Here is a 72089-nt window from a genome sequence, read left to right on the forward strand (position 1 = left end):
AGCTCTATATTCACAAGCTGTGGAGGAAAGCTTGAGTAGTTGCCAAGCTTAAACTTGGTGTGAAGCCAAATGGTCGTAAAATCTTAAGTCTAATATCATTGTTGTGTCAGTGTAACAAGACCTCCAGATGTCTTATTAACACCTAATCAAAGAAAAGTTTACTCCTGAACAGGCTGGTTACTGATCTGGTTTCAGATATTGAACCTTCTGCAACAAAGTCAGGGTGGTTTCAAACTGGATAAGGTGACTGGAGTTGCCTTTGTCAACTTAAGCACAGGAAGTTGCTGAAGAAAATTTACCAAGTCACCAGTGATTACCAGTTAATACCCCTCATAGGCACTTTCCTGCAGAATAGATGATTCCAGGTCTTTCTTTAGGGTAAGACCAGCAGTCGGCCCATACCAAAGAAAGCCTATGTTTGATACTAGTTGGCTTCTTTTGGACAGGAATGTCCTATTTTGCCTGTGCTGATCTAGTGTTTTTCTTGTTTTATCTGTTGTGTGTTATTTTGCTTCTAGGGTAGCAGAGTTCCTTCAGTTCCTCTACTTCATGGTCCCCAATTATGATGTTAAGTTTATTGCAAATCAAATTTCTGCTACTCCTCATTCTTTTTTGTCTTTTTCAGTTCATTCTTGATCAATATTCTGTCATTAGAAGCTTTTTCAATCTATTCAGTAGGTCCTGTAAGACATCTTACCTTCACTGAAGGTAGTGTCATCAGTGAATCTTATCGTAGACATCCCTTCACACAGAATTTTAATTCCACTCTTGTATCTTTCATTTACATGTGTCATTACTTCTTTGGTGTACAGATAGAACGTTAGGGCAAAAGACTGCATCCTTGTCTCACATTGTCGTTAATCTGAACACTTCATTGTAGGTCTTCAATTCTTATAGTTCCCTCTTGATTTTCATAATACTGCATTTTACCCACCTTTCACTGTAGCTTACTCCTATTTTTCTGCAAACATAAAACATCTTATTTAACATAGTTTGATGGTTTGTCTAGGTCAACAAATCCTATGAATGTGTCTTGATTTTTCTTAGTCCTTGCTTCCATTGTCAAGTGTAATGTCACAACCGCCTTTCCAGTACCTCTACCTTTCTGAAAGCTGAACAGATAATCATGAAAGAGAGCCTCAATTTTCTTTTTCATCTTTCTGCACGTTATTCTTGTTACAATTTTGATAAATGGGTTGAATATTGTGAATGATTTTTTCCAAAAATCCGATGGTATAACTCTTTGGCAGAGTGCCCACATACATTACTACCTTGACCAGAACTTTTGTATTTGGCACCATGCACAAGAAGGCAGCACAAGGCTGTCTGCTTCACTCGATGGCAGCGCTACTGGCAGATGAGTGTTCCCAGCGGTAAATCGCCAGTGCAGCCTTGCTCTCTTGTGCATTGGTCAAGCCAGATGAAGGTTCAACTCACATATTTGAACAATTAATGTCATTATAGGATGACATTGTGGGCGATTGGACTCTGCCTGTACTTGTATTCTTTGGTATTCTATCATACATGTGTAATTCTGGCACTTGTCTCACTACAGGTGTATATAATTGTGTGTTGCTGTTGTCAATAATGAGCTGTAGACACTACCATCTCCATTCTAATATATTCTACACACTAACTTGAATAGTCATTTGGTTGCCACTTCCTCCACCAATTTCAGTACTTGTGATGAAATACTACCTATCCCTTTTACTCAATTTGACTGTAAGTCTTCAAAATCTCTGCCTCCTTCCTTCAATGATAAATATAAGTGTCTTTTTCTTATGCTACATTTCTTGGCATTTACTTTCCTTGTACACATATTTGTGTCCAGCTTCTGTGACTGTTCTTTTTAGATATGACCATTCCCCTTCATCTGAACTGCCTATTGTGGTACTCATTATTGCAATATCTACAGCCTTCGGAAACTTCATATGCAATTCATCATTTCTCAGTACTTCAGTATTCACTACCTTCTATGCTGATTTTCCTGGATGATACTCATAAATTTCAGTCTAATATTCACCATTATTAAACTGTGATCCACATTTGCATCTTCTCCTGGGTATGCCTTACAATCCAGCATTTGTTTTCAGAATCTCTGTCTGATTATAGTATAATACAGGTGGAATCTTGCCATATCTCTGGGCCTTTTGCGAGTACATCTACTCCTCAGGTGGTTTTAGAACAATGTATTCAGTAACTGGAATTTCTACATGTACTGGTATGTGTTTCTCCTTACACAAGGCATAACATGATTTCACAAACAACACTCAAATGACAATGAGTTTGGGGTTTTGGTAGGTGAGGAAAGTTTCCTGTAGATGATCTATAAATAATTTAGCATAGAAGGGTGCCATGCGGATGCCCATGGCTGTGCCGCAGATTTGTTTATGTGTCTGCTCTTCAAGGGAAAGGAGTTGTGGGTTAGTATATAGCTGGTAAGCTGTATAAGGAATGAAGTAGCAGGTTTGGAGTGAGGAGGATGTTGTGAGAGATAGTATTGAATAGCAGTGAGGCCAGGGACATGATGGGTGTTGGTCTTTACACAAATCTGTAGGACACCACTTGGCACCTTCATGGCAGCCTCCTATGCTAAGCTGTTTATGAGCCATCTGGGGGAAACCTTTCTAGCCTCCCAAAACCCAAACTCCTAGCCTGGTGGCAATTCACTGATGATATCTCTGTGATCTGTAATCAGAGCTGATGCCATATCCTCATTCCTCCCCAACCTCTACGCCTTCTCCATTTAGTTCATCAGGCCCTCCTCAACCCAATGTGTCTCCTTCCTGGACCCACAACTCTCTGATATCCCCATCTATGTCTCTGACAATATTGAGCCTACTAACCACCAACAGTACCTACATTTTGACAGTTTTCACTGCGTCCACACACACACACACACACACACACACACACACACACACACACAGAAATCACTCCCATGTAGCATAGCTTTCCATGGACAGTATATCTGCACTCATGAGAACTCCCTTTTTTCACAAAAGGATTATGCAGACAGGCTGCAGTTATTTAGCTTGAGTTCAATGGCTACTTCACAACCTGTGTCCTGTGGAACCTTCCCTCCAGTGTCAGCTTTTCTGAACTACATAGTTGGGAGTTGTTCTTGCAACACATCTTTCTCTCCCATAATACCACTGGCCTCAGTCTCTGCTAAACCATTGTCCCCACACTCTCTACCTACCTGGTTTCCCTTCCTCTGTCCTGTCATTCCCTCCTAATCCATACCATCATGTCATCCTCATTGTGTGTCTCACGAACTCACTGGTCCTGGTGCCCTTGTGGCAAATGCGTAACCTTGTACCTGCCGCCACTCCCTGCCACATTCCTGTTATGCACAGCTACTGCCTCCCTCCAAGCCTCTATCTACCTGTCCTCCACCCCTCCTTCTGATTCCCCCACCTCCCTTTAGCCCTCTAATCCCTCCCCCCCCCCCCCCAACAACACCACCACCATCACCTGACACAATCCCTGACCCCAGTCCACCTGTGGCCCACGCATTCACTGGTGGGTAGCCTGTAATTATTTTTGCTGATGTTTTTCAAGCAAATATTTAAAAAATATAATATGGATGTTTCTGATGTAAATGTTAGAAAAATTGAGGTGTAAATGTACCATATATTTTGAAATCCAAGACTACTCCAAATGCAAGATGAACTCCCATTGATTAACAAGGGAGTACAGTAAAAACATACATAGCTACAAATATTAAGTTTATTTTGAAAAATTATAAATGGTTACTGGTACCTTACTACAGGTAACTGAAGGAAATAATAAAAGTACTGAAATACGGAACATAATATCAAAGAGACCTCCTTAGTCAGATACAGATGCCACTTAGTCCTCCTAAATGGAATGGTCCGTAGAATCTGCAGTGTCACTTCACTCCCATCTAATGCATTTGTTACAAACCAGTAAATACTGAAGGCTTCATCAACTTCCTGGTAGAGGTTAGGACTTGACCACCTTCAAGTAACCAATTGCCCAACAACTGCTTCAGATGGACTTTTTTATTTTCAGTTTATAGTAATGTTAATTATGATTATACGAAAGTAAGGGGAACACAACACCCAGACCCCAAGCAGAGAAAACCTCTGACCTGGCTGGGAATCAAACCCAGGCCCCTTCGCTTAGCACTCCACTGCACTGACTGCACAGCTACCAAGGCAGAGCAGTTGTGGTATTTAAATGGCTTATACACCACAACATCTACATTTATAGTTGTGAAGTCACACTTCCTGGAATAACAACAAGATCTGTGTTTAATTTAAGGAATTCTGCCTTCACTGCTGGTGTCAGATGCCCTTTGAGAGCATCAATGATCAACATCCCACGATTCCTTAGAAGATCATCTGGCTTCCTGCTCAAAACAATAAAAACAATACAGCACCAATCTATAGCCAACTCATTGGTCATCCATTTTTTTCTGTTGCAATGAAATATGACACCAGGCAGCACCTCTTCCCCTTTGGAATAGTTTTATAATTGAGGATGATGTGTGGTCACATCTTTGTTCTATCAGCAAGCACACACAACATCACTGGAGATGTGTGACTTTTTAATGCCCATAGTGTGAACCAATACACTTTTGTTGCACTGGATGATATGTTGAAGTAAACAAGAGTCTTACCAGCGTTTCCATTTTGCCCAAAGAGGTAAGCAAGTTCCTTTTTCAGTCTTATAATGTGATGTTGATACTCGGCTAACTTCTTGACATGCTGGAAGACGGTGAGCAAGGGATGTTCGACATCGCAACACAAGTCCATTGTGTCACATCATTCTTGTACATCAAGCCTTAGGCTGTACATTTTTTCATTTGGTTTGGTATTCTACATCTACATCTATACTCTGCAAACTACCATGTGGTGCATGGCAGAGGGTACATCTAACTGTACCATATATTAGAGTTTCTTCCTGTTCCATGCATATATGGAGCACAGGAAGAATGATTGTTTGAATACCTCCGTATATACATAATTATTCTAATCTTATCCACACGATCCCTATGTGAGTGATACATAGGGGGTTGCAGTATATTCGTAGAGTAATCATTCAAAGTTGGTTCTTGAAACTTTGTTAACAGACTTCCTCGGGATAGTTTACGTCTATCTTTAACAGTCTTCCAGTTCAGTTCTTTCAGCATCTCTGTGAGACTCTCCCATGGATTAAAGAAACCTGTGAGAAATCGTGCCACCCTTCTTTGTATGTATTCAGTAGCCCCTGTTAGTCCTACCTGGTATGGGCCCTGCACACTTGAGCTACATTCTAGAACTGTTGCACGAGTGATTTGTAAGCAATAACCTTTGCAGACTGACTGCACTTCCTCAGTATTCTACCAATAAGCCGAAGTCTACCATCAGCTTTACCTACAACTGAACCTATGTGATCATTTCATTTCACATTCCTACAAAATGTTGCACCCAGGTAATTGTATGAGTTGGCCAATTCCAGTGACTCACTGATATAATGGTCAACGGATACTATGTTTTTTTTTTTTCATTTTGTGAAGTGCAAAATTTTACACTTCTGAACATTTAAAACAAACTGCCACTCTCTGCACCACTTTGAAATCTTATCAAGACATGACTGAATATTTATGCAGCTTCTTTCAGTTAGTACTTCATCACAGATAACTGCAGCATCTGCAAAAAGTCTGAGTTATTATTAATATTGTCTGCAAGGTCATAAATATACAATGACCTGCAAGGTTCTGACACAGTTCTCTAGGGTACAAGTTACTTATACATCTGATGATGGCTCTCCATCTAAGATAACATGCTGTGTCTGCCCTACCAAAATGTCATACACTCACAAATTTCACTTGATATCCCATGTGATAAAGCTTTTGATAATAAGCATAGATGTGGTACTGACTCAAATACTTTTCAGAAATCAAGAAATACTGCATCTACCTGATTGCCTTGATCCGAAGATTTTAGTATGGCCTGTGAAAAAAGTGCAAGTTAGATTTCATATGATCATTGTTTTTGGAATGCATGCTGGCTGGCATTGAGGTTGTCATTCTGTTCGAGATACCTCATTACGTCTGAGCTCAGAATGTGTTTTAAGATTCTACAACAAATCAATGTCAAGGTTATTGGACAGTAGTTTTGTGGATTGCTTCTACTAGCCTTCTTGTAGACAGCTGTTACCTGAGCTTTTTTCCGAGAACTGGGCACAGTCTTTTGTTAAGGGATCTATATTTAGAAGAGGGCTAACTCAGCTGCAAATTATGTATGGAATCTGACAGAGATTCCATTGGGCCCTGGAGCTTTGTTCAGTTTCAATGATTTCAGCTGTTTCTCAACACCACTGACACTAATACTTACTTCATTCATTGTTTCAGTGGTACGAGGATTAAACTGAGGTAATTCTTCAGGGTTTTTCCTTGTAAAGGAACACTTGAAAACCGTGTTAAGCATTTCAGCTTTTGCTTTGTTATCCTCAGTTTCAGTTCCTGTCTCATTCACTAGGGACTTAACACTTGCTTTGTTATCCTCAGTTTCAGTTCCTGTCTCATTCACTAGGGACTTAACACTAACTTTGGAGCCACTAACAGCCCTTTACATATGACCAGAATTCTTTTGGGTTCTGTGAAAGATCACTCGATAATACTCTGCTATGGTAGTCTCTGAAGGCACCACAAATTTCTCTCTTGACAGCCAAATGTGTTTCATCCAGCATTTCTCTGTTTACAGCCCTATGCTTTGTTTTATATCTATTATGCTGTTAGTCTCTGTTTCTTTAGAAGTTTCTTTACAGTGACTGTATACCATGGAGGTTCCCTCCCATTATGGATTGTTCTACTGGGTACATACAGGGTGTTTCAAAAATGACTGGTATATTTGAAACGGCAATACAAACTAAACGAGCAGCGATAGAAATACACCGTTTGTTGAAATATGCTTGGGACAACAGTACATTTTCAGGCAGACAAACTTTCGAAATTGCAGTAGTTATAATTGTCAACAACAGATGGCGCTGCGGTCTGGGAAACTCTATAGTATGATATTTTCCACATATCCACCATGCGTAGAAATAATATGGCGTAGTCTCTGAATGAAATTACCCGGAACCTTTGACAACGTGTCTGGCGGAATGGCTTCACATGCAGATGAGATGTACTGCTTCAGCTATTCAATTGTTTCTGGATTCTGGCGGTACACCTGGTCTTTCAAGTGTCCCCACAGAAAGAAGTCACAGGGGTTCATGTCTGGCGAATAGGGAGGACAATCCACGCCGCCTCCTGTATGTTTCGGATAGCCCAAAGCAATCACACGATCATCAAAATATTCATTCAGGAAATTAAAGACGTCGGTTGTGCGATGTGGCCGGGCACCATCTTGCATAAACCACGAGGTGTTCGCAGTGTCATCTAAGGCAGTTTGTACCGCCACAAATTCACGAAGAATGTCCAGATAGCATGATGCAGTAATCGTTTCAGATCTGAAAAATGGGCCAATGATTCCTTTGGAAGAAATGGCGGCCCAGACCAGTACTTTTGAGGATGCAGGGACGATGGGACTGCAACATGGGGCTTTTCGGTTCCCCATATGCGCCAGTTCTGTTTATTGACGAAGCCGTCCAGGTAAAAATAAGCTTCGTCAGTAAACCAAATGCTGCCCACATGCATATCGCCGTCATCAATCTTGTGCACTATATCGTTAGCGAATGTCTCTCGTGCAGCAATGGTAGCGGTGCTGAGGGGTTGCCGCGTTTGAATTTTGTATGGATAGAGGTGTAAACTCTGGCGCATGAGACGATACATGGACGTTGGCGTCATTTGGACCGCAGCTGCAACACGGCGAACGAAAACCCGAGGACGCTGTTGGATCACCCGCTGCACTAGCTGCGCGTTTCCCTCTGTGGTTGCCGTACGCGGTCGCCCCACCTTTCCAGAACGTTCATCCGTCACGTTCCCAGTCCGTTAAAATTTTTCAAACAGATCCTTTATTGTATCGCTTTTCGGTCTTTGGTTACATTAAACCTCCGTTGAAAACTTCGTCTTGTTGAAACAACACTTCGTTCTAGGCGGTGGAATTCCAACACCAGAAAAATCCTCTGTTCTAAGGAATAAACCATGTTGTCCACAGCACACTTGCACGTTGTGAACAGCACACGCTTACAGCAGAAATTCGTCGTACAGAATGGCGCACCCACAGACTGCGTTGTCTTCTATATCTTTCACATCACTTGCATCGCCATCTGTTGTTGAAAATTGTAACTACTGTAATTTCGAAAGTTTGTCCGCCTGAAAATGTACTGTTGTCCCAAGCATATTGCAACAAACGGTGTATTTCTATCGCTGCTCGTTTAGTTTTTATTGCCGTTTCAAATATACCGGTCATTTTTGAAACACCCTGTACCTATCCAGTGTGCGGTCAATTATTCTTTAAACTTGAGCCATAGTTCATCTACAGTCTCCTGCCCTGTGCTGAAAGTTTCAAGTTCCTCACTGAGATATGTCACTACTGACTTCTTATCTAGTTTACTGAACATATAGATCTTTCTTCTTGGTTTCATTGTCCTTTGTATTTTGATAATCAGTGTTGCCACAACCGCACCATGCCACTGATACGTTTCAATGTGGACATCCTGAAAGAGGTCAGGTCTCTTTGTTGCCATTAGATCCTATATGTTTTCAACATGAGTGGAGTTACTAACTATCTGTTCTAGGTAGCTTTCAGAGAAGGCATTTAGTACTGTTTCATGAGATGTCTTATCATGTCCACCATTAACAAAACTGTAATTTTCCCAATTAGTCATTGGATGATTTAAGTCTCCACAACTAATTACAGTTTAATTGGGGAACTTACATACAAGTGAACTGAGTTGTCTCTAAAGTTTTCAGTTACATCAGGAGATGAGTCTAGTGGGTGATAGAAGGATCCAGGGATCATTTTATGCCCACCCCTGATACTGAGTCTTGCCCAAACAATCTCACATGCATCTTCAATTTCTGTCTCGGTAGATTTGAGTTTCTTGTCCACTGCAACAAAAACACCACCTCTGTTTCCTATTTGCCTATACTTAAATTCTCCCCAAAAACATCACTGCTAACAATAACAGTTTTCAACTAGCTTTCTGTACCTAATAAAATGTGAGCTACACTGTTTTTCATGAGCACCTCAAACTCTGGCACTTTGTTGCGAATGCTTTAGCAGCTTACCAATAGATTTTAATGCTCTCATCTGTGGGAGGCATTTCTTTTGATCTCACACTCATGCTTCTGGTTTTTCTATGGCTATCATTATATGGCTCGGCTGGAGATGTGTCTAATCTAAAAAACTCTTGTGTGCACCCCACACACAATCAGCTACCTGAGCAGCAGCCTCAGATGCATAGTACAAACCTGACATATTTCAGGGGGCCCTCAACTCTACGGTGCAAGCCCAGAAAGTCACAGCTTAGCTTGTCACAGAACCTTCGAAGTCTCTGGCTCAGTTCTTCCACTCGACTCAGAACCACACTCAGTCTTTGGGACAATGCTGCAAATTGTGAACTTCGTTGAAACCCCATGCATAAGGCTGGTCTTCTTGAACTCCTCTACTACTCGCTGAAATGGCTTCAGTGTGACCTCGGAGTCCAGATGACAGGCATCACTTCTTCCAACGTGTGCCACAATCTGCCGTTGGTTGCACACTTTTCCTCCAATGGCAGCTGGAATAGCCTCTTCAGCATGTTGAATGAGACCCTCCCCCCCCCCCCCCCCCCCATGCATACACACTGAGTGCACCTGGTGTTCTTTCTTGTCCCTTGCTGCCATTTCCCTACGAGGTACCATCATTCGCCATATGTTTGAACTGCTGACGATTAATAGATCCCTATCCTTTTGAATTTGCGTCCTCTTGACAATGGACAAACCAGGTTTCCCCAAAATAAGTGAAATGAGTCCCAGTGGCTCCATTTCCGTTTCGGCGAGAGGAAGCACCTCAAACTTATTGGTTAGAGGGATCAGCACAACACCCTGAGTCCTTCCTAGTCCCTGTGTATGCTATACAGGCTGCCTAGATCTACCATTGACAAGCCACTCACAGTCAAGTGGACGAGTAATTACAGATCCTTTATTTTCTGCAGATGAACCAGGATCTACAGAAGAGGATAATACTTGATGCACCTCTAACACTTTGTTGCGAATTCTTCGGTAGTGTACCATTTGGATATTAATACTCTCACTTGTGGTAGGCATTTCTTTCGATCTTACGTGATACTTGTGGGTTTCCTACAGCTGACGTTATCTCGATTCGAGGGTGAGTCGCCCAATCTTTTTTTTTAAAAAAAAAAAAGTTCCTTGTGTGCACCCCAGCATATGCATGCAGCTAACATGAGTCAAAATAAAATTATTTTTGTATTTGCCTTTATTAGCTCTCGTTATTTGGTTATCGAAATATTGTATGTTTTGCCATGAACAACTATTTCAAAAACACGACATGTTACATGGTAGTTCAGCAATAGTTTCTGGTATAATCGCGTTCTTTCCTATCAGAATAGTGTACCTCAACACGTTTTTTCCAACGTCTCAGAAACTAAAATTACAAATTTCAGGAATGCCTCAGACTCTGACTCAAGATGACCGCCACAGGGAAAGAAAATTTATTCCGAGAGACACAGCTCTGCTACGGACAACTCATCATTTCCCACGAAGTTGCGCGAATCGACTTCAAATAACAATGAATGATAAAAACAAATTAAAAACTACGTTGATGAACGATAGGATGCATTGCATATTGTGACACCTTCCGTTATTAGGCTACGATTCGTTTAAAACAAAGATCTGACATTTCAAGTACATCATTATTGTCTCAATTAACACATTGCTTACGTCTTTATCCCTACATTTTACCTATTCCACTGGAAAACCTACATGCTAATTACTAACACCGCCAGAATTTTTCTGCACCCAAGAAAAAAAGGTTTTGACAGAACACATTGTAATTTGTTCGCAACAGTTGGCTACCGTAGAAGCAGTAGAGCATGGATTTACGCTTTGAATGTATCTTCAATGAAAAAAACTTCAGCGAAAATGAGGATGCAATGCACTACTTTGCAGTAAAACATTGTTTATGAGTACCCTAAAGCGTAGGTCTACTTAAAATTTGCGTCTCAAAATTAAGACTATATTTAATATACATATTTCATACCCGCATGTATGAGAAATGTCTGGTAACTTTTGGGAGAGTTCGCACAAGTAAGTGTGCCTAGTTAGCTAAATAATCCACGAAAGTTACATTGATTTTGGAATTTCGTGTATTTGCAGGTAGTACAGAAATCTCTTGAAAATGGCTGGAAACTTTTGGCAGAGTTCTCACTAGTAAGTCGAAAACCTCGCCAATTTTCCTGGAGTGGCTTTGTAAACATTGGTTTAACTAGAAAGTTACACTGATGTTTCTTCGGTGGAAAAAAGCACTTATGAGTGGAAACCAACTGATATTTATACTAGTGTCAGAAAATATTTATATAGCAAAACTAAATCACTATTTCATGAAAAATGTCTAACCCAAATTAGCGTGACGGTGGATGTAAACAATTCTCTGTAACTTTGTTATTGACCCGGCATAGTTGACATTATGGAACACGGTGTAACATTTAGCAGCTAACGTGACTATGCATTTGCTTCTATAATTTCCACACGTTAAATCCCAGATCCGTACTCTTAAATGCCTTGTTAAATTTCGTTTTTGTGATAGACAAATATTGTACTGGTTCAGAATAATCAAAGCCTTGAATATATGAGTAGACAAGGGCAGAATTAATATAATAGTCATCTGGTAAGGATAGATTCCTAGTTTACATTGCCAGTGAAATGTTGGTTGCTTTTGTTCCTGTGGTGTAAAATGTGTATAGTATGTGTGTTGTGTAATGTGATCGTTTTTTGTACATTTGAGATTATTGAAGTATAGTTAAAATTCAGTTACCAAGCCATAACACATGTCGCTGCGTAAAGTTTTGTGCTCTTGTCAGATTAAAGTCTGTATTACTGCAATTACAGACCTAACAGAAAGTTTGTTTCATGTTTGTATACATGAATTGATACCCAAAATTACATGGAGCAAATATTACTTGCTATTTTATTTTCTTTTTACATAAGGAGTAGTTTCATGCAGAATGAAGCTGTTAATTTGCACACACTTTATGTCCATTGTATTTCACTTTGGGTATGTTGTAATTGTGTTTTTGTTACAGTCAGCAGTGGCTTCTGGATAAACAGGACCTGATCAGAGAACGGCAGTATGATTTAGGAATTTTAACTGAAGAAGAGTACCAAAAAATTTTCATCTTCTTTTGTAATTGTGAGTAATCAACTCCTAAGATATAAATGATTTGCCCAATTTTTACTACTGTATGTTTTTTTTATTTCGGTTATATCTAATTTGGTGGTTTGTGCTAATTAGCCCTACTAAATCATTGCTTTGCTAGAACTGTTTTCAATGTTTTGCAGCAAAATGTGTTGATGTAGGATGTGGTATTTGCGTACTTTACATTCTCTAAAAATGATTAAACTGCATATGTGGTTCACAGCTAGTAAAATAAGACAAATGTATTCTCAGAACTGTGTATCTTAAGTGAGTAAATTATTTAGCCAAATAAGATTTTCTTGGTGCAACATAATAACTTCGACAAATTGTGTGTTAATTTCTCATGTGATATTGTGCCATCTTGCACTTTTAGCTTAGATCTTCTGTTGTGTTACTGAATAATTTCAGTTAGATGTCATTATAGTTCTCTCATCAATGCAGCATCTAGTTCTTTACCCAAAATTACCCATTTGAGCAAGCCCCTGTTGCAGAAGACCTGTAAGCTGGCAGAATTGAACTAAAGTTTATCTGGGGATAGTGGTTGCATGCTGTATTGAACTTGTGGTAGCAATGCATAACCAGTCAAGTTAGAGGCACCCAGGGGGAGAATTATATGGCATAGCCAGTGACAAGCTTCTAACCTGGTAGCAGCTAAATGTTGTGAGATACAGTTTGCTCACATTTTGTGCACAATACTTTCTTAATTTTGCCTGTTTGCCAGATATTGACATTTTTGTTAGTGATCACTTTCCACAGACTTGTTATGTGTAAATAGTTACTGTATATATAGAGTTTTTGCGGAATACTAGATCAAGGTTTTGTTGACACAGACTGATGTCTTTGTTGACAGACAGGTCTGTAGGTTAGCAGTCACACAGTAGCGTTAGTACTATGTTAAGGTGGAAGGTGATTATTTGGTTGAGAGTTGGCAACGCAAATAATGTAGATATAGTTTTCCAGCTTGTACATAGTAGTGGCTAAGGTTGCTTGTTTAAGGGGGAGGGGGGGGGGGCACTGTAGTGCAATGTGCAGTCCCCTATGATCTGCTGCCTTGCTGTTGGCTGACATCTCAAAGTGTGCCTTTAGTCAGTTAGCGTCTTACTTACTTGCTTATTTTCTTTTTTTTTTTTTCTTTTTACTGTCCTGATACTTAACTGCAATATTCAAACAATGGATAGCCCAGGTTGGAATATCAACAATATTATGAAAAGGACTGAGTATAATCTAAGCGGACTGATAAAACAAAATCTACTCACCACACAGCAGAAGGAGAACACACTTATAAAATGTATTACAGTTTGCAGCTTTCGGAGCCAGTGGCTCCTTCTGCAGAAGGGCTGAAAAGGAAGGAAGAGGGATTAAGGAAAAGGATTGATCAGGCTTAGAAAAAGGGGTGGAGTTTGAAAAGTCATCCAGAACTCCAGGTCAGGGCAGACTTAACAGACAGGATGAGGGTCGGCAGAAGCATCCGATCCCACGCATCGGCTCTGACCCGTGACATAAGTGTGTTGTGGTGTGTGACAGCACGGAGTTTGATTTGTGAGTGTGGTGTGTTTGTAGATGTTGTCGTGTTGTGGTTTGTTGTGCCCTCTGGTGGGATGTTCAGGGTTTTCGTTTGTGTGGTGCAACGAGCTCAGTTTGCTCTTGCTCATTATCCAGAATTGTTCGAGAGTTAGCTGCGTTTGTAGTGGAATTCGTTTCAGTGAGTTAACGAGTTTGTGGTTTTGTGTGAAGATTAATTTAGTGTTTTTCGCTGTATGTCATGTGTAATTTTAGTAAAATTAATCGGTTGTTGTTTTTGTTCAGGAATGGATATGACAGATAAAATTAACAGAGCGCATCTGAGGGATATGATGGGGAACACTCCTTTGGAACTGATCAAGTTTTTGCGGCTTTTCAGTTTAATTGCCGAGGTTGTGAAATGCTCTATTTGTGGCGAAGAAATGAAGTTCACTAAAGTTCCAGCGTCTCAGACTAGGGACGGTTATATGTGGCGCTGTCGAAAAGACGACATTTGGCGTTCCATACGACATGGTTCCTGGTTCGAGAAGTCTAGGTTGGGCATGTGCAAGATTGTACTGGTGACATTATTTTTGTTATAGATACCCACACAGTTTTTGCATGCGTGAGACTGGTGTGAGTGAAAGGAGCGTCTTGGTTGGTTTTCTTTTTGCCGTGAAGTGTGTTCTGAGTTCATTTAGTACAGGGGTAAGCTGGGGGGAGGGGGAGGGGGTGCATGGGGTTGCTGTGGAGGTGGATGAGTCGCAGTTTGGGAAAAGGAAGTATGAGAGGGGTAAGTCTGTGGTTGGTCTCTTAATGTGGGGAGGGGGGGGGGGGAGGGCTGCTGTTCCGGGGTGGGTGGGTGGGGGAAGAGGCACTCTTCCAACCTTCAGTCTCATTTAGATGAGTACTGTTGGCAGAAGAGTGTCCCTGAGGGCTATTGTGTTTTTCGGGTTTTTTAAGGGCTGTTAGTAAAATGTATAGGCCAAAAGTGGTTAGTTAGGGTGGTTTGGGTAGGTGGGTGGGTGGCTGCAGCTCAGGGAGGAATAGATGGTTTATTTTGTGTTAGAGTGTTTGTGGGGGGGGGGGGGGGGGGGAAGAGAGTGTTGGTTTGTGTTTTAGTTGTGGAAGATCTATTTTGTTGAAGTTTTTGTTGAGTTTTAGTGTGTGATTGAGATTTTTTTATGGTGCTTTTGGTATTTTATTTTGGGGTTAGGGATGAGGTTGGGTTGGCTGGGGGGAGGTGTGTGTGTGTGTGTGTGTGTGTGTGTGTGTGTGTGTGTGTGTGTGTGTGTGTGTGTGTGTGTGTGGGCGTGGGCGCGCGCGCGCATCTTTGTGAGATTGTGATGGCCAACCTAGTTTGTGGCGCCGGAACATTTTTGGGGTAAGTTTTTATTGTTTTGTTTTCAGTGTATGTGTTGTGTGTTGGGGTCTAGGGAAGTGTTTGACTGAAATGTACGGCTGTGAATGTTGGTATTGGTATCGGGAGATGTATTTGCGCTATATAGGCCATGGGAAGTGTTTGATCCTAATTTATGGGATCGGGAGCTGCTGTGTAGCTATATAGGTCAGGGGAAGTATTAGGTCCTAATTTATGGGATCGGCAGCTGCTTTTGAGCTATATAGGTCGAGGGATTCCAGATGATATTGTGTTTAGTGGTATTTGGGGAGTTTTGCAATATCGGTTTTTTTCGTCATTTAGTGTGGTTTTGTATGGGGGTGGGTGTCTAAATTTGTTTATATTTACTTTGTCCCCACCTAAAAAACCTCCGTTTCCCACACTTGTCCCATTAGTGTAATTAGGATTTTTGTGGAAAGTGTGTGTGTTTGTTTTTCAATGTATTTTCGTCCTCATAATGTGTACGTAATGACTTTATATGCGCCATATTGGAATCGTAGTTTATGGTTGTTTCTGCCATATTTGTGACGTCATGCGTCAAAGCCGACAGGCGGGATTGGACGCTTCCGTATTTCCCAGGATGAGATGGAAAGACTGTTGGAAACTGCGCCAGACGAGATTTGAAAACTTGAGAGCTTAAACATGCAAAAGAGGGTAATAACGTTAATAAAAGTGAAAAGCTGAGTGTATTGTATGTGATTGAGGTAGGAGGGGATCACCAAAAAGAAGACTGGTCAGAAAATGAAGGATGTAGAAAACTAAAAGGGAGTGAAGAAAGCAACAGTTACTGTGAAGAAACACTGAGACTGAAGAAATTAAAGTAAATTAAGCCCAGGTGGGTGGCGACAACCAATGATGTGTCACTAATTCCCATCTGTGGATTTCTGAGGAACTGGTGTCTCTGGGAAGAATTCAGATGGCAGGTGTAGTGCAACAGACATTGATGACATGACTGTCATGTTGTAGAGCATGGTCGGCAGGGCTGATATAGGTGGTGGTCGGAGAGTGCACAGCGCGAGTATTATAGCAGGGATGGTCAAGTGGTAGGTGCCACAGGGTTGGGTGATCGATGCAGAAGGGGCATAGGGTTTGACAAGGATCTTCTGGAAATTGGGAGGGAAATAAAAGCTATTATAGGTGTGAAGGGCAAATGTCTGACAAATGGGCCTCATTTCAGGGTAAAATACTTGTGGAGTTGCAGAAAAGCACAACGAAACAACTGATACACACTGAATTTTTGGCAAAGCCTACTTCAGAAAGAAAAACACACACACATTTGCACAAGCAAGCGCTTCACATAGGCATGACTACTATCTCTGGCTGCTAGGGGAGTCTGGCATCTGATTAGATTTCCAGATGAGGCATTAAATTGTCCCTCTAACCCCAGAGCTTCATGAAAAATTCAACTCTTTTAGCACAAATCGCACCTGAAACAATGAGACACTTCAGCTCATTTTTGACTAAACCACTGCAAACGAGCAGCATCTAATAAATCAAATGTAAATGTATGATGTCTCTCTCTCTCTCTCTCTCTCTCTCTCTCTCTCTCTCTCTCTCTCTCTCTCTCTCTCTCTCTCTCTCTCTCTCTCTTTTGGGCATATGGTCCAGGACTACAATCACATTTTCTCACAAAATCTTTTCTTTTCTGCTTATTCTTTTTACACTGGAGCGACAAAAGTTGTGGGACAGCGATACATACATATACAGATGGCAGTCATATCACGTACACAATGTATAAAAGGGAAATACATTGGTGGAGCTATCATTTGTGATAATCAGTTGATTTATGTGAAAAGGTTTCCGACTATATTATGGCCGCACCACAATAATTAATAGACTTTGAACGCAGAATGGTAGCTGGAGCTAGGTGCATGGGACACTCCATTCTGGTAATTGTTAGGGTATTCAACATTCCAGTATACCGAATATTCCAAATTTCAAGCATTACCACACAGCATGTAAAATGCAGTGACTGACGGCCTTCACTTAACAAACGAGAGCAGTGGCATTTGCTTGGAGGTGTCAGTGCTAACACACAAGCAACATTGTGCAATATAATGGCAGGAATCAATGTTGTATGTACGATGAAAATCTGGTGTGGTCTATGGCAGCAGGCGACCAAGGTGAGTGCCTTTGCTAACAGCATGACATCATTGTGGTGCCTCTCCCGAGCCCTTAACCCTATCTAGACGACTGGAAAACCATGGCCTTGTCAGATGAGGCCCAATTACAGTTGGTAAGGGCTGATGACAGGAGTGTCAAGTGTGGATTAGACCCCACCAAGCCATGGGCCAAAGTTGTCAACAAGGCACTGTGCCAGCTGGTGGTCCATAATGGTGTGGACTGGGTCCTCTAGTCCAACTGAAGCAATCATTGACTGGAAATGGCCATGTTCAGCTACTCAGAGACCATTAGCAGCCATTCAGAGACATTATGTTCCGAAACAATGATGGAATTTTTATGGATGATGTCACCAGGCCACAATTGCTTCAGAGTCCAAAGAACATTCCGGGCAATTACAGCAAATCACCCTACATCAGAAATTTATGGGGCATAATCAAGAGGTCCGCTTGTGCACAAAATCCTGCACCAGCAACACTTGTGCAATTATGGACAGCAATAAAGTCAGCACAGCTAAGTATTTCTGCGTGGACTTCCAATCAGTTTTTGAGTCCATGCCATGCTCAGTTGCTGCACTATGCTGGGCAAAAGGAGGCATCACATGACTTTTGTCACTTCAGTATTATGTTCCAAACAGTCTGCATTCCAGGGACCATAATCAGCACTTACATTTTGCAGCAGTTTTCTTCTTCTCAAATCTTCCAACTACGTCTACTTTTTGTTTTAATGTCAATATGTTTCTTTTGTTTCTCAGTCATCTCTTTTACATATTTCTTTTAACTGAATTCGTTTGCTCTTACATGCTGAATAACAAAACTGATTTTGTTTTCTATTTACATGGAACAGGCTGGCCTATAACAGTGGAAACAGTACTCTGCTGTCACACGGAATAATGCTGAAACTGTAGCGCGTACCATGCAATGGCCCAATATTTATGGGACTGACAAGTATAAATCTAAACTGCAGACAGAGCCCAGTAGAAGAGTATTCATTAAACCATTTACACAATTCCAATAATGTATCATAGAAGTCATATGTTTTAACAATGATTGCAACATACTAAGGCATTCTTGGTAATGATCAAAGCTTTGAAGGCTTCCATGAATTATCCACTAGTAAACTTCACAAGGGGCAGTCCATGTTCTAACCTTGAAGTGTATGTTGGTAACATCTGACACATGCGGTCATGGGAAGTTAAGGTGGCAGAAAAGCCAGTAATATAACAATACTTGCATGTTTATCATCATCAGAGATTTAACGTAACAACCACCTTAACTTATTACCTACTAGAGCGTGATTGAACTGAATTTTCGGAGAAAACCCTTTTTTTGCAGGGGCAAATGCATGGAACCATGTAATAAGTCATATACACTGAGTTTTCATTAATTGGTTTTGCCTCATTTTTGTGTTTCTTTTTTATCACCTCAACCAAGATATCATTTTCACAATTGGTAGTTCTCAACAAAAACTGTTATCTTCCAATGTAACCTAGACATCGGTACAATACAGATTCTGCCTTTGAGATAAAGTTGTTAATATTAATTCCAACACAGTGCTGTACAGATAGGTAAAAGAAACTTGTATTAGTGGCAAAAGCAGAAAATGAAGAAAGTAATTTTGTCACCACAATCAAGATTCGTATTCCAGATGAACTGATAATCTCAGATATGTCAACATGCATCAAAAGCAGAACGTAAAGGATAGAACACCCAATTAATTTGTATGTTAGCAGCACTATGGCATATGCAGTTAACACCTTTTCATTGGCTACCACACATCATCCTCCCTCTGGCTGCCTTCAACTTGACATGGAGGCACATTACCAACATCTGCTTTATACAGTGAGCAAGCACAGCCCATGGACTGTCCTTTACACAGTTTAGCTGATCTATTTTTGTAGCTCATGTCAAGTAAGTAAGTAAGTTTATAATAGTTGTTTATTGTTGGTTTTATATACACTGTGGTTTGAATGTGAGCTACAGTGACGTGGAGATCAGTCTCAAGGTTGGCTTTATATTCAGAGAAGGACCAGGTGAAAGTGAAATGGGAAGAGGATTTAAGTCATTGCTGTAAGTCTGGACCACAAAGATGCCATCAATAAATGTGTACAAAGCTGAGGGGCTCAGCTTATGGCTTTCAAGGACTGCTTCTTTCATGTGCGCCATGAAGATTCCCATAGCACTCCCTCTGGTTTGTTTGTAGGTGTAGCCCTCAAAAGTGAAGTAGTTATGGGTGAGGATGAAGTTGGCTGGGATGACAGTAAATGATGTTTTAGGAAAACTTTCAGGTGGCTGTTGGTAGAGGTTTGTTCTTGGGCTGAGAGGCCATTTGTAACTGGGACATTTGAATAAAGTGAAAGTGCATTAATGATGATGACATGGGTTCCAAGTGGGAGAGGGATGGGATTGGATTTCAGATGTTCCAGAAAGTGATGAGTGTCATCTATTTTGGATGAGAAGCTCTGTGTGATGGGTTCGAGATGATGGTCAACTAGATCAGAGATGTGTTTGGCGGGACATTTAAAGGCAGCTACTGTGTGACACCTGGGATGGCTATACTTGTAAGCAGTCTCGGACAACAAAGGTGATGCACCATGAAGGAATTATCCGAATGTGACGGAAATTGGTAGATGTGATGTACATGTACAGACAAACAAATTATTCCAATTTCAGAGAAACTGGATGATTTATTCAAGAGAAAGAGCTTCACAAACTGAGCAGGTCAGTAATGCGTTGGTCTCTTGGCCCTCTTGCAAGCAGTTATTCAGCTCAGCATTGATTGATGAAGTTGTTGAATGTCTTCCTGAGGGATATTGTGCTAAGTTTTGCCCAATTGGTGCATTAGATTTTCAAAATCCTGATCCGGTTGCAGGCCCCTGCATGTAACGCTCCAACCATTCTCAATTGTGTAGAGATCCGGCAACCTTTTTGGCCAAGGTAGGGTTTGGCAAGGAAGAATACAAGCAGTAGAAACCCTCGCCTTGTGTATGCTGACTTTAACTTGCTGGAAAGTAAGTCCAGGATAGCTTGCCATTAAGGGCAACAAACAGGGCATGATGTATCATTGTGCTGTGGGGTTAATGTAGACGACAACCAAAGGGGTTATTCTATGAATTGAAATACCACCCCACATCATTAGTCCTGGTTGTCTGGCCTTATGGTGGGTGAAAGTCGTGTTGGTATTCCACTGCTGTGTGGAGCGTCTCCAGACATGTCTTCGCTGGTCATTGGAACACAGTTCAAAGCGGGAATCATGGCCAAAGACAATTCTAAGTCAGTGAGATTCAAGGCTGAAGACCTGTCTGGAGACACCTTGGACACAGTGGGATGCCAACCTGGCTGTTGCCTGCCGTATGTCTGGACAACCAAGAGTGATGGTGTGGACTGCTATTTCTTTTCATGGCAGGACCCCTTTGGTTGTCATCTGTGGCATGCTTACAGCTCAGTGGTACATCATTGATATTTACACCCCATTTTTTTGCCCTTTGTGGCAAACCATCTGGGCTTACATTTCAGCCAGACAACGCCCATCCACACACGGTGAGAGTTTCTACGGCTTGTTGTCATGCTTGCTAAGCCCTACCAAGGCAAGCAAGTTCATCAGATCTCTCCCCAGTTGAGAATGTTTGGAGCATTATGTGCGGGGCTCTCCAACCATCTTGAGATTTTGACAATTTAATGCACAGCTGAATAATTGCTTGCATAAGGTCCAGAGGTGGACCAACTCGTTATTGACTTGCTCAATTTGTGAAGCTCTTTCTCTTGAATAAATCAACCAGTTTTTCTGTAATTGTAATCATTTGTTTGCCTGTACATGTACACCACATCTACTGATTTCTGCCCCATTTGGATAATTCCTTCATGGTTTGTGATTTTTTTTTTGTCTTAGAATGTATTTTGAGAAGTAGGTAAGAAATGTGGATGTGTCAATTAGGAGGAGTAAGGAGTTAAGTGGAATCAGTTTTGAGTCACTGTGAGGGCCTAGGGTTTTCAGCATTTCTTGTGGTTCAGTATGGATGGAACAATTTTTTCTATGTTGTGAAAGCAGAAGTTTCTAAAAAACACTAATAAGCAACCTAGTGAGTGTGAGGTTGCAAAAGGCCAGTGGTGTTTACAGCATTTGGTGTCCCACATATTGTGTCTAACATGCAACCAAAATATTGGCTGCTCATGGCGATGGAGGAGTGGGGCTTGAGGTATCCAGTGGTGAGCACAGCACGAGGCTACGGAACATAGTTGAACTGCTTGGTCAGCAAGTAACTCACAGCAGTGGTGCAGTGCTAGTAGTGTTGATACAAGGCAGAGCAGTGGCAACAATAAAAAAAAGGAAATATTGCCTTATATTTAGTACAGTTGCCGAAGTTGACATTTTGTTAGAAAGCACCCCAAGGAATTGTGCAGAGTGAGAAAGAAGCAGCAGATGAAATATTAGCATTTCTGCAAGATGAGTCAGTGGAACGGGGTGGCATATACTCTCAACTGTGAGGACACTGTACATAAGGAGTACAATGATGATATTATTTGCTTAAAAATTGAAAGTAATTTTGAAACAGGTGTTGAGCCATGTAGTTCATCATCCTTGTTCGACATGTAGCCACAAATCCTGTCTCCAGTGAAATGTAATAAAGGACAATCTTTGTCCAAGGAGTCGGTACTAAACATTATTACATACGTGGAAGCATGTCTGCAGCATAATTAAAAAAGTTATGAATAGATTTCAAATATGTCTGCAGCAATATGATCGTGTAGTGCATAAGAAAAACTATGGATATTCAAGGGAAGACAAGGTGCACTAGTTACAGAAACTGGTGTTGGCATGCTTCAAGGATATTAGATACAGTTTACATGATGAGCGTGATAGTGACCTATTATGTCACGCACATCAGATTGCACTTGACATAAGTTGCAGTGATTTCGATGTAAGATATGGGTGGTTGCACAAATTCAAACAGTACTACAGAATTGGAAGACATAGAATAACGAAATTTCAAACAAGGCATCAACTTAATGATGCATGGCAAACTGTGGAATTGGCCATAAAATTTGTTGTTGAGATAAACAAACTTACCCCATTGTTCAGTAAGGAATTGATCAACTTCGACAATCAAGATTTGGATAGGAAATTAGAGTGTGATCTTGCAAGGGCGGTAGGGAATATTTACAAAATAGCAACCAAAAGTGGGAAAATGGGTTTAAGATAACTAAAAAGTGGTATGATAGCTGGTCAAAATAACTTGCTGTTGCTTGGTTCCTGGTGTGCGTGTAAAAATCGTGGTCCTTTACAGCAAACTATTCCTCTGGAAAACTGAGTAACATTGCAATTCATACCATCTGGAACCATTGGACAAATTCAGCCTCTGGATGTGTTTTTTTTTTCTTTTTTTTTCCCCCCTATGCTTATGAAACACATCACACTATCTGCAACTACACCTTAAAGGATAGCCAATGTCACGATAAGCTCCATGAAAGATGGTTCAAGACTTGGTTGCATGTTATCACATTCCATCAGTTCTCTTCACCCTGTTAGTTAGTTAAGTTTCCCATTGATCAATCTCTTGGTAACTGTTATGACATGGCATGTGTCAAGTGCATAAGAAATGCATACGTGAATGAAGGTTTTTTTTTTTTAATTGTATTTTTTTTTAAACACCAGTATTGTTCTATCTGCACTCTTTAAGAGTGGATACCCAGCTGAATGTCGTACACAGTTAGTAACTCCCAAAGAGTTTGTCTTCTTAATGGTGCAAACTATTGTGATCATTGTGGTGCACCATTTTTCATTTGACACTCATGGTTTAAATTAATGGTTTATTTTGAATGATTCTTGAATGTCGATGATGTCCATTCTGTGAAGTATAATATGTACATCTCATAAATGTTGAGCTGTGGACCTCCCAGACACTAATTTTCTTTTGCTGTTCTGATGCATGTGGCAAGCCAGCAGCTAATATTTTTTCTGTCACAGTTGTTAACACTTTCAATTCAATTTGCAACATTGCACTGAAGGGGTTACTTGTAAGAACAAATGATGTGATAATGATTCAGTTGGTACTGGATTAAATCTGATCTGTTCAAGAATTTTGTGCCTGATTAACAGGTGACTAGTACTATCTGACTTGACTCTACTTTTCTAGGGTTTTGTTGAAATAAATTGTTAAAAAATATTTTTCTGTCTAATTTCATAAGTATTAATCACATAATTCTCTTGTATTTCATATTTATAAGAATGTACTTTTATTTCACATAAGGGTGTGTGTTGTAAGACAAGGTTTAGTTACACATTTTTATCTTGTAAAATTTTGAGTCACAGTATGTTTAGAAATTTTACATAATGAACCTGTATTGTAATGAGATATTTCTGTCACTTGTGTTACTTATTTCTCAGTGATTCAGGTACTTGGGGAGCAGCTGAAGCTTAGGCAACAAGTGATAGCCACTGCCACAGTTTTCTTCAAACGTTTCTATGCCAAGAATTCTCTGAAATGCATTGATCCTTTGTTGCTTGCTCCAACATGTGTCTTCCTTGCTTCCAAAGTTGAAGAATTTGGTGTAATATCCAATAGCAGACTTATTACTACCTGCCAGACTGTTAGTAAGTACATAATGTTGAATATACAAATAATTACTGTAGTTACAAAAAATTTAACTAAAATATGACGTGAATAGTATTGTGGATGAAGAAAACTATATTCAAGTGTGTTATTGTTGAACAAAGTGGAAGTAAATCATTACCAGTAAGCAATAAGCCCTTCTTCAGGAAGGAAATAACACTTGAAATTTCGCAAGTGCTTAATGAAAGAAAGTTGTTGGCAACAATTGTACAGGGTGGCCCAGATAAAAGTAGTCCATGTAAGTGCAAAGGAAATGCAGTGAAATTGCAGAAACAAAGAGCTGAAATGAACTTACTACTTATTCATAATGGAAAAAAAGTGAAAAATACACTTATAGAAAATGTTGGGAGTGACCTCCTGCACACAAATAGACAGCTTTTCATATCTAAGTGTGTTCAGATACAACCGGCATGAAGTTCGGATATCGATGGGGGCAACTTCACAGATGATCGTCTTTTAGTTCCTATATTGGGTGTGGATTTGTTTCATACACCTTGCTCTTCAAGTGTCCCCACAGGAAAAAACACATGTTGTTAGATCCGGCAAATGTGGTGGCCAAAAATATTTGCTGACATTTTGTTCCTCAGTGAAGACATTGTGGACTCATTTCAGGGGTGCATTAGATGGGTGGCAAGCTGGCCTATCTTTCTTTAAGAGGCAGTGTCTCTTTCGTATTCAGTGAGTTGAACACAAAATATGCAAAATTTCCATATATGCGTCTGTGTTGAGGGTAGTGTCGAAAAATATTGGTCCGATGATACGTCTTCGTGTTACATTGCATCAAACACTGGTTGCTGACGCACAGTGTTAGGTTTCTCTGTTGCCCAGTACCTCTGTTATGTGAATTAACATGACTGGAAAAATGAAAGGGTACTGGATAAATGGAAAGGGTCTAACAAACCTTCATTGATGATACTGAAAAGCCACATGCAGTAATCTACACATTTCTGACTGTCATTCTCCCATAATTGCTGCACAGCCATCACATGTTATGGCTTAAAATTAAGATAGTGTCCACTGGCAACTCCTCTTACTTAAATGTCCCTGTTGGGCCAGTTTACATGTATACTTTTTTGGCCTCTGAATAATTCTTTTGGTAAATGTCTGCAACAACTTCTGGTGTGTGAACTAAAGCATTTCTATGGTATTTCACATTTTGTACAGATCTTTAGGTTTGTCGGTTTTTGTACAGACTCTGTATTGCTCTCTTTGCTGGTAGTCCTCTGTCCTATAACTTGACATTGAAAATTTTGAGTTTCCTTAATCGAACCTGTTTTCAGTATGCTTACACAATTCTAGTTCTTTCTTCTATCAAGAAAGTCATTCACATCACAAAGGGAAACATCCAACTTCACTGATGAAACAAACTGAACTGCTGAAAAAGAATGCTAACAATGGATTACTGTGTGAAATGTCTATTGTTGTAGCTTTTTACTCTTTCAGTAGACAAAATGTTGCATTTGCTTTCAAAGGGGAGGTGGGTTACTTTATCTGTGGCACCCTGTTCTTCCCCAACTGAATTTCAGGAAAGTTACATATTTAGCTGTCAAGCAGAAATTGAAATGCAGAAAAACTGTATGATGATTTATTGGTTTATGGCTGATTATTCTTTGAACGTACACATTGCATTTATTCTAAGATACTTGTTATTTAGAAGAGTTCTGTGATCCATTACTGACTGCCTTAAGAGGTAATGCTACACTTACTTATGCTACCTGCTTGAACTTAGTTTGTAATAAGAGGTTTTCCTTTTTTTTTTTACAGTAAAGAACAAATTCAGCTATGCCTATACACAGGAATTTCCTTATCGTACAAACCATATATTAGAATGTGAATTTTATCTTTTGGAAAATTTGGATTGCTGCCTCATTGTTTACCAACCATATAGACCACTGATGCAGCTAATACAAGATATTGGGCATGAAGAACAGTTACTGGGACTGGCATGGCGAGTTATAAATGATAGCCTACGTACAGATGTGTGCCTGCTATATCCACCGTATCAGATAGCTTTAGGTATGGCAGCTCTTTCTTTTAAAACTATTTTAGTTAATTCCTTGTAATTTAAAATGTCAGTAATTTGAAAGTTTTAGGAGTGGTATATAAAAGTATTTCAGTTGTCATGATAGTCATAGTTGTAAACTACAGTGATTCATTAAAATAAGAAATTGTCTAATAATAGAAATCAGGAAAGATACAGAGGTCATGTGTACTGCTATCAGCTTAAAAACATCGTGACTAATGTTTATTACTGTTCGTTGAAGGTTATGACTACAAATTATAGAAACTGTTAGTTATGCTTATTGTGCTATGGCTGTCAGATGTTGTTTTTTTTTCAATATTATCATACATTTGAGGTTTTGAAAGTAACTGATTTATTTTAAAAACACTCTAAGATGTTTTACCAACATGGTAGTGGAATGCGGGTGATAAGTTTTTCATAAAGGGTGACAGGTTTAACTGATTTTGATGGTAACTAGAAGTCATGGAAGTGCAAAAGACGAGATGATTGCAGATGATAGGTAACAAATTGAAAACTGACAGCCAAAGAAAGTCGGGTAATCTAATGAATTATAATGAAGACTATTTTAGAAAAGATAAGATTTTTGACATTGATTACGGTAAATTGGTTAAAACAGATGAAAATGCGTAAAATTAATAAACCCACCTTGCTGCATGAATATAGGCTAATGGAAGGGCAAGGAAACACCTAATTTTGTTGCTCAGCACCAAGTCACTTTGTATTACTTGAAAGCAAAAACTGCCAGAGGTACTTGGGACACGCTACATAAGATTTATGAAGTTCACTCAGCTGAAAACATTGATTTACTTACACACACATTTCATATCGTCATCTGTACAAGGTCATCTAGCGTAATTTGAAGACTTACAAACTCAACTTTCTCTGTTAGACAAACCAATCAATGATGGTGAACCTTGTGTACGATTTTTGCAAACTGTGCCAAAAAGAGTTCAATTACATTTGTTACATGGCCTGATTTATCAGCTGAAGGGGAAACATGGAATAAATTACGAAAATGGAATTTAAATTCTGAGTTGAGAATAACATATCATGATGATAAAAGTGATGGTGCAGCAGTTATGACAGAAATGTAGGCTAACAGCAATGAGGGCCCAATAAGACTACATCTGAAACAGATGTATTAAAAAGTCTCATTATAAAACAAATGAAGATAGAAAAAGGTTTTATGTGTGAGACTGGTGATTTACCAAAACAATGTAACATAGATTTCGTGTGTTTTAGCAGTAAGGAAATGGGTCATCAGTCAAATGAGTGCCCTAGCATAGAGAGAAGAAAGGGTTGTGCTATGTTGTCAACTTTTGTGTAACATCAATGGGAAATTGAAGAAATTTAACCCCACAGATATTTTGAAAATTGAGAAGACAGTTTCATTGTGAGACACAATTTTTTTTCTGTGGATGCAAACAAACTGGTTAGTGAAGAGTGGTACATTGATGGTGGTACAGTGTATTATATAACAATTCTTTGTGTTCTGTACACCATGTATGAGCCATCTAAAACTCTGAGAAAGATGGATAGTGCCCAAAATGATGTACAGATTGAAGCATTTGTTACCAGTCAAATTAATGTACTGGTATTCAGTGGACAGAAATTGAGAGAGCGATATTTTGATGATGTTTGGTTTTGTCCATATGAATGTTGTGGTTTACTTTCTCTTAAGAAAGTTGCACAAAAGGAATAGATCAAGAAATGGAAAATGATGATGAGTGTGTGTATTTTTCAAAAACAATATTGCAATTGCTGCTGCTGTAGTCAGTGTTGTAAATGAGTTTTATCATTGAGCTAATGAGGTTTTTCATCAAGAAAAGCCTTTTGTTTTTTGAAATTGATGATATCTTATAGAGACTGCATGGAAAAATGGGTCATCAGAGTGAATGCTTTGTGCGCTAGTTTTTGAAGGGCGGTGGTAAAAGGAGAATGATTTATACCAGCTTCTGTGACGGGGTGTATCTGTGGTAAAAATCATCAGTTGGTATTTGGAGAATAGAGTGCAGAAACCCACCAAACATGGAGAATTAGTTTACACAGATGTTTGTGGGCAAGTAGAAGAAAATGGTTTGCATGGTCATTGATACTTTCCTGTTTTTAACACTTTCGCACCGGTGAACTTCTGTAGAAGTCGGGAGGGACTGTGTCCTTCAGCTGGAGGACTGCTATAGCAGTTCCATCTCTCTTGGGATTTCTCCATGTCATTACACTTGGTTTCTGCGGAAGTTTGACCTATGCGGCATCTGGTGGCCATCTTGTAAGATTGTAATTAGCAGTAAAGTTGCAAGATGGCAGTTGCATTCAGTTTCAAAGTGTAGTTTCAGCTTCTGTTGCACTACTGATTTCCCATCTTGTTTCTGTTCTGTACTGCATTCCTCACTTAGTTTCTATCAAGATTAATATGGCAGAGAAATGATGTACTGTGGAGGGTGTTGGCACCTCTGGAGATGTTGTAGCTACAGTAGTAGAGCCATATTTACGAAAGGGAGACACCCGGTATTGTGACAACAGGTACTTTTGTTGGTTGTATGACTGAACAACCAAGGCATGTGGTACAGTCAAGCACACAAAGAAAGATATAACTAATGTGGCTGAAAAATTAAAGCAAGGTGAGCTTACTTTGTGTTCTGCATCGTGGTTAGTGTTGGCATTAAAATGGTGTGACAAGAGAGAGGTATGAATGCTTTGGACAGTCTACTCTACAGAAAAGGTGTAAACATTGAAGGTGGATCATCAAACAGAAGAAATTGAAATCTGCAGCAATATTGACTACAATAAATCTGTGGATAAAGGTGACATGGATTAGACAGTTGAAAGCATCAGAAAATCCACCAAATGGTACTGGAAGTTGTTCATTCACATTGTGGATACGTCACTTTTTAAGTCTTATTGCCTATACAAGAATTTATAAAGAAAAGTAGCTGTGCCAACTTTCAAGTGGGAGTCATACAGGAAATCTAGAAAAAGATAAACGAGAGAAAAGATGATCTGCTGGAGAAAAGAGATCTGAACTCCCATCGAGACTGATAGCAAGACCTCATGTGCCTGACGAGTGGAGCAGATACAGAACTTGTGTTATCTGTAAGGAGCAGAAGAGGAGGAAGCAGATCAAAATGTGATGTAAGTAATGTAATACAACACTGGGCACCTTTTCCTGTTTCAAGAGTTATGATACACAGAAGTAGCTTTGAAATGTAACACTCTGTGCGATGAAATTGACATAATGTAATGTATTGAAATGTAATGTGAGCCAAATGTAAACTAACATTACTATACATGGGAAAACAGAAATAATGTTAGACATACATTTTAAATAAAGAGCCCCCACCCCACTAATGCTGTGTCCAAACCTACAGACCTGAAAAAAGGCTTGGAAAAAATTACACAAATTGTCTAAAGGATCCAGAACATCCTTTTTATTCAAAATGAAGAAAAAACATTTGAATATATGTATCAATATTTTCCTAAATAAGTATATGTTATAAAGTCTTATCATTGTGATTAAAGTGAGAGCGTGAAAGCAGATACTGAAAAGTACTGGTGGGATGGGAAAAGATGCTGTACGGCTTGCACAGCCAGGCAGGACAGGCTTTTGTCCTCAGCACATGACTCGACTTCACTTTGCAGACGTGAAAGGGTTAAAAATAATCTTTCCATTTTGAGGGTAGCCTATGTTTTACTACCCTAGGGTGAAATTAAAGAAAAGTTACCACTGGCTATTACAATTATAAAGATTGAAGTTGAAATTCCTGTGAAAGAATTAAGTATTGATGATAGCAAGAAGCTCCATAATAAAGATGAACATAGGTTTGCTGACTCAGTTGGACTGAAATATTCACTTGCTGCACCATATACTCCACAGCAGCCTGGAGTTGGTGAGTGGGAAAATAAAATCCTATGTGAGATGACATGTTTTTGGCTCTGCTTTGCAGATCATGTGTGAAGTGTTGTGGGATGAGGCAAATCTGGCTGTAACAGACGTTCTGGATCGTTATGATCCCACAAAGATTAAAAGTAAAACCCCAGTTATAACATTCGTAAATAAGGGAGATCTGCTGAAATTTTATTTTTGCATGTAAAATCTTCACACCTAGGACATTTGGAGTGCTGAAGTTGCATTTGTGTAGATGTTCCATGGACGTAGCCTGGTTTGTTTATTTTTTGTGTGACCGCTTATTTTTTTTTATATATCTCATCAGGTTATGGGTGCAGAATAATTGCATAATTCCGGCACATAATTTTATTACATCTTGGGTTTCATACATGATTAGAGTTGCTCTATGCATCATATGTGATTTTTCTTTTTCCCATGTACCGTGTCAGATGAAGGGATCAAAAGGAGTGTCATGAAATTAAACGGATCAAATTCAGGCTTTATTTGACACCTACAGCATTAGAGATGTTGTGGACAGCCCGAGAGCAAAACCTGAGGATTTGACCGTGTCTGATGGAACACTGTTGGTGAAAGACAATGCTTGTGCCATGTGTTGCATTTCAACCACAATTGAGTACACATAACTTGAATTTTTGATAAAGTGAGGTGGATGACTGTCTCACACAAAAATCTTCCACAAGTACTACATGAACGTGAATGATACGGTGTCAACTCGAAGATGTGGGTGAAATTGTGTTGGACATAGTGATCGTGGCTAAGATCCTTGTAAGCCTTTTCACAAAGTTCCACACACCAAGTCATGACGTGTGACAGTGTGCCCGCAGATCAGCGAATGATCCGGTAACTCCAAGAATGGCTCAGTACTGAAGAAAAATGACTGTGACATAGAGGAGGTGTCCATCATGCTGGCAGCGACTTCATCACAAGGCTGGAAGCAAGAGCACATGAGTGTGAAGGAAAAGAATCTGAGTCAGGAGAATTTGAGAGGAAAATTGATTTACTATACGTATGGGAAGGAAGGCCATCTGCCGAGAAATTGACACTATAAGGAGAAGGAAAACAACGAGCAAGAAAAAGGTAATGTAAATAACGTAAGTGCTTTTGTTGTCACAGATGGAGGGTCATACGAAAGAGTTCTGCATGTAAAGTGATTTGCGAGAATTTGCTGAACGCTAATGTATGTGATGTCGTGACTATCAACAGTGGGGCATTGCGGCATGTCACTTTTTGGCTGGAGTGGTTCAGTGAAATTTGCGAGTGTCAAGACATTGAAATTTCACTTGAGACACTGCTAAATGAGAAGCGCAAGGAATCAGATCAATTAAAATAAAGAAAATGGTTCAAATGGCTCTGAGCACTATGGGACTCAACATCTATGATCATCAGTCCCCTAGACCTTAGAACTACTTAAACCTAACTAACCTAAGGACATCACACAACACTCAGTCATCGCGAGGCAGAGAAAATTGCTGACCCCGCTGGGAATCGAACCCGGGAACCCGGGCGTGGGAAGCGAGAACGCTACCGCATGACCACGAGCTGCAGACTAAAATAAAGAAATTTTTATTGGGCATTGGGTAGATGAATTGACAGTGTGGTGTGTGTCCTTAAAATAAGAAAGTATTTGTTTTCTTTCTGTGTTTGTACAATGAGTGGGTATGAAGTAAACTTTGTAGATAAGTTTGTAAACCTTTCTCATGATGATTTTGCCATTGCTCAAGGGACAAAACAAGAAAACCAGATTTACAGAATGCTGTTTGTATCAAACACCCAGTGTGATGTGAATTTGACAACCACAAACATCTGGCATGAAGGATTGGGTCATAAAAATGTCAAAACAGGTCTTATTAAGGGAATAAGCATGTCTGATGTGGTGTCATTTTTCTTGTGAAACATATCGCATGGAAAGTCTCATAGTTTGTCTTTTAACAAGAAATTCGGAAATTGGAGATTTCATACACAGTGATGTATGTGGACCAATGTAAGTCTAATCACTTGGTGATGCAAAGTATTTTGTAACATTCACGGATGACAGCTAGTTTTTGTCATGTCTGTTTTTTGAGAAATAAATCCGACATTTGTGATCGTGTCCAGGAATTTGAGAAGTTTATGTCGAATAGGCTGTGTGAAACTACGAAGATCCTGAGGATCAATCGAGGTACTGAATACTTAAACAAGAATATGAAGAGCTCTGTCATCAGATGTGAGATAGCGTTTGACGACAACGGCACCATATACTCCTCATCAAAATGGGAAGACAGAATGAAAACAGAACCATTATCAAGTCCGTGAGGTCTAAGCTCATTGCGGCAAATATTCCAAAAATTTTGTGGGCAGAAGCAGTTAGCACCACTGTTTATATACTGATTCAGACTTGATTCAAAAGGGAAGAAATGCAACACCATACGAATTACGGACAGATGAAAACCCCAATTTTCACATGAGAGAACTTTTGGAGAAGCAGTGTTTGTCCCTGTTCCTAAATTGCTCTGCTGGCAGCTGGAACTGAAGGCCAAGAAAATGTCCATGGTAGGATATCAGGGAGAATCTTGCAAGTACGGTCTTTTTGATCCAGGAAACAAGAAAATCGTTGAATCCCACAATGTGACTTTCAATGAGGGTACCATGACTATCCATAAACCTGTTTTGAAGCAAGATTGTGTTGATTTATGTCTTTTAGTTTTGTATTTTGGATACGAACACCGAAGAGCGAGAGGGAAGTACAAGTAGAGAGGGATCGAGATAATGAACAACCACTTGAAGATCAACAGGGGTCTTGCAGCAGGATCCGGTCTTGACCCCAGGACAGATATTATGCGAACGAAGCAGATTATTTTGAACCGAACACTGTTGAAGAGGCAATCTGGTGTCCAGACAACAAAAAGTGGAAATGAGCAATTGAAGAGTAATTTGAAGCACATCAAATGAATGAAACTTGGATCATCGTGCCAAAAGAGACACAAAGGTTGATAGGTTCAAAGTGGGTTTTCAAAATTCAAGCACTGAAAACTAAAAATGGTCCCCAACATAAAGATCGACTTGTCGCACGAGGATTTATTCAACATCATCGTCTGGACTACGACAAACTTTCCTACTGGTAGTGAGATGTGACTCACTATGCAGAATTCTCACGATTTTGGCTGAAGATTTTGAAATGTTGCAGTTTGATATAAAAATTTCCTTTTTATATGGAAAACTGGATGAGGAAATTTATATGTCTGTACCACAAGATGTAATGCTGGACAAGGACAAATATATATGCGAGCTTAAAAAGGTCAATGTATGGTTTAAAGCAGGACTCATTTTGTTGGAATCGAACACTTTGTCATTTCTTGAGAAAGTTTGATTTTTAAAGAGAGCAACACTGATAATTGTATTTTCACTGGGAAAGTTGGAAATGATTGGTTTCTTGGCTTCTTATGGAGACAATGTCCACCTCGGTAGCGGAGTGGTCAGCGTGACAGATTGCAGTCCTATAGCCCCGGTTTAAATCCCTCTTTGCGAGTCACCAAGGAATTGTAAAGAAGCAGTGCGATCTGAAATTCATGAACAACAGAAGACAGAAGAAAGTAGTGGAGGAAGAAACGAATTCTTTGAAGAAAACTAAAACATGGGAATTAATTTTTCTACAAAATTAAATGCAAATAATGAAGTGGTTCTGTATAAGGTTCTTCTGGTGGCAAAAGGATTCATTGAATTATTTGGAATGGATTATGTTCATACATTCAGCCCTGTAGCAAGATTTGAGATGATGAGAGCCCTCTTGAGTGTTGGAATTCAGTAGGATTGGAGTAGAAGGCAATTTGATGCAAGGGCATAATATCAGAATGGTGCTTTGAAGGGGGAAATTTACATGTATTAACCAGGGGCGTATAATGATGGCACATGACGGGTATGTGAACGGCTGAAGAGTCTCTACAGTTTAAAGAAAGCCTCAAAATGCTGGTGTGAATGTCTTGTTAAATTTATTAATGAATGTAATTTACTGGAGAACTGTTCAGATTTATGTATGTTCTGTAGTGGAAACCTGGTACTACTGTACTTATTTATAAATATAACACAGCATACATAACATCATTTTAGGGGATATGACAGGTAGCCTATGGGGATAGGACAGGTAATCAGTTGTGGTTCTGTTTAAGGAGCCATCCTGTCATAAGCCTTAGTGATCCAGGAAAATCCAAATCAGGGTGGCTGGACAGAGCAGCTCAAGCCTCCCATATATGAGGTCAGTGTCCTAACAGCTGCAGTGCCTCATTCAGTAATTCTCTAACGAATAATATTTCTTCACTTAACACACAAATTGTATCATGTAACTTGCCATATGAAACACAGTTTTCTTCTTCACTACCCACCGATGACTCCTGAACTGGGAAGATGCTGCTATGCCCCATGACTCAGTTCTGGACTCCATATTCAATTATGTTCTACTGTACACCTGAAAAATTAAGCCAATAGGTATTACTATCATGCATTATACATCAAGACACATGATATTTGTGAAAGCAGTAAACCATAATCAAGTATTGAACGTGACAAGGTGCTGTATTTATCCCCTTTCATTATTATCCACTACTGAGGGTCCTGTAAGTAATCTTTAATTGTGTCATTACATTACTTGTGTAGAACATTTTAGCTGCCTTTTTAAAAACATGTTGTAGTAATCTTTTTCACTTCCTTTGTATGATTTTTATCCTCGCATATAAAATGTTGTTATGAGTGTTTTCTTTGTTTTTCCTAGGTAAATGTAACTCCCAACTGGCTCTTGTTTCATGATTATATATATAGAACTACTAGTGCAGTATTTATTATTATTTTCCCTGGTATGCACAACAGATTGGTGTATTTTCTCACTTGGTGCAGTAAGGATGCCCCCCCTTTTTTTTAAATAGCTCTGTACAATGAGCCCAACTACTATTTTCAGTTAAGATTCTCATGGCCCTTTTATGCAGTTCAAAAACTGTTTCCATGTTTAGTGTCTTTTATCCCTAGAAAATAATCCCATAGCTAGGAATTTAGTGTATGTAGGCATAGTGTGTCACCATAAGACATTGGCTTTTACAAACTGATGCTAAAATCTAAGAGAATAGTACGTTATTTTTGTCAGTATCTTGGAATGTTCACTCCATGTTAGCTGACAATGTTCATCCCTAACAATTTTGTGTTTCCTGTACACTCTATTGATTTGTCATCTATGCTTAAAGTGACAGAGTTGCTTTCTCTCTTTGTGCTGAAGCGCATACTGTTAGTTTTTAATTTATTACATGCTGCCTGATTATAAACATCCTTGGGGGTTTCATGTGCTTTCCCAAGTAGGAGTTGTGATGTTTTACGAGTGACTATAATGTTGGTGTCATTGGCAAAGAGCACTTTTTCTCCATGTCTTGAACTGTCTGGAAAATCATTGATAGGCATCAAGAACAGGATTAGACCCAATACACTACCCTGAGGAGCAGCTACATTTATGTATTTTTTGTCTGACAGTTGTTCTACTAAAGTTTTATCATTATAAGACTTGTGAACGATATCTTCATACTGCATCCTGTTTTCCAAATAAGGCTGAAACCACTCATTCATTGTTTGTCTTGTATCTAGCATTCCTAACTTCCTCAGTAGTATTTTGTCACCTGTGTTAAAAGCCTTCGACAAGTATAGGAAAATGCCTGTAACATTATCATCCCTATAAAGTGCTTCAAGTATCACTTTCGTGTACTCTGCAATGGCCGATATTGTACTTCTTCCACTTGTGAAACCAAACTGTGCTTCATTAAAGAGGCTGTATTTATACAAGTAACTTGTCTGTCTCTTGTTCATGATTGCTTCAGTTATTTTTGAAAACGAAGACAGCAGTAGAACAGGCCTATAGTTTTCCATACTTTTTGCATTATCTTATTTTAGTAAGGGCACTACTCATGCATCTTTTAGGTACTGTGGGAAATATCTGAACTAAAGGATTCTTTTATTGAGAACTTTTAACATTGCAGCGCGTCAGCAATCGTGAATAATTTAATGATTATAAGGAATCCGCCTTGATTGCAGATAGAAACCTCATGTTGACCTAGGTTTCAGCACGGATAACCATGCCTTCTTCAAAACACTCTAAAACTACAAACTGCCTAAAGAGGCATGGTCCAACACTAATACAGAATACCCAAAAGGGCAAAAGACTCGCATGAAATGTAAAATAAATGGTACATGTGTATCATGTCAATAGTTGTACTTAGCTCAAACATTAGCAGCATGCTTCCTCACCCCAGCCAACGTTCGGTGGGCTGCGGGCTCTCAGGTAAACTGAGGTGGAGCCAACAGGTAGGCTGTGAGAATGTCAGAAAGAAACGCGCATGCGCAAATTGAGAAATCGTCTCCTTTCGTATGATTGGCATAAAATGTGATCTGATGACCGGGTCAAAGGCACAGGAAGTTAATGCTTGTGTATGTATAATGTCCTAGCTTGAGGACGATTTTATAGAATTATAGAACGTGGATAGGCTGAAACTATATATGTGGGATAACAAATTCCATGGATGGTCAGAACGTGTGCACGCAGAACAGAGAGAATACCATCAGCTAGATGCAATCTATAAATATGGGGGATGAATAACCCATTTTTCAATTACTTGGGGTCAGTGAAAGTATTTGATGACTATGCTTGGATAAGCGTGTAATGTTACTATATTAAATTTTAAGCACTATTGACCAGAAAAGGGTCAAATTAGTATGACAGTCTGAATGTAATTTTGTGAGAGGGCGTACAATGTCACCTTCATTGCCCTTAAAATCTAATGACCGACAGAGGTAATTTTGAATAGTGCTATTGGATATGTACCAAAATAGTGAAAAAAGAACGTAAAGCTAAACTAGTTTCTTAAAGTCAGTTACTTGAGAGACTGAACCATGAAGCTTAATCAAGTGAGATCTGTGAATGCATATAGCTTGGAACAGACAAACTACCTTTATGGTCTAATAGCTGTTGACGTGAAAGGTCAAATAATGTAACTGGCTTAATATACATGCGTGAAAGGATGTACAGCATCGCTTTCATTGCCCTTATTATCTATTGATCGACAGAGGTCAAAGTGATTAGTGCTATCAGGTGTTACCAAAATGGGATGCAAAGTTACATGTATGTGTGTGAAGAGGCGTATGACGTCACTTCAACCTATTTTTAAAAAAGGTTAAGGATTTATTTCCTAATTTTAGGTCAGAGCTCGAACTTGGAATGAATATGACTTTAAACATCCCTGCATCACCATATTCAACTTGGATAATAACAACTAAGTGGAATGGCTATTTGGACCATATTAGAAATATTGGAGCTTTAAGAAGTGAGAATACTGTCAACATATACAAGAATCACTCATTATAAGGCTTTAAATGAAAGGAAAAAACATGTAATGTATTAGTGTGCTCACTTTTGTAAGGGCAGCCATCATAACTAAAATTAAGGGAACATTTAGTACAAATGGCTCACGTGCCTAATCCCCTGGCCAGTAGTGAGCTGCTTCATTCTGAAGTTTAAGGGTATGAAATTAGACATATTAGAAGACATGGATATTTTTAAACATCTATGGTATGACAAAGACTGCATCCTTAATGACCAACTCCAGTTAAAAAACAAAAATTTTTTGGGAATATTTTATCCCCTTGCTCAGTGCTTCACATTTTACCATACGACACAGAAGATAGCTGATACATTCATACGGTTGCTTGGTGTCACGGATGGTCAATTCGGCGCCACCTCAGTTTACCTGAGAGTCCGCGGCCCACTGAATGTTGGCTGGGGTGAGGAAGCTTGCTTCTGACGTTTGAGCCAAGTACAGCTATTGACACGGTGCACATGTGCCATTTATTTTACATTTTATGCGAGTCTTTTGCCCCTTTTGGGCAATCTATATTAATGTTGGGCCATGCCTCTTTAGGCCGTTTGTAGTTTTAGTGTGTTCCGAAGAAGGCGTTGTTATCCGCATCGAAACCTAGGTCAACATCCAGTTTTCAATTTGCAATAGAGGGAGATTCTTTATAATCATTAAATTCTTTTATTGTATTTGTTAATGGGCCTTGTATGACATCTATGCACACCTTCAGGTCAGAGACAGGAACTTCATCTATGCCTGCTGACCTTTTATATTATAATTGTTGTACTGTCTTCTTAACTTCAAACTCTGTTGTAGGAAACATTTCCACTTTGGTTGTTGTGTAAGTCATTGTGGAACCTACATGTGTTTCAGGAAGATTTTGCTGCAGCTTCTCCACAAACAGAGCAATAATTTCAAAAATTCCCTAATTCCTGAAGACTGTTATTGTATCCCCATCTTTAATTTGTATGTTGCCATACTTGTCTACCTTTCTCAGTTTATTATTGTACAACACTCCACACAACTTTGCTTTTATTTTCTGTGTTATATACTAATGTGTCACTGAATGATTTTTTGCCCCAAGCAGTACCCTCCTGTATATTTTTCTATACCTGTGGTAGTGCTCAAGGAACTGTGGATTAGGCTTCTGCAAAGAACTGAGAAATTTGAGGACTTCCTAACACCCGCAGTTGTCCATCCATTTTCCTTAGCTGCTGCAGTTGAAGTGGCTACTTTTGAAAATGTCACTTCAAAAACTAATTTAATCCATGTGCAAAATTGAGAGAAAGTAACATCTACATTGCTTTCTTTACATGCCTTGTACCAGGTTCGATTTGCCAATGATGTTAAAAAAGTATGTATCTTATGATCTGAGAAAATGCTTTTGTTGGCCTGCAGTTTTGCACGTTTCACTGAGTCTGTCTTTAGCTTTATTGTCTAGCAGTAATGATACAAAATGCCAGGACCTTATTAGTACTTTTACGCTGTCAATGTCTGTAAGTATATGGCCCAAAATTGTGGCGGTGTTTACCATTTGTGCCACAGCGAAAGTCTCAAAATGTTTAGGAAGTTATTTCTAACTTCACACTGAACACCTGTACTAATATTCATGTCACAACATACTATTAGGCTAGTTTTGGGGACGGAAACCCCTTCCAAGGCTTTAGTTAAATTATTGAAGAAAGTGTCCACATTACTGCTTGGTGTACGGTAAATACACATAATGATCACCTTGTAATCAGCTGGCTTTGTTTCTTCAATGGCTGAAAGTTATTAGTGTTTATAGACACTAAGTGTAGGTAGATCTACTCACTTTAAATTGTGTGCCACCTCTGATATAGATAATGAATCCCTACCCTTCAAGGTAAGCCTTAGTAGCATCTTGCACATCCATACGATGATAATACTACAGGATGTTCACAAATTCCCATTATAAATTTCTAGGCTTTTAGAGAGGAGTGAGTACATAATATTTTGAATAGGCACATCTGGAAACATACTGTTTCCTTTTTACAAAAGTTTCAGTTCAGGTATTTACGTCATCCACAGCTGCTTGAGGAATTGAATTAGGTGTGTTCAAGTACAGTTATTAGGTAACAGTTCGACAGGAAACATAATGAAACATCTGTTATCTCTTAAGCACATTCGCTTGTATAAACACCTGAACATTGTATGTGTAAATTATTCCAAAATAGAAAAGAATCCAGCGTAGTGTACTTGCATAACAGTACTGATATATTACAACAGCGGCTCAGTGTGGCGAACACCAGTGTACCTACTAAGCATGACCTGGTACACACTACCCATCTCACATGGTGTCTCTTCAGTTTCTAGTACAGCAGCCAGAACTCGTGCCAGCAGATCTTCCTCTGTCTCTACAGGAATCTCGTAAATTAAACTTTGCATATGACCCCAGAAGTAGTAGTCTATACAGGTGATGGTCTGCTGTGTTACATGTCTTCCTGTCTACCCTATTGCGTGCCCGGACAAGCAACTCTGAGCCTTTTCTCTTTCCATCAGCAGATGTGGATGTATTAGATATCTGAATTGAAATCATCACAGAATGTAAATGGTATGTTTCTGGTCATGAGTTTCTATTAAAAATATTATGTACTCACTCCCCTCTGTAAGTCCTAGAAGTTTGTAAATGGAATTTGCGAACACCCTGTCAATGCTGTAATTCATAATCTCTACACCAGTGCCCCGTAACACACATTATGACGCTGTTTAAGGACTTCAGCTTCAAGCTGATGTATTTTATTTTTATTGGACTGCACATTTTGATGAATAATAGATAATTCTGAGCAAATCTCCATGGTTCTTGCACACTCTAGTGTGGTACATTCTATTTCCAACATTCACCATGCAGAAGTTTCTAATCTGGCTGAGATACTTTTAAGTGGTTTATCCTAAAAAAAAGGCCTACTTCTCCTGTCAATGACAGCATGTATTACACCATGTGTGACCCCACACCCACCCAACATACTCATACTGAGCGACTCCACCAACCTCCCTTTCCCAAACTTGTCGAGTTGCAGACCATGCCTAATGTAACCCCGTCTCCCAATAGCTCCACTGGCACTATCACAATGTGCGCCCTGCTAGCAGTCGTTAGCACCCCCTCCAGCTCTGCATTGACATTCCTTACAGCATGAACAGCCCCTATACAACCCCTAAAAAACACTCCATTTTAAATAAGCCTTCTCCATGATATCACATTTGAAACAGTCAGCCTACTAGTTGTAAGAAACGAGATTATAAATAATATCACTACTCATTTCACTCACAGATTTTTTGAGTTATGCACTTAGGTTCCTACCTAACCTAACCATCAACAAACTTGCCACATTACGAAAACAGCCAAATAATTGTGAGAAAGAACATTATAACAATCTAATTGTGCTCTTAGATCCCTGTCTAATGTTACCCTTGGAAATCATGCCAGATACGAAAACATTTCCGAAAAACAGGAATATAAGAATAATTGCTACTAGTTTCTCTAGCAACAGTTAAGCTGTGTTCTAAGGTTCTACCCTAACCACACCCTCGTAAATAGTGACACCTTTTGAATAAACAGTGTAATTTACAATCATCATAGTTTACGCCAGTTACTAAGTGAATCGCGGATAACATTTAATAACTGGACACTTTGCATTGTTAACTTGTGATCTCGCACAGCACATTGGATTAAAGCAGACAGGTGGAATTGGACCATATGCTTGGCACATGTTTTATTTTAAAAACAGTCTATTGTGTTTTATTAACAATTATCTAGACTGTACTACTTGTTTGTCTTCATTCCATTTCGATGGTCAAAATAACAAATTTTGGATTTACAATAAACTGACTTTTCCCCGTGATTGGACAAATGCATTGACTGCAAAATCATGCATTCAGAATAAAAATACTAAAACTGCAACACAAATTTATAACGTGTCACACTAAATTTGAAAACAGCATTTGAATGTACACCACAGTACAGATATTTGTATTGTATTTTAGAGAGACATTGTAAAACATTACACAGACATAAATGTTTCACAATAAATGAGGGCTGCAACTTGCTTCTACAGCAGTATCCTTAATTCATCAAATTTCTTAGTATCTGAATCCTTGTTTTATGCTTTCTCTTCTTTACAAACATCTGTCATTAAAAGAATAAAAGGGTGAGTTATCATTGACACTAAATAGACTATCTCATCGAAAGTATCTGAGCATCTGTTAATGGATATCAATATGAGGTAATACCTTCATGATAGCTTGAACTCTGTTGGGGACTCTTGCAACTGAATGTGAAACCTGAGTTTCTCCCGGTATATAGAATGTTCGAATAACTTATAGGAATGCAGTAAGATGACATCTTCAACAACTGCTGATATTTTGATGGGTGCCCCACTTTTGCAAAAATCACCTCAAAACTATTTGGTTTTGAACTGCAAACATATAAGGCCCTAAAAACCGATGACAAGTTGGAGGGCCAACATTCTGCTGTTACTCAAATCAGATATCTTTTATGTTCTAAAGTTGTTTAGCATTCTGTGTGGGAGATAATCTCAAAAATCTTGATGGCTAGGAAGTGAGCTCGAGTCAGCAAAACTGCAAGTAATTTATTTTTTTGTTTTTATTTTATTTTATTTTATTTATTTGCACATCGCTACAGCATTCAGCTCTACAAAATTATTTTTTTAAAACTGAAATGGAATAAGGGATACAATAAAAAAATAGTTTTCTCTTTTTTGTGAATCTAATAATTTGAGGTACAGTAGAGTCTTGATGGATCGAGGTGAAAGGGACCAAGACCATCTCAAACTGTTGAAAACTCATATTGTCGAAATGCATGTAGGGACGTTGAAAAGAATAAATAATGTAAAAACCTCACTTGTTTCCTCAAACTCCAACTTTTATATAGTTTTTGGTTGACAGATTCTTCAGAGCACTTCTTTGAGGAAAACTGTTCAAATTTAAATCGTGGTTTTTTTTTTCCGTCACCAACTGAAACTTTGTGGACACAGTATACGAGTGCAAATGTTTTTATTGTCTCTTTTGTTTAGTAGTTTCAATGTTTCTGACTTAACAATCAAAGACGTGAATTTCGTTTCTTTGTTACAGCACTCATTTTAGAAGGTTTACATACAAAACCAGTCAACAAAGATAACTAAAAACATCTCTGTACTGTATCAACAATGACAAATGTAAAACATTAGTTAACAACAGATGGTTTGGCTGTGTATACAATTAAATACTAGGAGAAGCATATGCATGAGGTCATTGACAAAGACACAGCAAGGGGGAGTGAGTAGTTTGGCATGTGTTGTGCCATGAGTGGGTGGGGGAAACATCGAGGATTGCTATGCAGTACAGTAATCCCCCCCCCCCCCCCTTTTTTATGCAGCTTGAATTTATAGGAAACTTATAATTCCGAGACTTGAATTATTGAAGCACATTACTTCAAAAGTGTAACTTTTTGTGTTCTCTTTTATTAAAACTTTTTTCTCCAAACATTTTCATCATTTACATTATGTGGTCTGTAGAATAGGTTTCCTCATGACATTCTACAGCAAATTAATGAAACCTATAAGAAAATTAAAGTAGCTTGAAGTAAACATAAGGTTAGGATCCTAAAAGAGACCTCTTCAAGCTTTGGCCTCTGGCACTTACAGAAGTGTATCATCAGTTTGGGATCCTGCATAAAAAAATCCTTATGAGGTTTGGGAACCTGTTCTACAGAAACCCATTCATGGCTGCTATTGCACAGCTGCCGGACATGGGCCCTATTGCAATAGGGATGCTGGTTTTCTTCTTTAAAAGGAACTAGTAGTGGTTAAGGCTTCATGGGCCATAGTGTGACATTTACATAATTTTTCTTGTCTACACTAATTTTTCACGTTAACCCACATTAACCACAAAATATAGTAACACAAAGTGTGCTATACCTTATCCCGAATTAAACTAGCATATCAGTAGCATTACACAATAAAAAGACATACTGATAATTCTATAAATCCATTCCATAAGAAAAAGTCAGGAAGTCTGCTGTGAACTTCGCCAAAATTTATACAATGTAAAACACATTTACACATTGTAAAACCTGCTGGCTATTTACATGATGTATGGTGCAGCTGATATGCAACAATTTTACTATCATCATCTCCATTGCCTTGGTAATGCACAGTTAAACTGTGAAGATTATTACCAGTTTGACTCTGTAGTTATAGCAGAAAAACATACTTAAATACATCACAATGAATAGTGACAAAAGGCACACCTTTTTAAGTTTTTAAATTTATTAGGACTTTATCTCTCTTTCTGGTCATCAATACTTTTGACATTGCCTTCGTCAGATAGTACTAAACAATTGTAGAACGTAATGAAAGATGCAATATTTAATTTGAGTACAAGCAAAATATGGACCCATTTTCATTGCACCTCCATCTTGTCATTGTGTGCTCGCACTGCAAAACCAAATACAGTTGTTTAGGTGGTTTAGAACATGGTCTTCCTAATGGAAATGATTCAAAAGAGTTTGGGGCAGACTCTTTTTTTTTTTTTGTAAAAGTGGGCTAAAAATTGCCATTTGTGGCATTTAAAAAAAATCATCAACTTTGCGCTCACTTTGTAAACTATTGGAAAGCAGCAGGAGAGTGAAATTTTATATTGCAGGTCCTTGTGTGGGTAAGTTATTTTGTGCATGGTTTCTGGCATATCCCGCAATTACTTGTGGAGATATAAAAGCTACACCTAGACGTACATCTACATTTAAGTGCCTGGCAGGGGGTTCATCAAACCACCAACACACAAATTCTTTATTACTCCAATCCCGTACAGAGTGTGGAAAAAACAAACACCTATATCTTTCCGTGTGAGCTCTGATTTCCTTTATTTTATTATGATGATCGTTTCTCCCTTTGTAGGTTGGCGTCAACAAAATATTTTCGCATTAGGAGTAGAAAGTTGGTGATTGAAATTTCATGAGAAGATTCTGCTGCAGTGAAACACGCCTTTATTTTAATTATGTCCATCCAAAATCCTGTATCTTTTCAGTGACACTCTGTCTCCTGTTTCGTGATAGTACAAAAATTGCTGCCCTTCTATGAACTTCCTCGATGTACTCTGTCTGTCATATCTGGTAAGGATCCCACACTGCACAGTAGCATTCTAAAAGAGGTTGGACAAGCATAGTGTAGGCAGTCTCTTTAGTAGATCTGTTACATTTTTTAAGTGTCCTACCAACAAAATGCAGTCTTTGGTTAGCCCTCCCCACAACACTTTGTGTGTTTCTTCCAATTTAAGTTATTTTTAATTGTAATTACTAGGTATTTAGTTGAATTTATGACCTTTAGATTTGACTGATTTATCATGTAATCAAAGTTTAATGAATTGCTTTTATCGCTCGTGTTGATGACCTCACACTTTTTGTTATTTAGTGTCAATTGCCAATTTTTGCACCATACAGTTATCTTTTCTAAATTGTTTTGCAATTACTTTTGATCTTCTGATGACTTTACTAGTTGATAAATGACAGCATCATCTACAAACAACCTAAGGTGGTTGCTCAGATTGTGTCCAGAATTATTTATATAGATGAGGAACAGCAAAGGGTCTATAACACTTCCTTTGGGAACACCAGAAATCACTTCTGTTTTACTCAATGATATTCCGTCAACTACTACGAACTGTGACCCCTCTGACAGGAAGTCAGGAATCCAGCCACATTCAAGCGAACAGTTGTACATGATTGTTAAGCATGGAGCTATTGTATCAGCATACTCTGAAAGGAACCTAACTCGTATACTGTCTGGACCAGAAGACTTGCTTTTGTTAAGTGATTTAATTTGCTTCACTACTCCAAGGATATCTATTTCTATGTTTACTCGTGTTTGCAGCTGTTATCGATTTGCATTCTGGAATATTTACATTGTCTTCTTTGGTGAAGGAATTTCAGAAGGCTGTGTTTAGTAACTCAGCTTTAGCAGCACAGTCGTTGATAGTATTTCCATTGCTGTTGTGCAGATTGTATTGTATCTTGCCACTAGCGTACTTCACATACGAACAGAATCTCTGTATTTACTGCCAGGTTTTGAGACAGTTTCATTGTGGAAACTATTACAAGCATATCATATTTTTAGCTTCTATAAAAGATTACAAATCTTGGGAATTTTGTGTCCATTTAAATTTGGCATAACTCGTTTTGTGTGCCAATAAAACTTCACTTTTTTTCTAGTGTCTGTTTTGTTGGCTGACTTTGCTTTAAATCTTCCATATACGAAAATTGCTCAGAAATTTTTTCTTTTATTACTTAAGAGAGTGCAAGAAGTTGTGCAACAAGGTCTAGTTTTGTTTCTTTCAAGAAAATATTGCAGGAGATATGTCTTAAAGTTGCCAAAAACTCATGGGTGCACTCTTGATAGCTGCACTGTGGGGTCAAACAAATGACTGCATCTCCTGAAGTATTAAATTAATTATTGTGAAACTTTACCAATGTTAATTGGGGATATATGTGATTGATTGTTGCTACAAAACTTTATGAAAATCCATGATGGTCATGCAGTAATCTCTAGACCACTTGGCATGGGATGACCCAACTTCCATTAAAATCTTAAAATTGTGCAGATGGTTATGAACACATTTCTCAATGGTACTAGCCAATACAGTTTCACATTTTACAAAGAAACTGCACAGTTCTTTACTGCACACAATTAAACTACCAAAAGTTCCATCATCCTTATTATGGCCTCTGAAGTAGATGTGCAGTTCATTACAGTTATCAATCAGCTACTATTAGTTAAAAAGGCAGAACATATTTCACATTTATGAAATGACAAAGTTTTTATCACAATGATGCCTCAACACATCTCACAAGGAACTACTTGAGTTCTAAGCCGTAAAAGCTCAATGATGTTTACGGCATTTGACACCCCAGGTGTAGTATACCATGAAACCACAATATTGGCTGCTAATGGGAACATGGGATGGGACTGGAGGCATCCAATGGTGAGCACAGCTTGAGGCTACAGAGCATAGGGAGATCCGGGTTGTAGGCTGGATAAGAAAGAACAGTCTAATAAAGTTTTGTGGTGATGTTTAACAAAAACTTGTTACGATTAGCTTCATAATGTGCAAGCAATTCCACACAGATGGTCCTTCATTGCTCTTTATGGTCTTCTGTTAGGCAGCAGAGAATCCAGCTACCACACACTTTTGAGTACCCCAACTGATGGAAGGGTGTATCAGCTCTACCAAGTGAGAGATGTCCAGTTGAGCAATGAGGTGTTTGATTGTGATCCATCAAAAACCCTGAATGAGAGTGTCCACTCATTTCAAAGTTGCAGGAGTCAGCTGTGTGCAGATGGCTGCCATGCAGAAAATTGGACAAGTTTGTGCAACTTCTTGCAGTGAAGACAGATGCCTTGCCCAATGACTCACTGTGCTTTTGGGTACTGCCAGATCTCTGTAGACATTCTGCAAGTGCCTATGAATACCTGTGATGCTCTGGTTTTCTGCCAAAAGAACTCTATGACAGTTCTGTGCTTGGAATGCACCTCCATTACAGATGCCATCTTCAAGGCTACATATAGCACCACCATCTACCAGAACTTCATGAAACTGTAGGGATTGAAGTGGAAGTAAGCCATGGTGTCCCACAACAGATTCTGCATTTTTCAACCAAAATTGGCCAAGAAAAAAGAAGTGTTGTGTTACTTAATGAACACTCCTTGTACTTTTTAAAATATATGCATCTTTGTCACAAATGAAAAATCTTAGCAGCTTTATACAATTGCTTCTGCTGGTGATCAATTGTTTCTTTAAATTATTTCTTCCTTACATGAACTGAGTGATGCACCTAATCAATGAGTGCGTCCTCCCCTCCACGGGGGTGTGTATTATGGGCACATACTGCTGTACTCAATTCACTTCCATTAGTTACATCCACAGAGCATAATGCTTTTTGCTCCTATTGTACTAGCATAATGTATCTGTTGGGCAATTTGTGTTAGAGTCAAATATCTGGGGTTTGGTTTGGTTGATCAGATGATGTTACCACTCCATGCCACACAAATTTCTTCTTGCCTGCATTCATAAACAGCATGCCTCAAAGTGGAGAGCATAAATCCTGATATTCTTGTACAGATATTGTGTATCCTTCATCATAAGGTTGATGCTTCTTGTATTTATAAATGAAAATAAAAGATTTCTCAATGGGAAAAACACGTGTATATTGTACTACAAAACATTTTAGCACTATCTGTAAACTATTATAACTGCCACTTTTAGATGCACATAACATAGCATAATGCAACCAAAAATGTTTTGTTGCTTATGCCTTATGACCTGTCAGTTCTAATTGTTTATTGGCAGTTTATACATGGCCATATTAATTACTTACAAAAGGACCTAGACATTTCCTCACTTAGTCTAGTAGGTTACTGGAAAAATATATTATAGTATACTTTTTTGTGAAATTAAAGTATGAAACTAAGTATTAAAAAGTTGTAGCCTGATATGCTTATCTGCAGTTGAGAAGCGTTCAGACATTTATACAGTAGTAACATCCGAAAAAGTGGTTCTGAAGACATTAAGAGTGAATGGAAATGTTAAATATTTTCTCACAGGCCTTAAAGTATAACTAACCATCCTAAAATGAGCATGTATTATTCGTGTACTGGTTCCTCTTGGCATACTTGGAAATCAGAAAAGTGGTGTTATATTTTTGATTGCTGCTACAATTTATAGCACCACAGTAAACTCTGAAATAAGACTGCATTTGCATTTTAAATGTTCCTCTGCATTCCACATACACAATACACAACCATTTCACAGTATGTTTGTATGTGCCACACACTTGGCAGAGCTGCAGTAGCGAAGTAGCAAAAACACTGTGGGGTTTTGTGACTTATTATGTTGGACTATGATAAAACAACAAAGGTGTTGAAAGTTGTAAGACCCAAAACTTAGGAACAGGGAAAAAGACACCCATGCCAGTAGATTCTTTGTGTTTACAGCACAGAGAGATTAAAACTAAAGGTTTGATTTGAAGGGGAGAGGAGACTGCACTGTAATGAGTTGCATCAGACTGTGATAAACAGTTTTAGCAGAAATTGTGTCCCCCATGTAAAACATACTTCATAGTGAAAGGGATAACATGCAATCATTTGTTACGGTGTATGTAAAGAAAACTTTATAACACATGCATTTTCCGTGTCTCCTATTCCTCTTAAAGTCTCTGCTGTGTTCTTCTTTATATATCCTACTCTATTACACATTGCCATTAAAACCATTATGTGATATCCACAAATAGCTAGTAGTTAATATTGTCTGTGTATTCCCTTGAAAGACATTTCATATTATTTTCTCAACAGTTAATTGTGGGAAGCATAAATCTTCCCAGTAGATCTCATAAGAAGTCTATTGTGTGTATCTACAACACTTGTGCCAATAAAATAAACCCATTACAAATGAATCCTTTGAACTACATCAGTTTCAAAATTATTTTCAGCATAGTGAAGATTCCACACGTGTTGCAGTGAATTTGCGCATAGTTGGTAAACCATTAATTGCTGTTACAGGCACAAATTTTCTGCTTATTCTCAACTTTTACAATGTTCCTCACAAGATATTATGTTATTGTAAATCAGAGAATTGTCTTTTAATTAAATGGGTCTACTGCACTTCCCTAATACATGCTTGATAGTGTTTGGTTTGTCTCAGTTTAGCTTTATTTTTCATCTGATCTTACATAAACGTATAGCTTATTGATTTTGTATTAGTATGCAACTTTATCAGAAGCCTTTTTAAAAGTAAGAAAAGAAAGTCTACCTGACTATTGTCTGCAGTAATATAAAATGTAATGCGAAAAAATTATAAATGAGTTTCAGGGAAAAAAAAATTATAATTCAGCAAATTGATCTTACAACTGATCTTGAATATCAGAATGCCTTAGACACCCTTTAGAAGTAAAAGACCAAAAGAAAAGAGGGAAAAAAAAAGAAACTACATAGAAATGACACAATAGAAGATACAGTAAAACGGAGAGAAGAATGGGGAAACATTCATTATTTAGTAAAAACAGTGAAAAATGGCTCAGATTCTGCTCTCATGTGCTGACTGTCTTTAATTTTGATGTTCAGTATGGTTCTTTAAGTTCCTTGCTTGATACCACTTCATCTTCCACCTACTTACCTGTTTTTGTATGTTTGAAGAATTGCCTCTTTTTCTGTTGCTGCAAACCAGTGCAAATGCCTTTGCTTTTTGAATGCAGTATTATCTCACTCTATTAAAATGATAAAATATTATACACATTTTCATCATTTACTTATTTGGAACTGCTGGCAGTTTCACAAACATTTCCTGGGATCACGCTCTATTATCTGCAGTTTGCACACTTGCTGAAATATCGCCTACCAAGTCATAAAATATTATACAAGGTCATGCCTAATTAAGAGTATTATTAAAATGTTGCATCAATCATTTACTGCTTGCCTTGTAGTATAGTATGAGTGAACTCTTCTTCGCTCTAACAATTTGATATGAGATTCAGCCTGTGGTACTACTAATTTCATATCTCATGTCTGTGTAAGGCATCTGTTTAGGGTCTATTACCACAGTCACAAATTGTGTGCAGAATAAAATATTTTTCATCTGTGATGTTGGTTATTACTCAACAGTCTAGATTTTCTTGCTCATCCACTGTGACTGGCCATGCGTCCTATCACTTCATAGTATGATTTTAGCCATATTGTAGGCCTCATGTGAACTTACTATTGAAACTTTCTGAGCTTTCTGGTTACAGAACTGAAAATAGATGACACTATAATGTCATTGAATTCTTTGTGTAATGTATATTAAGTGTGCACACATTGTTTTTTCTTATGAACACCCAGTTTTCTCGTCTGCAAATGATTGTGATATATAATATTCCCATACTCCTTTGTAGGAATACTATCATTCATGATTGCTCTCTTTATTCATGTTTTAAAAATATTTCATGTAGGATTTATGTTATTTTCTGAGTCATTTTATATTTACAACTTTTCTAAATAAGTTACTGCACTGCTTCATTCTTAACAGTGTTGTTTTGGTCATCAACTTTTAATGTTGGATTGATGCCATTCTTGGTTCTTGTTGCTTGCAAGCTATTCTCTTCATACCAGTACAGCTTGTGCATCCCATATCATTGACAATCTGCCTAATGTAGCCATCTCTAGGCCTGCTCCTGCAATTCTTTTCTTTTACCATACAATTAACTAGGATCTAAGAAATGACTTCTGTGTTAACATGTGCCCAACCACTCTCTCTTTTCATTTCAACATGTTCTTTGTGTGGTATATTTTCTCATTGACTTTAATCCAGAACATTTCCATTTTTAATTTATTAATGTACTTGATCTTCGACAGTCTCTTCTGTCACCACATTTCAGAGGCTTATAATTGTTTCATTTGTCCATTCTCATTGTTCACATTTTGCATTCGTAGAGAACAGTGTTCCAAATGTACCTTTTTGTGAATCTTTTTGAAATAGGTGGAGTTTAATTTTAAGACTTCATATTCAGCAGATTCCATACTACCTTTTCTGATAGTTAAAATAGGCAACAAACATTTAAGTGCAAGCTGCCTAGCTCAAAAATGCCAGCTGCAATGGACATATCTTATACACAGTTTTGAGTTTAGAAATATCAACAATAAAACATGTCCCCTGGCAGATAGGTATGTAAGCAAAGAGTCTCCTCACACAGTCAGCATATGTTTGTATTTAAGCCCTTAATAAAATATGAGTTCCAAACTTGTACATGGAATAAATGTTTTCATTGATCAGCAAGTTTAGTGTATTTTTGCTTAATACAAATTCTTAATTATAATTAACTGCATTTCAGGGTGCCTTCAGATTGCTTGTGTAATTCTCCACAAGGACTTAAAAACGTGGTTTGCTGAGCTGAATGTTGATATAGAGAAAATACAGGAAATTGCTAGGTATGTAATTAACCTATTTGAGCTGTGGAAATCATATGACGAAAAGAAAGATATACAAGCTTTGCTTGCCAAGATGCCTAAGCCCAAAACACAACCTAGCAGATAATGAACTTAAGGTTTTTAGAGGCATTCAACAATCATGGTGATACATATAGGTATATGAATTGAACAACAGCATTATTTTATTATTGTACTAATTATTATAATGTATTATGCATTATAAAAATAATTGACTAAATGTTTATGTTAAACATTTTTGATGAAACGGAAATTGTGATATCTGAGATATTGAGTGTGTGCTCCTGACTCTTTTATATCACTATGTGCATTTAAGAAATAAAATATTTTTAATGTATTAGCTTGTTACTTTGTTTATTGGACTGAGTTATTCCAAAGCCCCTGCCCTTGTTGCTCATATTTCATGTAATATTTTGTCTCCATCCCATCCAGTTGCCTACATTGCACACTGCAGGATAACTGAAGATTTCACTGCAATATGTAGTTCGGGTTGTGTGTTATACTCCAGTTGTTCATGCTTAACTCCATACGATTTCACACTGTACCCAGAAGTGAAGAGTGGGATTTATTTCGCAGTGAATAAGTGATGTGGAATACATAGCAAATAATTTGCAACAAATCTGGACCATACCATTACTTCTAGTGCTCCGAAAAATGGCCATAAACTTTTAAACTGATATTCAGGGCAAACATTACATACATTCAACAAATCATAACACACTTTGTTAGTGTAAAATGTGGTCATGCTACAATATAATGTCAATTGATATTTATGAATAATAATCAGCGAAAATTGCTCCTATCAGACCACAAAAAGTTGAATATTTTCCTATTCAAAAGACTCGGACAGGAAAGTGGGAAATCAGCTGCCTCAGTCCTCATCCCGCCTTCCTTCCCAAAAATTTTGGCATGTAGAATAATGCGTTCATGCTCTTTTAACATGGAACATTATAAATCCTTTCACTCAGTTTCTCTGTGTAGTTAATTACTTACACTGTCTCACTTTGTCTTTCTTTCTCCTTGTTACTCTGTTTACCATACCTTGACAGATCAAAAATTGTGTGGTATTCAACTTATTTTTTCCTTTATACCCAAGTGTTTAAAATTTTGATTCAACATTCATCCTTCCCTATACCTATGTGGTAAAGCGTGCTGGTGTGGAAAGGTCCAGATCCTCCAAACCTATGTATGGTCTCCACTCATCCATATTTTTCACTTCCACTGTCTCCTCTCTCTTACACTCCCTTTGCTTCTATCTCATTTCTCTTTTACTGCTACTGTCTCCCACTGACCATCAATATCCCCTTTCTCTTTGGCTCCCACTGCTGTTGTATTCATCCATCTTTCTTTCTTGTTTACTACCACTTTCTCTCTCCTGAAATCACTGTCTCCTCTCTATTCCACCATCATTGTTCTCTCTGCTACTCTCATTCAACACAAAAAATGTGGCTATGCTGGCTTGCCAAAACTTTCGATAAGGAAGGCGGAATGAGGACTGAGGCAGCTGGTTCACACTTTTCTGTAAGAGTCTTTTGAAGAGGAACATATTTGCCTTTTTTCTGCTCCGAGAGAGCATTTTTGTGCTGGTTCCCTGATTTTCTCTGCTACAGTAGGGTGTGCTCTTTATATAAAACGAATACTACAGGTTGGTAAAGTTTACAGTTTATTTCCTTCAACACTTTTATAGACACTAAACTCTTGATAATCCGGCCCTCAGTAATCTAACCCACATCCAGCCTCCAGTCGGTCAAGCAGAAACGACTTGCACAACAATGAATTATTGTGTGCAAGAATGTTGTTAGTTAATTACAATATTAAACAATGCTGTATAATACAGGAGGAGGAGGAGAAATTGATGAATATGATGCCAAGTAGCTGAATGAGGAAAACATGAGATAGACCAAATTTTAACATGTGAAGAAATATTCAGAAGTGTGCAGAAAAGTAATAATGAAAATGACAAAAGAGAGGGCATAAAGATTTCTCACACTGCTGGTGCTGAAGCTGCAGACATCTTCCTGGAGTACATTATGCAACAACCAGATACATGTAGTGTGAATATGCTTGTAAATAGGTTGCATGCCGGGGTTGTGTATCATCATTGCAACAAATAAAGATTCGAGGCATGTTTAGAAATGAATGTATCTGTGGATTTAATATAGTCCTATATAGTCCTAATGAGTCCAAACAAAATTTCAGGCACTTCCACTTATTCAGCACCTGTACCTGCAAGGAGTGGGTGGGGTAGTGAGAATCTAGTATACTTGGACACATATAAACAATATATAACTATGCATAATACAAGATTAAAACAAAATTGTTTGCTTTACGTTTTTTTCTGGATACTTTGCATATCAATCACAGTTCATCGAAAATGCCTGGCTTATGATTTGTATCTTAAAAGAGCAAAAATGTTGTTAGAAGTATTTTCCTGACTTTGCATTCTTTCCAATTTTATGTAATTTTTGACAGTAATTTTAAGGTTTTTTTTAAGCATGTTAAGAACCTTTTTAGCCCTTTTCTTGTCACTGCTGTACCACTTTGGACGTGGCTGGGCAGAGGCCCTGAGTTCGAGTTTTGGTCTGGCGCACAGTTTTAATTTGCAAGGAAGTTCACTTTGGGCATATTTGTATATAGAGAGACAGTGCGACATAAAATTTTATTGGTGTAAAATGCTGGCTAAAAACATCGTTTGGTGTCCTCAGAGCCCTTGTGATTACCCTAGAACACTTTCCATCTGCTCACTATGTCAGTAAAAACTACATTTATGCCTCATATTGGGTATTATGTGCATATGTATGGTTACTTTGAACCTTTGGATCTTGGTAAAGCACAATCATACCGAAAAAAGTTTTAAAGCTCCCCAAGAATATCATCTTAAGAACATATGGTAATTTTTTTTATGATCTATCATAAATATAAATTACAGAAGTTGCTATCCCCACAATTGGTACTTTTTGTACCCAAAAGTCATGGTTTTTTGGGATCTATACAGGAAATGCCTGTAAACAAATGGTGCTTTTATAAGGCACCTAAGATACATCCTAAATCGTACCTAATGTAAAGGAATGAACAGATTTGCTCAATCTCCCTGGGCTAGGGAAAGTGTCTAATATTTTAATTTTGACCCTGTACCATAGCATACCTTCAGTGTGCCTATTCTTCCAATAAGTATGTAAATGGTTGCTAGGCCAAGGGCTATCCAGAAATCTTGACCCCTTATTTCTGTCATCAATAGAACGCGCAGTATGACTGCTTGAAATATCGGAAGCTCGCACACGGCTTTTTGGTACATATGGTACTGTATATGGACTGCTAAGGCTGACAAGGTGAAGGAGAAGTAGTGAACAACACAATAAAGTACATGACTGTAGAAATAGAGTAGTCACCTACTTCCATACTCTCACTTGATTCACAAATACTGCGAGAGTATATCAATGAAGGATTTTTCAGCTTAAAAGTATGACTTTTCATTCCTCATTCAAGGCACTGTTACAAATGTGAACACTTTTGGCGTACCAGCTGATCCAGTATGGAGCTGTGAATATTCAGTTAACATTGCAAAATGAAATACATAATATTTTTAAGTTACTAGAAACACCACGAGAAATGCTTGCTTGAACATAAATGCAGATGCTAGTCAAGTCTGCAGGTTGTGCTATAGTATTTGAACACAAACAGCACCTTGCAATATCCTCAATATGTAGCAGGAATCAGTCATGGCCAAAACAGTGTTCTTTGTAGTTGTCAGTACGTTATGTCAGAGCTAAATGAATTAGATCATGGGCAAATTGTTGGTACTCATATGATGGATGCTTTCATACCTAGGGTAGTCGAGGTGTTTGATGTTTCAAGTGGCATGATATCTACATCTACATTTATACTCCGCAAGCCACCCAACAGTTTGTGGCAGAGGGCACTTCACGTGCCACTGTCATTACCTCCCTTTTCTGTTGCAGTCGCGTATGGTTCGCAGGAAGAACGACTGTCTGAAAGCCTCCATGCACGCTCGAATCTCTCTAATTTTACATTTGTGATCTCCTCGGGAGGTATAAGTAGGGGGAAGCAATATATTCGATACCTCATCGAGAAACGCACCCTCTCAAAACCTGGTGAGCAAGCTACACCGTGGTGCAGAGCGCCTCTCTTGCAGAGTCTGCCACTTGAGTTTGCTAAACATTTCCGTAACGCTATCACGGTTACCGAATAACCTTGTGACAAAACGCGCCGCTCTTCTTTGGATCTTCTCTATCTCCTACGTTCAACCTGATCTGGTACGGATCCCACACTGACGAGCAGTACTCAAGTATAGGTCGAACGAGTGTTTTGTAAGCCACCTCCTTTGTTGATGGACTACATTATATGTAGATTTATACTGCATACAGGGAAAGTGGAAAAATGTCGCCCGCTAAGTCACAACACTGATGAAAGTGTGTGTGTTGAGTGATCATGACAAAAGGTCGCAGAAGAGGATTGTGACAGAAATAATAGGATGACAGCTGCGAATATCACTGCAGAACTGCATGTCACATCTGTGAATGCCGTCAGCATCAAAACAACGTGAAGGGACCTCTACAAGCTGGGAATTGCAGGGTGAGCTGGAATTCCAAAACCGCACATCAGCATTGAAAAAACCCGTAACAGGGAAATGTGGTGCCAAAGGCATGAAACCTGGACTGTGGAGCAATGGAAGAAAGACCTGTGATTGGATGAGCCTTGTTTCACATGGTTTTCAACTTCGGGCTGAGTTTAAATCCCAAGAGTGAAACATGGTAAGGGTTTGGTGGTGATTTGGGCAATCATATTGTGGTATTCCACGAGCCTCATGGTTACTTTGCAAGGTCTCATTACTGCGAAGCATTATGGGACCATTTTGCCTGATCAGGTCCATCCCATGGCACAATGTGTATTCCCCAATGGTGATGCTGTGTTACAAGATGACAGGGCCCCTGTTCACAAAGACTGACTCGTCCAGGACTTGTTTTGTGAGCAGGGGGTTGAGTTGTCACATCTCACTCAACCACCACAGTCATCAGATCTCTATCCTACTGAGTCTTTGTGGTCTACCTTGTATAGAAGAGCGTGTGATTGCTATCCACTTCCATTATTATTTCTTGTGCTTGCCACTATTTTGCAGGAAGAATGGGATAAGATTCTCTTGAAAACCATACAGAACTTTATTCATCCAAATGACTTAAAGATGGTTTGAAACCTAACAGGTTTCCTACACAGTATTGGGCATGGTAATATGTTATGTTTTCAGTGTTTCAGCATTTTTGTCCACCCCTGGTACATTCCTTACGTTGATCAATAAAAATAAAGTACATATTGCTTTCCAAAGTCCCACTTCTCTATAATCCCCAGTGACAACAGTCTGTGAAAACTAACAGTTAATCAAAGAAGACTAAGTAAAAACCATCAGACCCTGCCACACTGGCTGTAGCTGTTGGATCACATGGCCTTTTAACACAAAGGAAATAAAATTATCTAAGGCTCTTTGCACAATACATTAGAGCAGGGCTTCCCAATCTTTCCAGCTGGTGGACCCCTTCTTCGGTCGAAAATCCATGGCGGACCCCTAGTCTTTCAAGAGCACAGTAACTTTAAATTTCAGAGCGAAACCCATGGGAACTGAAAGCTTCTTAATGCAAGTGACATGTTCCCAATGATACCCCCCCCCCCCCCCCCCCCCTCCGAAGTATAAATAGCCTTTGGTTTAGAGATGAATGAAAACAACTTGAAATCAACGATCCAATTTGAATTCCCTCTGTATCTAGACACTTACTAGTGGATTTATTCCCTTTGTTCAAGACACTGTAGCCTGATTAAAATTACTTGGTAATTGACGTTTCACACGATGGAGCTGCTTTCCTCCTAGAGCAATTAACGTCATGTCCAAACTGTTCGCTGTTGACAAGCTGCCACTTGCGGTCTGTTCATTTCCATTGTTTGGTTTCGTAAGAGTCGTGTGTGTGTGTGTGTGTGTGTGTGTGTGTGTGTGTGTGTGTGTGTGTGTGTGTAATTTTTCGTGAAATCCGAAGAAAAATGTTCAAATGTTTGTACAGTCTATGGGACTTAACTGCTGAGGTCATCAGTCCATAGTCTTACATACTATTAACCTAAGTTTAACTTCCGGTAAGGACAACACACACACACACACACACACACACACACACACACACACACACACACACACGAGGGAGGACTTGAACCTCTGGTGGGATCAGCCGCGCAATCCACGAAGACACGGTGCCTTAGACTGGGCGGCCATTCCGTGCGATTGTGAAGAAAAGAGGCGGACCCATGATTCGGGATACAAACACATCACGAAAGAAAAGACACCAAGTAACTGCCTTTAAAGGACTATTGTGACATCTGTTGTGCAATGTGTGGGGGTAAATTCACCCAGTTTACATGTGTTTCCAAAACCAGATTTCGTAAGCCGATGTCCCAGGTCCGCTTTTGGTTGGTCAGGTAAACACTTCAAAATCGATTCTGGAAATCTGCTTTTATAAAGCTGTTTTCCAGTTTCACAATCGATTTTCGTGCCAATGTAAACAGCTCGGAAAGTCTAGTTATTTTTACATCTTTGTGTATCTTCTGAACGGCAGCTGTCAGTCCATAGCCGGCAGCTAACAGTGGCGTTCCAACAGTGTGCTGTCAGTTGGTAGCTGGCAACTAGCAGGCGGCGTGGCAACAGTTTAGCCATAGCTGACAACTTCAATTACTATTTGGACACCATATCATGGCAATAAGCCTCGACTGTAAACAAATTAGGAAAACAAACAAGCAGACTCTCTTATTTCTATATAAGAAGACAAGCATTTCACTGAACGTAAGACTATTTTTCTCAAAGGAAACAATTCTGGGAGAGGAGGTTTACCTTTTACAAGGTGGCACGTCCTTATTTGTTTATGCTCGCAGCCAGTTGCCACAATATAGTGTTAGAGTAATAGCAAGTAATTGTAATTGAAGTATAGGCAGGCCATATTTTTAACTGAGAGGATGGAATATATTATAAAGAAAAGAAATTAGCTTTAGAGATCATTCCAGTTTTCGTAACAAAAATATCAATGCCAACAGAATTCAATTAATAATTATTTTGTAAATGATAGATGACAGAAACAAAATTCCTACAGAGCTATAGTTCAGGTACGTTCACTGAACATCTACAAAGAAAAAAGCTTTCTTCTTTGCTATAGGTGAGTCTGTAGGAATAATAATGGAATTCTAATGTGGTGGTTGATGGTGCTTCTGCTGACACAATTTTGAAAAGTTGGGTTCAGTTCTTGACAACTGGAGACGGATGTCTGGTTCTGCATCTAGACAGCTTTGGTACTTAGTTTTGTGGGCAGAATAGATTGAGAATCCAGATTCACACATGTATGTTGTGGGAAACGGAAGTCGTACATGTTTTGTCTTTTCAACAAGGTGGTAGTATTTCTTGTTATCCACACGGATCCAAAAGTGTGAGTAACCGTCAATGTCAAAACTTGATTTCAAGGTAGGGTCTGTGGCAATTTCTATCAACAACTCATATTCATTTGATGATAGAATGTTCGGCTTTTTGGATACAGTGAATGGGTTGACCACCCATTCATATTTCTGCAGCTTCTCATCTTCAGCTGTTGGGAAATAATGCTCGAACAATGACATCAAGCTTCAGAGATGTTCCAGGATTTGATGAAACAAATTCTTCCCAAGCGCCCATGTTTTGTTTATCAAAAACTCCTTGAGGAGTGGAAATCACTCAACCTCCCTTTCCTCGGCACTCTCTGCCCAAAAATTGATTTTCCTCTTGAATGCTCAAAATTTGTCGATAGCAGTGATCTTTGTTTCACTTTGCCCATGGAGTGAGATATTTATTTCGTTCATTTTGGAGGAAATATCTGACTAATAGGCAGGTATACACTGCCAATTTTCATCATTAATAAGGTCTGCTAATTTGGTATTATGCTCCAAAAGGAAAGCTAAGACTTCCGATCTTAATTCGTACAACCGAGAGAGTGCATTCCCTTGTGAGAGCCACCTCACTTCTGTGTGGAGAAGCAGGAAACGATGAAGGCGTCCCTTATCTTCACACACTATTGTGAAAAGTCTTGACTTCAAAGGCCTTGATTTTATGTAGTTAATGATTTGAATGGATTCATCTAAAACTTTCTTGAACGAAACAGGCATTTGTTTTGTAGCTAAAGTGTGTCTGTGGAGAGCACAGTGACTAGTGCTGCAATTCTTGGCGTTTTCTTTTATTTTCGTTATTGCTCTGACTGTAGGGCCTGTCATAGTTTTTGCACCATCTGTGCACACATCTATGCAATTAGACCATGAAACTTGGTTAGTAGTTAAAAAATCCTCCAATACATGGAATATTTCAGTACCTGTTGTGATGGCAAGTAGTGGTCTGCACAATAAGAGGTCCTCCTCAAAACATCCAGAATATTCATAACGGACAAAATCCAATAAAATCACTAATTCTGCAACATCAGAGGATTTATCTATCTGCAGAGAAAATGAATTGTGTTGGATGCGAGAAACAAAAGTGTCTTTCACATCATTTGACATGTCAACAATACGTCTCTTGACAATATTATTTGATAATGGCACTGAAGATACAAGCTTTACTGCCTTTTCGTCTCGCATGCAAGAAACAATATCATTAACACACGGCTTTATGAGATTTCCTGCAATGGTATGATCTTTGCCTGTTTTTACCACTCGATAACTAACCACAAAAGAAGCTTTTAATGAATTCTCATTAATTGTTTTTGCATGAGTTTTCATGCAATGCTAAGAAGCAGGTTCAGAACTCTTCCTTTTGAAAAAATTGATATCTTTAGCCTGGAAATCTGGGTGAGTACCTTCAAAATGATGGCCAATTTAACTGGAACCATTGAACTGTTCGGAAGGACTTGTGCACAAATTACAAATGAAGCTTTACCCTCCTTTGTCTCCATAAAGCCCATTTCTAAACAGCTTTCGTTGTACTTGCACTTCTTGGTTATTGGATATTGCAACCAATGGAGTACTTGCAGCGTTTTCACATAATAAATCCGGCTGTGCAGCTCCTTGTGATTGTTCTTCCTTTGGTCGTCCTCCTTCCTCATTCATTTCAACTGGAAACTTCCCTTGTTGTGAAGGTGATGGAGAAACTGCGCCCTTCTTCAATGATCCTGACTTCAGCCACTGATCCTTGTTAGAAAGTAATAAACTGGTGAAAAATCGACTTATGAAATAGGTAGTGCACTGACAAAGCAAGTTTAACATTTAAGAACGCCTGGGGCTGCATATGTGCCAGCGAGCGCTGTGATTGGTTGAAAAAGCTAGCTCCATGCATGTGTGAAAGGTTTCAGCGTACCTAGCGCCGTGAGCCAGCGCACAAACAACCCTCAAATTGTTGCGAAACAGTCGATCAGAGAAGCCGCATTCTTTGGCACTAAACTGTGTATGCATTCTCACTTAGGAACCACAAAGGCTGCTTGGAAATATGACCTGAAGTAAAAGTACACGTATTTCACATGAAAAAAAAAAGTGATGAGTTTGAGTTTCACATTTTTATTCAATAATTTTACTTATTATTTTACACGATTTGGTGAAAGGTGGCCACGGACCCCCTAGAAAGAGCTGGTGGACCTCTAAGGGATGCACTGCACGTTTGTACCCCTAAGGGGTCCGTGGACCACACGCTGGGAAGCCCTGCATTAGAGTAAAACCTCAAGCTTTCAATAATAATTTTCATTGTCTTCAGCAGGAACAGGTGACTGTCATAACTATTGCTGTGATTTCCTTACATAGCAAATAATTGGTCTGTGTTGGATGACTTACATTATCGTGGCATTGATCTGCAGAGATTGTGTCAATGTCTCCAATGCTATCATGGCCTGACTCCCACTAAACATAAAAAAACCCCATGGATTTCTCTATAGTACAGGATGTCCATAATTAAAAATGCAGTTCAAAACACTGTAGAAAGGAAACAACTGCTCAATTTGACATCAAATTTGAACAGCATATTGATGCAGGAGGAAAAATTCATGGAACGAAAGAAAAATGAATGACAATTTGACCAGTAAGTGGTGCTGTATGCATCAGAACATGCACACCAACAGATGCATGGCCCAAGGCTGTTCCTCAGTTTGCATCCGAGTTGCCCAACATGACTGTCTCAATGAAGGGTCTTACACTGCTGGTAAAACTCTTTTACAAGAATAGTGACTGTGTGCTAGTAACCCTGCAGAAGTTCCAGACACTCAAGGGTATGAAAAAGTCTGCTAAGAATCTGGAGAAAATGATTACAAAATTTGAAAGACAGTTTCTTTCAAAGTGCAGTGTGGCGAGGGAGGAAAGCAATTGATCCAATGTCTATCGAAAATGTGGCCACAGCATTGAGGGGTAGTGTACAAACATGCAGTGCAAGGGAAATTGCCTAAAGATTGGACATGCCTGTGAGCAGGGTGAAAGAAATCCCACAAGACATTCACATTACTATCCACACAAAATCATCTGTATTCAGGAGTTCTTCCTGCTGTTCTGCCAGCAACACAAATGTTCATTTTGGAATTTCTTCCCCGCATGGGAGTGGATAGTGAGCGACCATGGAACATTTTATGGACAGATGAATCCCATTCCCATCTCCAAGAACATGCGCAATAGAAAATCCACACACACAACTGCTACCACTTTGTTCTGCGAAGGTGGCTGTGTGATGTGCGTTTCTGCATTGTTCCTCATACAGCTGTATTTTTTTGAGGAAATGAGTCCTGCGGGGCCTGTCATTTGTACCATCACTGTTAAACAGTGTGAGAGTCTTTTGCCCACCAATGCCATTCCAACACTTAAACAGTGTGGATGTGTGGGCAGGATTATTTTTAGGTAAGATGACACTGTCCTGCAATTGCATAGCCAGTGATGTGACTGCTGCAGAGGTATTTCTGAATTGCTAGAATTATTGACTGTCTTTTCCCTACAGCCCAGCTATACAGATCATGTGATCTTAATAACATGTGACTTCTGGCTGTGGGGTTATCTGAAAGATGCTGTGTTCGGTTCTCCAATTACAAATGTTACTGAGTTTGAAGGCACGCATTGGGCAACACACTCTCAATGTGACTCTCAAGTCACTCCGATCTGTTGAGGAACTTGGTGTTTCTCAATTTCAACCTATGGTAAGAAACAAGAGAAGTGTACTGAACATATGTTGTGCCAGTCTCACAACAATTAGAAACCAATGTAATTTGCTTTTTATGCAATTTTCAGCTCAAAGACTATTAAAAAATCAATGTCATTTTACTTTTTATGTGATTTTTGGCCACAGGACAATTAAAAACCAGTTTTCCACATCTGCTGTGGTACGACCTTGCTGTAACGGATGGGCTTACCCCACTAACCCCACTAACAGTGCCACAACTATTGACTTCTGAACTTGTTTAGTCGTGCACATTGTTCATTTTCTGAAGAAGCTGCTAGAGATTTCTTTGCTCTGTGGGCAGATTATACACACACACCACCATAACGATGTGACAAACGGGAGTCAATTCTGAAGTGCCACATTTAGAATACTCCATAAAGAAGCTATTCCTTGCTGTAGATAGTGAAGAACACATGACTGACTGATTTGTCATTTAGAAAACAAATTCTAAATGTTGTACAGAACAGTAATAACATATTAAAAAAATCATGATTCATAAAAAAATGCCCAAGACAGTTCCATAAATAAACATAAAATTATGTTTCATGAAACAAAAATCTTGTCCCATGCATCAGCTTACAAAGATTCCATATCTTTAATCGGGACAGCAACCAAAGTGCTTAAAATGTCTTACACCCGTTGTATATTTGCACATGTATAGGCTTAGATTCAGGGAGAGCTGGCAATGAAAGATTATGATGACGATTTCAGTTTGTGTGGTGCTCAATAGCGTGGTTGTCAGTATCCGTACAAATTCCCGATCTTTTCAATTTCCAGTCTCGCCATTTCCTGAATGATGATGAAATGATTAGGACAACACGAACACTCAGTCCCCAGGCACAGAAAATTCCTGACCCAGTCGCGAATTGAACCTGGGACTCTGTGCTCCTGGGGCAACAACACTAACCAATAAACAATGAGCTGTGGACGGCAATGAATTAAAAGGTGTCATGAAACTATAAGAATAACTTCGCTGAGAAATAAAAACAAAACAATATCCAAAATTATAGCAGTATGTTGCACACATTAGCAACCTATTAATTTATTGTCCTTCTGCATAACAGTCAGTACCCTGTTGTTCTGTCCCATGCTTAGTAACATACTTGGACCCTCCTTTGCATGCCCCCCCCCTCCTCCCCCCTGTTTCGTCTGTGGTCCTGCCGAAGTCATCCACTGTATAAGACTGATGACACATAGAAAGTTTCTACCACACCCAAACTTGGTCAACTGGGCTCATGTCAGCAGATGCATTTGGTTCATTCCTACCTTCTGGAGGAAGATGAGCATGAAGTATGCATGCTTTGTCTTGAATGAGAAATGTACTGCAGAAATTTTGACTGCAGAGCTGGATAATAGATTGGATGATCAATATTGCACAATCCTCAAATTATCCCAAACAGCAATGAGAAGTGTCTGAAATTCTTACATAATACCAGTCCAAAATATGAGTGACCCATCCCTCTGCTGAATCCATGGGATTGCATGCCTGAAATATGCCTAGATCCCTGGCCATCTCCACATTCTTCTATGACAGTCGTTAGAAATCTGGTGATGTTGGTGACGAGAACTTGATACCAGTGATTCAGTTTCCTTACCACGTGTCCCCATTCACAACTGCTTCACACATCACGCGGGTGAGGAGTTTGTACTGTTGTTAGGAATGGATACCTTGAGGCCACATTGATTGCATGGTTGCTTACGGTCTGTATTGACACAGACCTACCAATTGCCTAAAAACGCAGTACATAGTACTTTTGCATTCTCCTCAGGGCACTTACATGTCATAATTAGTAGGTAGTGGTCATGAGCTGGTGTTTTCAGTTGCGGGTGATCACAAGGAGGCAGAACTTCAATGATTCACGAGGCAGACTGAATGTCCATATGATTATGCTGTGATGTATTTATGGAGCTAACTTACCATGCTGACAAACCTTTTTGTGATAAAGAGACAATTTACACGCAGGCTAAACTGGAAATTACCCTTTGATTAATGTTGACAGACTAAATGGTGTACATGATTTGTAAAATCCCATTCACGAGTGGAGGGAAAGTGTGCTGTACTGAATTACACTGAAAATGCAGGTTTAATTTTTCCTGTGTCACAAATGGCTGTGTGTTTCATTCTCATGTAACCAAGAGAGTCTTAATAAGGAGGTTTCTGATTTTTTTAAAAAAAAGTATGCAAGTTATGAAGGAGATGCAATATTGAATTTGAGCTCTTTCTAAATTAAGTGGTGAATGTAAATGGGTTTCCTACATGAGAGACTACAATTAGCTTATATTACAATGGAAGTGGTGACACTACTAACATTGTAGCCATAATTATATATGACAGCATGTCATGATGGTGATGTCACACACCAAATATTTCCCATAAAAAGTAATCAAAGATGGAGTTACACCAGTCAATTGTATCTGGTGAAGGTGATGGAGTTTTTACTCTAATTTGACACAGCAAGAAGATCAAAGAAATTTTATACAAGGCTGTTCTGCAGGAAACTCCCCTCTCATCTAATCTATGGAAATTGTATGTTTCTCGAGACAAACATGAAGTCCTGTCAGTTGTCTTCCAAACCTCTCAAACAGTAAAAGGTGGTCAGGGTGACTGTTATTGGACTCAATCATCCATTTCAGCAGCTCTTCACAAGTACGGAGAAGTCATCAGTCTGTACAAAACAATCACAAAAAAGTCCTTTTTCTGTGCCATCATTTAGCATTATTAAGGCTTGGTTTTAACTTAGTTACACAACAGTCTAGCAAACACTGCAGGCTTTAGCTAAGAATATATATGAAAGAAAATTTAAATATCTGCTCCCAAAATGCAAATGTGACTGTATCATGATGCTGAATTTTGCAGTTTCATGTTTCAATTGACACAGATTTTTAACTTGGGACAAATGTCCATTGCAATGTATGTAATCACAGAGGTCATGGCATTACAGATTGCCTCAGTTTGTCAACAGTAAGCATAAACATTGATTACATCACTGCTGAGACACTAGGAAGAGATTAACAAAAACAAGTTTTAGAGGAATGCTGCTACATAGGTACAGTGATGTAAGACATACAGAAGATCCAAAGAAGAGGGTCAGATTTTGTCATGGGATCATTTAGTTGGCTCGAGAGTGCTACAGATATGCTCAACAAACTCAATTGGCAGACTCTAGAAGGGAGGCGTTGTGCATCACAGAGAGATTCACTACAGAAATTTTAAGAGAGCACATTCTGGGAAGAGTCTGACAACATATTACCTTCCCCAGATACATCTCGTGTAATGAGCATTAAGAGAAAATTCGAGAAATTAGAACCAATACAGAGGCTTACTGACAATCATTCGTGCCACACACTATTTGCGGGTGGAAGAGGGTTGGAGGGCTCAGTTAATGATACAAAAAGTACTTCTACCATATACCCTTAGGTGGCTTGCGAAGTATGATGTAGATGTACAGACGCCTTATTACCTTATACCCATTGCCTACAAGAGAAACAGTGGAAGCCGCAGACCAGCGCACAATGAGATACTTTTTCCCATGATACGTAATTTGAGATGATGATAAAAGTAATCAGTAGTGAGCCCTGATTTCTATAAATATGTGGGTAGTGAGAACAGAGTGTAGTCAGTACCACCAGTCTCAAGAATTCTTGGAATTTAGTCAGATGCAGCATTGCCAAGTACCAAAGGACTCTAAGTAAGCCAAGGGCTGTCTTTGTCACTGATACTGATGAAATCTTCTTGGCTTATCAGCTGAATAGTGATGTGTTGTAGCAATGTTTCAATGAGTTTACTACTCATCATCTTCAGGCTCTGACCCCCCCACCCTATAATAACTGATTCCAACTAATTATTTAAATTCTGTTTCTGTTGATTTTCAGAACATATACTTTGCCCTTCATTGCAGCACACTGAGCTAACATGGTGGAATGTTCAGAAATGTTGATTGATCAAAATAATTGGTACTTAGCCGGTAAAATTCTTCTTTGTTGTTTTTGTGGTTCACGTCTTCTTTCTTGCTTTCCCTTAGGATATTCAGAAGTTCACAGGTTTGATTTTGTTGTATCAATTCTAATCAGAGCGATGAACACATTTCAGTTTTCACTTTGGTGATGTATTCTTGAAATGATTACGCAAATTATAAGTAGCATAATTATAAAAGGATAATTGTGAGCATTGTTATCTAGACATAATGGACACCACTTGCCTAACTTTGACCACATGCGGCCATAAACAGCTTCTCTTGACACAGCAACTAACTTAGTTAACCCACTGATCGTCCTAAGATTGTTAAATACAAAGATAACAACACACTGGTCAAAGATTTTTAAATTTCTCCATGCCTCTTTGACATTTACATTCATCACAATAATCAAGACAATTTTTATAAGAAATATTTACAAAATTTCTGACAATTAAAAAGGGTATTGCAAAATGTGTGATAAAATGTCATGTATTGGAAATTACACTTGGTATGTAGAACACAATGTAGTTAGACCAGTTTCATTACAAGGTAAAGTGTTGATTTCATGTCCAGTTTGTTCCTTTGAACACAAACCAAATGGACTACAAATGCGTGTCATGAGATAAATACACCACAATTCCACAATAGCCACTGGACTGGAGGCTTCTCTGTTGAGACCCCAATGGTTGGGGGCAATGGTGTGCCTCCAAAAGAGATTTCATGGCCAGTGATTTATTTTTTTTGAGGGGGGGGGGGGGGGATTGGCGGTTGTGTGGAGGGGGCTCTGAATGTCGTTGCCTTCACTGCTTTCACATCAGAGCATTCTTTAATTGAGGATGGTAGTAGGGAAGGAGAATAGTCAACTTTCAACTTATAGAAATAATTTTAGAAATGTATAGCTCATCTATAAAGGGGACCTATATAGACACTATTGTGACTGCTCATGTGTTGGGATCCTCACCAAGTCAGATTAAAGGCAGACATAAGGGCAATTCAGATATGGGCCGGCAGATTTGTTACCAATACATTTGGTCGGTATGCCAGTAATATGGAAATGTTTCATGAACTCGAATGGGCATCGTTGGAGGCAAGATGTTCTTTTTGTGAAATGCTGTTGAGAAAATATAGATAGCCGACGTTTGAAGATGGCTGCAGAAATATTCAACTGCCATCAATGTATGTTTTGCATTAAGGATGATAAAGATAAGATGAGAGAAATTAGGGTTTGTATGGAGGCATATAAACAGTGGTTTTTCCCTCGTTCTATTTGTAACTGGAACATCAAAGGAAATAACTAGTAGTGGTACAAGGTACCATTTGCCATGGGCCATATGGTGGATTGCACAATATGATGATGTAGATCTAGATTTTCTAATGCTACATCCCTTGCAGAGCTCAATTGGAAACCACTGAATGAGGCGGCACACTGGTTGACACACTGGACTCGCATTCAGGAGGATGACAGTTGAAACCCATGTCCAAACATCCAGATTTAGGTTTTCTATGATTTCCCTAAAGCACTCCAGGCAAATGCTGGAATGGTTCCTTTGAAAGAGCACAGTCGATTTCGTTCCCCATCCTTGAGACAATTCGAGCTTGTGCTCTGTGTCTAATGAACTTAATGTCGACGGGATGTTAAACCCGATCTTCCTTCCTTCCTTCAATTTGAAGCTGGTGCTCCAGTCAACAAGATCATCATGTACTCTTATTTCCACTACCTTACTGATGATTAAATCCCAAAACCTGTTGGCACGGCAGAGCCACTTCATCTGTTCGAAAACAAATACGTCTTTCGTTGACAGTGTGTTCTGCCACTGCAGACTTGTTGGTTCAGCCAAGATGAATGCAGGGAAGATGGCTACAAGCTGCAGATGGACCAACTGCCAGTGACCCAAGTCCAGTAGGCCATATACATATTATTGAACTATATGAAAAAAAAAACATAAATTAGTTACAAACTACGGCATGAACACACTTCATTCAACATGTAAACATCACTACAGAAGTTTGGATTTAGGTTATGACATGTTCGATATGCTTGCCATCATTGGCGGTGGTGTGGTGCAGATGAATAACTAAATTCTGCATGACCCGATGAAGTGTTGGAACATCAGTGCAATCGATTACTTCCTGAATGGTTGTTTTCAGCTCGGCACTGGTTCTGCGGTTATTCCTGTATGCCTCGTCTTTAATATAACTCCATAAAAAGTAGTTGCTTGTGTTCAGGTAGGGAGAATATGGCAGCCAATTGAGGCCCATGCCAGAGGCCTCTAGGTATCCCGGAGCCAGAATGCAGTCCCCAAAGTGCTAGGACATCAAACACACTCCTGCTTTGATGGGGCTGAGCTGTGTCTTGCATGAACCACATCTTGTCAAAATCAGGGTCACTTTGGATAACAGGGATGAAATAATCTTCCAAAACCTTCACGTACCATTCGGTAGTCACCATGCCATCGATGAATATCACACCAATTATTCCGTGACTAGACATTGCACACCACACAGTCACCTGTTGAGGGTGCAGAGACTTCTTGATTGCGAAAGCCAGTGTCTCAGCCCCCAAAATGTGCCAGTTTTGCTTAGTGATGAATCGATCCAAATGAAAGTGGGCTTAGTCACTAAACCAAACCATGTTCACATCAAAGTTCTGTTTGTAAATTCTGTGGACAGTAGTGTTGGGGAAACAACTGCTGTCCCATTGCCCTGAGGATTAATGGCTGATGAGTTTGAATTTTGTATGGGAAGAGATGTAGGTCTTCGACAACAATTTGTTGCAGTGTCTCCCAGTTGATTCCCACCTGTTATGCAGCTTGTTCCCCCCATGAACCATGGACCTTGCCGTTGGTGGGGAGGGTTGCGTGCCTCAGCGATACAGATAGCCGTACTGTAGGTGCAACCACAACGGAGGGGTATCTGTTGAGAGGCCAAACAAACGTGTGGTTCCTGAAGAGGGGCAGCAGCTTTTTCAGTAGTTGCAAGGGCAACAGTCTGGATGATTGACTGATCTGGCCTTGTAACAATAACCAAAACGGCCTGGCTGTGCTGGTACTGCGAACGGCTGAAAGCAGTGGGAAACTATGGCCGTAATTTTTCCCGAGGGCATGCAGCTTTACTGTATGATTAAATGATGATGGCGTCCTCTTGGGTAAAATATTCCGGAGGTAAAATAGTCCCCCATTCGGATCTCCGGGCGGGGACTACTCAAGAGGATGTCGTTATCAGGAGAAAGAAAACTGGCGTTCTACGGATCGGAGTGTGGAATGTCAGATCCCTTAATCGGGCAGGTAGGTTAGAAAATTTAAAAAGGGAAATGGATAGGCTAAAGTTAGATATAGTAGGAATTAGTGAAGTTCAGTGGTAGGAGGAACAAGACTTCTGGTCAGGTGACTACATGGTTATAAACACAAAATCAAATAGGGGTATTGCAGGAGTAGGTTTAATAATGAATAAAAAAATAGGATTGTGGGTAAGCTACTACAAACAGCATAGTGAACGCATTATTTTGGCCAAGATAGATACAAAGCCCACACCTACTACAGTAGTACAAGATTATATGCCAACTAGCTCTACAGATGATGAAGAAATGGAAGAAATGTATGATGAAATAAAAGAAATTATTCACATAGTGAAGGGTAACGAAAATTTAATAGTCATAGGTGACTGGAATTTGGTAGTAGGAAAAGGGAGAGAAGGAAACGTAGTAGGTGAATATGGATTGGGGCTAAGAAATGAAAGAGGAAGCCGCCTGGTAGAATTTTGCACAGAGCACAACTTAATCGTAGTTGACACTTGGTTCAAGAATCATAAAAGAAGGCTGTATACATGGAAGCAGCCTGGAGATACTGACAGGTTTTTCAGATAGATTATATAATGGTAAGACAGAGATTTAGGAACCAGGTTTTAAATTGTAAGACATTTCCAGGGGCAGACGTGGACTCTGACCGCAATCTATTGGTTGTGACCTGTAGATTAAAGCTGAAGCAACTACAAAAAGGTGGGAATTTGAGGAGATGGGACCTGGATAAATTGAAAGAACCAGAGGTTGTACAGAGTTTCAGGGAGAGCATAAGAGAACAATTGACAGGAATGGGGGAAAGAAATACAGTAGAAGAAGAATGGGTAACTTTGAGAGATGAAGTAGTGAAGGCAGCAGAGGATCAAGTAGGTAAAAAGACGAGGGCTAGTAGAAATCCTTGGGTAACAGAAGAAATATTGAATTTAATTGATGAAAGGAGAAAATATAAAAATGCAGTAAATGAAGCAGACAACAAGGAATACAAACATATCAAAAATGAGATTGACAGGATGTGCAAAATGGTTAAGCAGGGATGGCTAGAGGACAAATGTAACGATGTAGAGGCTTATATCACTAGGGGTAAACCGAACGAGGTGGCGCAGTGGTTAGTACACTGGACTCGCATTCGGGAGGACAACGGTTCAATCCCGCATCCGGCCATCCTGATTTAGGTTTTACATGATTTGCCTAAATCACTCCAGGTAAATGACGGGATGGTTCCTTTCAAAGGGCACGGCCGACTTCCTTCCCGGTCTTTCCCTAATCCGATGAGACCGGTGATCTCGCTGTTTGGTCTCTTCCCCCAGACAATCCAATCCAATCCACTAGGGGTAAGATAGATACAGCCTACAGGAAAATTAAAGTGACCTTTTGAGATAAGAGAACCACTTGTATGAACATCAAGAGCTCAGATGGAAACCCAGTTCTAAGCAAAGAAGGGAAAGCAGAAAGGTGGAAGGAGTATATAGGGGGTCTATACAAGGGCGATATACTTGAGGACAATATTATGGAAATGGAAGAGGATGTAGATGAAGATGAAATGGAAGGTACGATACTGCGTGAAGAGTTTGACAGAGCACTGAAAGACCTGAGTCGAAACAAGGCCCCCGGAGTAGACAACATTCCATTGGAACTACTGACGGCCTTGGGAGAACCAGTTCTGACAAAACTCTACCATCTGGTGAGCAAGATGTATGAAATAGGTGTAATACCCTCAGACGCATGAAGAATATAATAATTCCAATCCCAAAGAAAGCTGGTGTTGACAGATGTGAAAATTACCGAACTATCAGTTTAATAAGTCGCAGCTGCAAAATAATAACGTGAATTCTTTGCAGACGAATGGAAAAACTAGTAGAAGCCGACCTCGGGAAAGATCAGTTTGGATTCCGTGGAAATGTTGGAAAACGTGAGGTAATACTGACCCTACGACTTACCTTAGGAGCTAGATTAAGGAAGGGCAAACCTATGTTTCTAGCATTTGTAGACTTTGAGAAAACTTTTGACAGTGTTGACTGGAATACTCTCTTTCAAATTCTGAAGGTGGCGGGGGTAAAATACAGGGAGCGAAAGGCTATTTATAATTTTTACAGAAACCAGATGGCAGTTATAAGAGTCAAGGGACATGAAAGGGAAGCAGTGGTTGGGAAGGGAGTGAGACAGGGTTGTAGCCTCTCCCCAAAGTTATTCATCTGTATATTGAGCAAGCAGTGCAGGAAACAAAAGAAAAATTTGGAGTAGGTGTTAAAATCCATGGAGAAGAAATAAAAACTGTGAGGTTCGCCGATGATTGATATTGTAATTCTGTCAGAGACAGCAAAGGACTTGGAAGAGCAGTTGAATGGAATGGACAGTGTCTTGAAAGGAGGATATAAGATGAACATCAACAAAAGCAAAACGAGGATAATGGAATGTAGTCGAATTAAGTCGGGTGATGCTGAGGGA

The 72089-nt window shown here is 39.1% G+C and overlaps 1 protein-coding gene across 2 annotated transcripts; it reads left to right on the plus strand.

Annotated features, from left to right (window-relative positions):
* The first annotated feature begins 10958 nt into the window (after positions 1-10958).
* On the plus strand, positions 10959-51545 carry LOC126326269 (cyclin-C). Of its 2 annotated transcripts, XM_049995628.1 has the most exons (6): positions 10959-11097; positions 11276-11329; positions 12202-12308; positions 23719-23925; positions 25709-25960; positions 51094-51545. In XM_049995628.1, the coding sequence occupies exons 2-6, from the start codon at positions 11298-11300 to the stop codon at positions 51294-51296; spliced, it is 801 nt and encodes a 266-aa protein (XP_049851585.1). In that variant the 5' UTR covers positions 10959-11097; positions 11276-11297; the 3' UTR covers positions 51297-51545. The 2 variants fall into 2 exon arrangements, with proteins under 2 accessions (XP_049851585.1, XP_049851584.1); XM_049995627.1 differs by lacking the exon at positions 11276-11329 and having other exon boundaries at positions 10960-11206.
* The last annotated feature ends 20544 nt before the right edge of the window (positions 51546-72089 follow it).

Source organism: Schistocerca gregaria, chromosome 2, assembly GCF_023897955.1.
Source record: "Schistocerca gregaria isolate iqSchGreg1 chromosome 2, iqSchGreg1.2, whole genome shotgun sequence".
NCBI classification, from domain to species: domain Eukaryota; kingdom Metazoa; phylum Arthropoda; class Insecta; order Orthoptera; family Acrididae; genus Schistocerca; species Schistocerca gregaria.

What these genes read in the sequence shown, in the direction of transcription:
- LOC126326269 (XM_049995628.1), top strand. Translation starts at nt 11,298, where the DNA reads ATGGCTGGAAACTTTTGGCAGAGTTCTCACTA. An exon ending in TTTTGGCAGAGTTCTCACTA is followed by an intron (nt 11,330 to 12,201) that starts GTAAGTCGAAAA and finishes TTTTTGTTACAG; the next exon opens with TCAGCAGTGGCTTCTGGATA. An exon ending in TTTCATCTTCTTTTGTAATT is followed by an intron (nt 12,309 to 23,718) that starts GTGAGTAATCAA and finishes CTTATTTCTCAG; the next exon opens with TGATTCAGGTACTTGGGGAG.